General features: G+C 49.8%; 2 protein-coding genes across 2 annotated transcripts in view; one reads left to right on the top strand and one right to left on the bottom strand.

Annotated features, from left to right (window-relative positions):
* The window catches only part of TOP1MT (DNA topoisomerase I mitochondrial), a 15963-nt gene extending 9737 nt beyond the window's left edge, over window positions 1-6226 (bottom strand). Inside the window, exons 1-5 of the mRNA XM_009899927.2 lie at window positions 5985-6226; window positions 4224-4339; window positions 2147-2268; window positions 971-1093; window positions 1-150 (exon numbers count right to left, since the gene is read on the bottom strand). The exon at window positions 1-150 is cut by the window's left edge and continues 38 nt beyond it. Coding sequence (XP_009898229.1) covers window positions 1-150; window positions 971-1093; window positions 2147-2268; window positions 4224-4339; window positions 5985-6082 — 609 coding nt within the window. The 5' untranslated portion in view covers window positions 6083-6226. The remainder of the gene's footprint in view (window positions 151-970; window positions 1094-2146; window positions 2269-4223; window positions 4340-5984) is intronic.
* A 13835-nt stretch (window positions 6227-20061) lies between these two features.
* Window positions 20062-57787, top strand: RHPN1 (rhophilin Rho GTPase binding protein 1). The gene is made up of 15 exons (XM_054167186.1): window positions 20062-20359; window positions 30670-30788; window positions 38736-38864; window positions 43451-43526; window positions 43922-43999; window positions 45391-45515; window positions 45808-45974; window positions 46471-46658; window positions 46829-46985; window positions 48747-48866; window positions 52620-52814; window positions 53075-53151; window positions 54260-54406; window positions 55638-55796; window positions 56253-57787. The coding sequence occupies exons 1-15, from the start codon at window positions 20258-20260 to the stop codon at window positions 56445-56447; spliced, it is 2034 nt and encodes a 677-aa protein (XP_054023161.1). The 5' UTR covers window positions 20062-20257; the 3' UTR covers window positions 56448-57787.
* The last annotated feature ends 12392 nt before the right edge of the window (window positions 57788-70179 follow it).

Below are 70179 nucleotides of genomic sequence, written 5' to 3'. Positions count from 1 at the left end.
CTTCTTCAGCATGCCCATTTTGGGGTGGTTACCACGTCCACGGAACAGCCCAGGTGGCTCCGTTTTGAAGTTGCCTATCTTCTCCCGGTGCCCATCAAGGATGCAGTACCCATACTCCTCTTGGATCTTATCTGCCTCTTCCTTCAGTTTCTGAAACAAGCACCATCCCATCATCATCATCCCACAGGATGAAACCAAAACCCCATGACTTGTGCCTGCTTATCATTACCCTCCTCTTCCTGCAGAAAGCAAGGCAGGCAAGGTAGAGCTCAAAGGGCTGGAGGAAGACATAAGCATGAGTTCAAGTCCACTCCCAACAAATGGCTCATCTTCACCTACTTTCAAGATGGTCCCACATGAGACACCAATGGGGGCCTACAAGAAAGCTGGTGAGGGACTTTTTAGGGTGTCAGGTAATGATAGGACTAGAGGGGATGGAACACAAACAGAAATGGGTAGATTCAGATTGGATGTTAGGAAGAATTTGTCCACCATGAGGGTGGTGAGACACTGGAACAGGTTGCCCAGGGAGGTGGTAGAAGCCTCATCCCTGGAGGTTTTTAAGGACAGGGTGGATGTGGCTCTGAGCAACCTGATCTTGTGTGAGGTGTCCCTGCTCATAGAAGGGGGTTGGAACTGGATGATCCTTGAGGTCACTTCCAACCTTAACAATTCTACGACTCTATGAAAGCCTGTGAGCCCAAAGCCCCTTATCAATGTTCACCATCCTCTAGACAGGGTAGGACCCCAAATCACAGTCCAAGGATGCCATGAAACATGTGCAGCCTCCACAGATAAAGTTATTGAAGAGAGGCATGATGTTCATAGAGAGATGAAGCTGATCCAAAGGCCAAAGAGGTCCCAGATCAAAGCATAACACCAGGAAAGGAGAAAAGCAGGAGCTGAAATACCCCAAACTTGTCTCAAAACATATTTGGCAGCCCCAGATGTCACAGAAAACAGTCCTCACCTGCTTCTCCTCTTTGGAGAGTGCTTTCCGTGCCTCACTTTTGTCCACAAAGTACTTGTGGATCTCACTGAAGTCACACTTGTCCAGGTGTTTGATTATCTCCTGCTCCTCTGAAGTCATCTCCTGAGCAAGAGATGAGAAGGGTTGGGCAAAACCAACTCACACAGAGCTGCTGCTTATTTCTTTTCTTCATAGAGAAGGAGAGAGAAGACCCAAATACCATCTTCAGAAAAATCAGAAGGGAGCAGCCAACTCAGCTATCCCAGCCACCTCCACCCAAGGACAGAGAAACCATCCTGCCTGTAGACATCTGAGCTTACACCCAGGGAAGAAAAAGGCAGCCAGCTCTGAAGTAGAGCAACCTCTAACCTCTGCTGTGGAAGAAAGTGGTCCACAAGCATGGTCATAAGCAGCTTGCAGGGCCTGCAGAAGCAGTTCTGAAGGTATCTGGGGGCACTTATCTTCCCCTAATAGAGGTCTTGCTTTTATTTGGGGACTGAGCCACGGTGCTGTGGAACCATGAGGTTAATTCTTCAGAGGGACACCTGCCTCAAACTGCTTGTGAAGCTGTTCAGGAGACCCAGCACCTGCTTTCTTAGGTAGCACCACTAGAACTCAGCAGAACCACAAGTGCCAACAGGAAGCTCTCCAAGATCCTGCAGACCCCAACCCAAATCCAGAAGAAGTAATCAATCACATAATTTAGAATCCCATAGCTATATGATAACAGGCTGGATGTTAGGAAGAAGCTCTTCACCGAAAGAGTGACTGGCCATTGAATGGGCTGCCCAGGGAGGTGGAGGAGTCACCATCCCTGGAGGTGTTTAAGAAGAGACTGGATGGGGTGCTTGGTGCCATGGTTTAGTTGATTAGATGCTGCTGAATGACAGGTTGGACTCGATGATCTCAAAGGTCTCTTTCAACCTGGTTAACTTAATTCTACTCATTCTAACAACTGAAGAACTTAGCCACAAATAAACCTCATCTCTTCCACCCATGGTTTAACAGCCATGGTGGTGTTAGGTTGATGGACTCCATCTCAGTGGTCTTTTCCAACTGATACAACTCTATGATTCTATCCCACACCGCAGCCAAGGGTCTACCTGGAGATGACAGGGTTAATGCCGAGTTGAATTTGAAAGTTGGGCAGCAAGGAAGCCCTCACAGAGAAGATACCTTCCTCCAGTCATTGAAGAAGTTATTCTGGAAGATCTCCTTGGTTGTGTATTCATGATCAAGCATTTTGGCATAGAAGGTGGCAATTTCTTCTGTGGCCAGGCTCAGCTTTAGGGGTTTGCCTAGGAAGAGAGAGGACCTTTAGTTATGGGGACAACCCAACCCAGGCAGTTGTACACTGGTGGGATTCCAGCACGTTCCTACACCAGACACAGCCTTATCTGTGGATCAATACCTTGAGTGCTTGGCACAGCAGGATGCTGCTGCAGCTCACCTGCAATCACACACTTCATTTTCTTCTCCAGGAGAGTGGAAATCTTGATTTACATTAAGGTCATTGAGCCATGGGGCTTTCAGCAGCCACCACACTATGACAAGTCCCAAACTAACAGCTCCACACAAAGTTTTGCTTTCTGACCACAACTACTTACAGGACCTCTCCACTTGGAGAAGTATCATCTCAAATACTTTTCCCACATAAATGAAGCAATCATGGGAAGCTCAAAGCAGAGACTTGAGCAACAGATAGAGCCTCTCATGGTCATCTGGTGGGTCTCAGCTCATCTGTCAGAGCCACCACCCTGTCCTGGGCTCTTTGACCACAGCAAGAAAATCCAGCAAATCCAAAGAACTTTTTGGCTCTTCCTATGAGACCTACAGTTTGAAAGAGCTTTCCTAGGCAAGCCACATGAAAAACACCCTGCAGAGCTCCAGGGGATCAATCCTCCCTGCACCAGACATTCTGGTCTTTGGGGCTCCTGATCTCCATCTGAACTTCAGGGCACAGCAGGTCACAGCCTTATAGCAGCCCCAGGACAAGACTTTTCCTGCTTGGGGTCGCTGCCTGTCCACAAACATTCTTTCATCCAGGAACAGTGACACCTCTTAGCAAACAAGCCAATTATCACCCAAGACTCCAGACCAAAGCCACCAGCCTAGATGCAAACAGCACACAGATGGGTCTCCCACAGCTCAGAGGCCACAGAGAAGGTCCAAAGCCTCTTTGTTGAGCCAAAAAAAGCCACTGACCACCTCACTGGTGACCCATCACTGCTCTCTGGTGACAGTTTTGCCAGACACCTCATCTCACCAACTTGGCCTTTTTTTTCCCCCCTTCAAAAATAACCCACAAGCAATAGGAGGCCCAGAGAGGAGGACCAAGACCTGATAGGATTGTGGTGCCCTCCTATCTCCAGCATCCCTTGGTCAAGGCCCAAGGTCCTTCTTGCCTCCCATCCCTTGATCTGTCAGAAAACAGTTCAGGGGTGGAGTTAAAACTGGGGAGGAGAAGACAATCTAGCAGGCATGGTGGGAAATGAAGGACAGCAGAGACCTGGGATCTGTCCTGTCAACCTCAGCCCCTCACTGATTCATTGAGCTGCTTTAAGGTGATGTGTCTGGTGGCCTTGGGGACAAAATCAGAAGTCATGACCAGGAGCCTGAAGCAGCTAAAACATGCAAAATCTCAGAGGGTGAGTGATGTGACGGTCACTGAAGCCATGGGACAAGGCAAGCTGCAGCTCTCAAAAGCTGTCACATTTTCTTGGCTTGCAGGGATACCATGCATGAGTTGATGTAAAGCTCAAATTCCAGAGGCATCTTAATGAGAAAAAAAATGACCTTTTCCCCACCCCCAGTCAGTCCTCACAAGAAGTACAAGAGAATTTCAGGCAATAGCACCAAGATCTGCTGCTTGCCTTTAAGAAACTTGGGGTCCAGGCCCACCACTGCACATCCTGCAGCTAGGAGAGGCTGTAAGCAGAGGTGCTAATCCCAGATACACACATGGGTGCATTACAGAACCCTCAAAACCAGATGAAGGCAGCCATATGGGACCCCCTTACCCTGTCCCAGGGTGCTCTGCATGGGAGGGGATGCATGAGATGATCAGCTTCTCACTAATCCCATAACTCCTACTGTATCCAAAACCATCCAGTTTTCACCCAGGGTTCAGATTTATCCAATGGGATACTTGTGGTCTACAATACTACTTCTCCATCCAAGAGAGGATACCAGCTCTTCAGCCAGGCAGAGGACAACTCTGCAAGCCCCAGGTCCCACCACAAGGTGGACATACCATCGTAATAGAACTGTACATCATCGGGCAGCGGCTCGTAGAGAGGGACAAAGTAGGGGCCTCGGTGCTCCAGCTGGGTCCATTTCACTTGATCTTCTTTCTTCTCCTCTTCCCACCTGAGACAGAGGCACAGGAACCCATGAAAGCATTCTCAAGCCTGAGAGCTGGGACCTTCTCCCAAGGTGACCCTGGGAAGATGACTTGTGAGCGTTGATGGCTGCCACAAACCCCAAGCAGAATCCTGTGCTCTCTGCTACTGCCTCAGTTTCCCTGTTCTTTCAAACAAAGATAACTGTGGTGCAAGCCAGGGAAAGGGATCTTGAGAAAGAGGATGTTTGGTGTGGTTACATGGAAGGACACAGGGGGAAGAATGAAAGGATGGATCTAGTCAGCTAAATTTATGTTTACCAGCACAGAGACCCCACTGCTGAACCACGGAGGCTGCTCAGTTTGCAAAGAATCATTTTGGTTGGACAAGATCTTCAAGTTCATGAAGTCCAACCATTAACCCAGTACAGTCAGCTCACCCCTAAACTGTGTCACTCAGCACCACATCTACACAGCTTTTAAATCCCTCCAGGGAGACTCCACCACTGCTGCAGGCAGCCTGGTCCAGGGCTTGACAACCCTTCCCATGAAGAAATAACTCCTTATGTACAACCTAAACCTCTTCTGGTGCAACTTGAGGCCGTTTCCTCTTGTCCTATCACTTAGAATCATAGACTCAAAAAGGCTGGAAAAGACCTCAAAGATCAAGTCCAACCTGCCACCCAAAACCTCACGACTACTAAACCATGGCACCACATGCCACTTGCTACTAGGGAGAAGAGACCAACCCCCACCTGGCTCCAACCTCCTTTCAGTAAGTTTTAGAGATCCACAAGGTCTCCTCCTTTTCTCCAGGCTGCCCCAGCTTAGCCCCAGCAGGGGCTGTAAGTGCTAAAACTCAAGCTCCCTTCACTCCTCGGTCCTCACTGTCCTGGAACCACCCCAGATCAGGTTGTTTGGGGCTCTGAGCAACGTGCTCTAGTTGCAGCTGTCCCTGCTCGCTGCAGGGGTGTTGGACTAGATGACCCTGAAAGGTCCCTGCTAACCCAAACCATATTTACACCCATGATTTAATGCAAGTAAGATCTTCATGCACCTTCCCCCTCCACACAGAGTCCACAGCACACAGCATTTAAAAACAACTGCAAGCCTTAAAATGCAAAATCCAGGGCTTTTAAATGGAAAAAAAAATCTAATAATAAAATCAAAACACCCACCCTGAGGAGCACTAAAAGAGACAACCTAGCTCTAAGGCAGAGGAAGCAGCAGTTTGCTGGATGGTGACAGCAGCACATGAGACAAGCAGGAGATCTGCAGCTCAGCTAGGCTGATGCTGGCTCCTTACTGCCAGCATCTTCAGGAAAACAAAACAACCAACCCCAGCCAAGCAACCAGCGCTGGGCAAACACAGGAGGAGTTCGCCCTGGGGAAGAATAAAGTCAGCTTCTCGCTCGGTAGCGCCCCGGAAGCATTTCCAACCTTTCTCCTGCCCGAGGGGGATGGGGGTGGAATAAATCAATCACAGCCAAAGGTTCATTGTGCCGAGGAAAAAAAGAAACGGGGAGGGAAGAAGATACTATGGGAAAATCACCATGGTAGAGAAAGCTGCTCTGAAAACATTTCAGAGGTGATTTGGAGGACACCAAGAGCTCTAACTCCCCTCCCCCTCCTCACCGCGGTTCCCCATGCTGGCAAAGCATCTCCCACACTTACCTCCTGCAGCCCCCAGCCCCTGACCAGAGGCACATGAGGGTGAGCTGGGAGTGCTGGACCCTGCGACCAAGCAGCGAGGAGGCGAGATGCCGGTACATGGGTACATGTCACTGACCACCAGAGAGGCTGGGGGACGTCCAGGTCACCCCAAGCATCCTGCCCCAGCACCCTGCTACCCACCAATGCATAGTGGTGGTGGCGCCTGAGGCACTGCCATGAGGAGCCACCGCTGTGTCCCCGCAGTCCAGGTTGTGACACTTCCCCTGTGCCCAGGCAGCAAAGCCTTATGGGAAATGTAGTCCTGTATGAAGTTTTGGGGTAAAACTGCTGAGGGAAGAAAAAGCAACCAGCTTCTTGCCTCCGTGCCAAGCCCCAGCCCCCCAAAGAAGGCATTACTCGGCAAAAGTGCTCCTTAGCCCTACTTTTCATTCCCCTTTATACCCCACTTTGTCTCAAAGGTGCAGGTGCCCATGCACATTCCTGGGCAGGATAACACCCCAGCAGCTCCCCACAGCTCAGGTTTGGATGGCCTTCAAAGCATCCAACCCTGTGGTAGAACACTGGACCAGGCTCTGCCCAAAGAGGCTGTGGAGTGCTTCTCTGGAGGCATTGAAAACCCTCCCGGACATGGTCCTGGGTGGTTTACTCTAAATGACCCTTGCTTAGCAGGGAGGTTAGACTAGATGATCTTCAGCAGTTGCTTCCAACTTCAACCATTCTGAGCTCGTGTGATTCTCTGCCCCAGACATTGGGGTGCTATGGGGAGAGAGTGACACCAAGTGGTTAAAGCCACCATTTCCTGCCACCTTGTCAAGAAATACAGCATTCGGACATCAGGAAGAAGTTCTTTGCCATGAGGGTGGTGGAACACTAGAGAAGGTTGCCCAGAGAAGTGGTGGAGGCCCCATCCCTGGAGACATTCAAGGTTAGGCTTGGTGGGGCTCTGAGCAACCTGATGTACTTGGGGACGTCCCTGCTGACCTTTCAAGGTCCCTTCCAATTCAAATCATTCTATGATCCATCAGCCTCACTCATCCATCCTCTCCTGATGCCCTCCTGTGGGAAAAAAATCTTGCCTGGATCACCCCAAAACTGGGGGAGGGAGGGGTGGTGGGAACCAAAACAAAAGGAAACATAAATAAAGCCCCTTTATACCTTCTACTACTTACACCAACTTGGAGGCTGCTGTGCTATGCTGTGTGCGGCTGGAGAGCGGCCAGGCAGAAAAGGACCTGAGGGTACTGGCTGATAGTAGGCTGAACATGAGCCAGCACCTCCTGCCCAGGTGGCCAAGAAGGCCAAGGGCATTCTGGCCAGGATCAGGAACAGTGTGGCCAGCAGGATCAGGGAGGTCATTCTGCCCTGTACTCAGCACTGGTTAGGCCATACCTTGAGTACTGTGTCCAGTTCTGGGCTCCACAGTTTAGGAAAGATGTTGACTTGCTGGAACGTGTCCAGAGAAGGGCAACAAAGCTGGGGAGGGGTTTGGAGCACAGCCCTATGAAGAGAGGCTGAGGGAGCTGGGGTTGCTTAGCCTGGAGAAGAGGAGGCTCAGGGCAGACCTTATTGCTATCTACAACTCCCTGAAGGGAGGTTGTAGCCAATTGGGGGTTGGTCTCTTCTCCCAGGTAACCAGCACCAGAACAAGAGGACACAGTCTCATGCTGTGCCAGGGGAGGTTTAGGCTGGATGTTAGGAAGAAGTTCTTCATAGAAAGAGTGATTTGCCATTGGAATGGGCTGCCCAGGGAGGTGGTGGAGTCACCATCCCTGGAGGTGTTTAGGAAGAGATTGGATGGGGTGCTTGGTGCCATGGTTTAGTTGATTAGATAGTGTTGGATGATAGGTTGGACTCAATCTCGAAGGTCTCTTCCAACCTTGTTAATTCTATTCTATTCAACGGGGCTTGTGTCTTCTACCAGTCATGAGCTTCTCCCTTTACCAGCTGGGCACCAGTGAAGCCAGTTTAGGTAGACTATATACCATATATACACTCTTCATACAAATACAAAACCCTCTTATGCAAATATTAATGTGTATTACAATGAGAGTGGTTAAACACTGGAACAGGTTGCCCAGAGCCGTGGTTGAGGACCCATCCCTGGAGACATTCAAAATCAGACTTGATATGGCCCTGAACAATGTGATCTAGTTGGGGAATCACTGCAGGGGGCTGGACAAGATGACCTTTGAGGGTCCTTTCCAACCTGATGAATTCTAGGATTCTGTGGTTCAGAACTTTCTGTTATCTCTCATCCCCTTCATCCAGCTGAGAGTGACAAGTTTGAGGCTTAGGAAGTACAAAGCAGCTGAAAACAGCAATCAAAATGAATTTTCACAGTTCTACCCCAAGAAATAAACTAAACCCCAAGCTGCTTTAGAGTTAGACCTACCCAGAAGCCAAAGGGCTGCAGGACACTCACCACTTCCACTTGTTTTCCATCTCTTTCTTTTCTTCCTCTATCTTCTCCTTTTTAACCCTTTTGTTGTTCTTTTCTTCTCCTCCTTCCTTAGATTTCCTTTTCCGGTTTTTTTGTGTGCTCTCCTCCTCTTCACTCTTCTCTTTGCTCATCATCTTCTCTTCTGCTTCCTCTTTTGGCTTTTTGTCCTTGATTTTTTGCCTTTTCTCTTTCCTTGACACATCTCTCTTCCCTGCCTCATCCTTCATCTCCTGTTCAACCTCTGCACTCTGGGTCTCCCTCCATCCTGCATCCCCTTTCTCATCTACATCCTCTTCCTCCTTCTTTACTCCTTTTCCACCCTCACTTCCTTTCCCCACCCCATAGCTCTCCTCCAGTTCATCTCCAACTCTTTTCTCACTTGTCTTCTCCAGTTCTTCCCCCTCTTCTAACATTTTTTCCTTCTTTACTTTCTTTTTCTTCCTCATCTTCTCCTCCATTTTCACCTTCTTGTGCTTCTCTGCTTTCCCCTTCTCCTGCTTTTCCTTCCCAGCATCCTGGATGCTGTTGCCGCTCCTTTGCTTGACTCTGCCCTTTTCTCCTGCCCTGCTCATGGCATCACCATCACCCCCTTTCTTCTCATTGATGTCTTTAAACACAGATCTCTGGCTTTCCTCATATCCATCCTTCCTCCTCTCTCCCTTTCTCACCAATTCCTTTTTCTGCTTTTTCTCTTGTGTCTTCTCCCTTTTATCTTTTGAGTCTTGAGCACCACCTTGCTGCTTTGGGACAAAGAGGTCCAGCTCCTCCTCAGCTTCCTTTGTTGTAAGAGTCCCCACATCCATCTCAAAAACTCCAGGCTCTCCAGAGGAGGATGCAGCCATACCAGCAACACCATTGCTTGACTTTGGGACCTGTGAGAAACAGTCATAAGGGAAGAAAGGATGAACCTGGGAAAGAAAAGTGATTATCCCAGAGCCCAGGAGCATGAAGGAGATGGTCCATGCAGGATTTGGTCTGGGGATGGTGGAACCCCATGGGTTTCTTACCCCAGCTCCAGCCTTGGCCTCTGAGAGCTGCTGTCCTGTTACGGGTCCTGCTCTCTTGGGTTTGCACTGTGACCTATGAGAGAAGCAAAGCCACTTCTCACCTACTGGTGAGCACCAACCTCTACTTCTTACATGGAAAATCAGGGGATTGCTCCCAAAACAAGTCCTCCTTTCCCTCCATGTGCAGGACTTTGTATTCTGTGACAAGTGGAGATATACCAAAGCAGCAGTGACTGCCTTTGTAGGAAGAAGTTGCAGCTTATAGGAGGAGGAAGCTCAAATCAGCAGAACTACAAGGTCTCCAGACTAAATGGGGAAGGCCTCAAGGAAGCATCCCCAGCGACAACTCTGTGATGAGGAGGCAGGTTTGCAGGGTTTGGCAGCAGCAACTGAAAGCAGCACATAGGTGGCATTGTGGGCACATCTCCTGGGACTGTGGAGACAGGCTCTGCCAATCCCCTCCCAAGAAGGCTACCTGAGCATTGGTACGACAGGGAAGGACGTGGCCTCATTGTTGCAACAAGATACAGGACAAGGAGTATCTGAATCCATGACCTCCACCATCAGCCATATGCATGGAGATTTCTCCTAATGTCCACCTAAACTTCCCCTGGAACAACTTGAGATCATTTCCTCTTGTCCTATCACTTGTTACTTGGAAGAAGAGAACAACCCCTACCTGGCTCCAAACTCCTTTCAGGGAGTTGTAGAAAGCCAGAAGGTCTCCCCACAGCCTCCTTTTCTCCAGGCTGAACAATCCCAGCTCCCTCAGCTGCTCCTCACCAGACCTGTTCTCCAGACCCCTCACCAGCTTCATTGTCCTTCTCTGGATATGCTCCAGCTCCTCAACATCCTTCTTGGCATGAGTGGCCTCAAAAGTGAGCCTAGCATTCAAAGTGTGACTCCAACACTGATCAGTACAGGGGGGCAATTCCTGCTCAGGTCCTGCTGACCACACTGACAGCAAGTTCCCAAAAACACAAGGACAGGGTGATTTTTCCAAGCAGCTGGAGAACATATTACACAATCCCTGCTAAACTCATTAGGGCAAACAGCCCTGCAAAACATGCTCAGCCCTTCCAATCTTATTAGCAGCCAAGCACCACCAGATTCGTGACTCAGAAGGCAAAGTCCTGCCACCTTTTGGGCTCAGCTCCTTCCCCAGAAGGTCTTATTAGAGGCCTCTCACTGGACATGAAAGCCCCTGCCTCTGCAACCAGAGAGGATTAGCCTGCTAAGTGACAGCTTTATGAATTCAAGCTTCCTATCTTTGTCCAGATCTAGAATGGGATGAGAGATTGAAACACCCTTTTCCCAGGCTTTGGGATGTTAGCTGTCCCCACCAGCATTTCCCCACCGCCTACCTGCCTATTTATGGAGGTATGCACGTCTGAGTGATCATGCCCTGCTGACTCCAGCATCATTGGGGAGGTTGGATGGAGCCAAGAGCTTCCCTCTCCACCCTCAAATCCAAGGATGTGGCCTCAAATTCCACTTATGATGTTTTCTGCAAACTTTAAGGTCACTGAAGGCACCAGGACATGGCTAAGATGCCCAGTGAAGGCATCGGCAGCAGGGTGGGCTCAGGAGGAAAAGCCAGGGCTGTGCAAACCCGTGGCAAGAGAGAAAAGACAAATTTCCAATTTTCTGAGGAAAAAACCCAAAATCATTCAGGAAGTAGCTGAACTTACCTTGAAGAGTCATTTGGCTGCACTGATGGCCCTTGGGAGAGGGCAGATTCAGTCTCCACCTAGAAGGTATTAACAGTGTTGACCTAGAGGAGGTTAGCTGGTGCAGGTACCCCAACACAAGCATCACCCCTGAGCAACTACCCAGCCCCTGTGATAGCAATCAGCCAGGCCACAATATCCATATCCCATTGACATCGCTGTCCCTTTCCTTAGCCACCCTAGCTAGAAACCAGGAGCACCAAATGGCAAATTTGTCCAACCACAAGGAGATTCTTGAGGCGTTTTGGGGTTGGCAAACCCTTATCTTACTTCCAGCAACACTGAGAAGGTATTTTATGTAACAAAAACATGAAAACACGAAACCTCTCCTCAACCATCATCCTCAATAAATGAGTTGCTGCTACCAGAGAACAGCAGAAAGGATAAGAGGGCCCCACCACAAAGATTCATCACATGGTAGCTTATGTGCACCCACACTAGCTTGGTCCTTAGAAGAGAACAGAATTAACAAGGTTGGAAGAGACCTTTGAGATCGAGTCCAATCTATCATCCAACACTATCTAATCAACTAAACCATGCCACCAAGCATCCCATCCAGTCTCTTCCTAAACACCTCCAGGGATGGTGACTCCACCACCTCCCTGGGCAACCCATTCCAATAGACACTCTTTCTATGAAGAACTTCTTCCTAACATCCAGCCTAAACCTCCCCCGGTGTAGGAAGATTAAAGGACCCTTGTAGCACATGGAGAGGGGGAAAGAGAGGTGAGGGGGAAAGTCACAGGGTGGGAAATAAAACAAGGGTGAACAGAGGGCAAGGAGAAAGAAGTAAAGCACAGGGAAAATGAGAACCTAGAAGAAAGGTGCTCCCTGCAGGAGGGATGGACAAGATGACCTTTGAGGATCGCTTCCAACCTGATGCATTTTATGATTCTATGAAAATGAGCTCAGCAGCAACTCAGTGCCCCAGGAGATGACCCATGGTGGCCACCAGAAATACTGTCACACTGCATGCTTGTTTTCAAAGCCAAAGCCAAGTTCTTCTGCTGCTGGCCATGCAAGGCTACATCCAACCACACACGCCCCTGAAACCCATCCCAGCTTCACCTCATGCTTGCCAAGGCTCTCATTAAAAATTCCAACTTCCCCAAGTTTCTTTTTTGAAGACTTTCAAAAGGAGGCCAAAACCACACAGGGATGTTTCTTGAAAGCTGGTGCTGGGAAGCTTCTGGGTTAATTCATTAAGAGGGAAAAAACCTGAGTTAATTATAGGTTGGTTTTGGCAAATACAGACTTTGGTTCTCTGGGAATACACCCACTCTCCTATTCTCAATCCTTCAGCCACCATCAGAAGTCAGGTTGGTCAATTCAAGAGCAGGCAGCTATTATCATCCCCCCCAAATAACTCCTGCATGTAAATGACTGGTGCTTATATTTGGAACACCAAGACATCAGACCCAGGAAGCTTTGGGAGGTTTCAAGGTTGCAGTTCTGGTTGCATCCATCCAGGAAAGTTTGCTGATGTTTCAGAAACTGATTTTGCAAGAGAAGGCACACCATAGGGAACGGGAAAAGCATCTGTGCCAGGATCTGTGCTCTCCAGCATCATCCAAGCACAGCAGCGAAGACCAAACGCCTCAGGAAGGGATGTTGTCAGGATGAGATCAGCGTCTGTCTTGTGTTTGGGAAAATATGGAGTCACCTATGAGAACACCTCTTCAGAGAAGGACTTGGGGGGATTGGCAGGTGAAAAGTTAGACATCAGTTGGCAATGGGTGCTCACAGCCCAGAAAGTCAGTCACATCCTGGACTGATCCCCAGCAGCATGGGCAGCAGGTGGAGGGAGGAGATTTGACCCCCTCTGCTGTGCTCTGCTGAGGCCCCTCCTACAGTGGTGGGGCCAGCTCTGGAGTCCTCAGCACAGGAGAGCCTTGGACCTGTTGGAGTAGGGACAGAGGAGGACTTGGGAATGAGGGGAGGGTTGGAAGCCCTCTGCTGTGCGGCCAGGCTGAGAGAGTTGGGAATGTTCATCCTGGAAAAAAGAAGGCTCCATGGAGACCTTCTGGTGGTCTTTCAGTACTTAAAGGGCATGCTAAGAAAGCTGGGGACAGACTTCTTTATCTGGCTCTGTTAAGACAAGGGGTGATGGTTTATGGCAAAAATAGGGAGATTAAGGCTAGAAAGGAGGAAAAATTCTGTTGTGATAAAGATGGTGAGACCCTGGCCCAGGATACCAAGAATAGTGATAGATGCTCCATCCCTGGAACCATTCCAGGTCGGGTTGTTTGGTGCTCTGAGCAACTTGCTCTAGTTGCAGATGTCCCTGCTGATTGCTGGGGCATGAACTAGATGGCTTGGGTTGGAAGGGTCCTTTAAAGGTCATTCTATGATTCTGTGTCCTAATACTTTGTGTTACTCTCGATCCAACACCAAAACGTGATTCAACCGCAATGCCACAGACAGCTGAGCTTCAGACAATTTGCTCTTTAATTCTGGATGCTCAGAAGAACCCTTTCAGGGGCTTGCACACAACCACAAGCTCTGAACCTGCTCTGGCAGAGGGGTTGGACTAGATCTCCAGATATCGCTTCCAACCCCCACCATTCTGTGACACCATCCCCACAGCTCCCTTGAGAACAAACCACACGAGTGCTCCTTAGTCCTTTGATAGAAGGACTACCACATACCAGCCCAGATGCAGGTCCCTCCCCTGCTTGGATCTCATTCTGCAGGCTTGAGCTGAGACCCTGCCCTTCTGCAGCCTCTTGCTTTAGGGAGCTTCTTAGCCAAAAAAGAGAGAAGAAGGAAAACAAGGGTTTTGTTACAGTTAAATCCCCTTTTTGATAATCAAAGCAACCCAAGGAGAAGACAGTTGGTTGTGGGACTTGTAGACAGTTCCTGGGTGAACTCTGAAGGGGAACACCAGCCCTGAAGCTTCCATCTCCTCCCTGGCTGCTATCATCAGCCTCCATTCAGCCAAGGAGTTACCTGCTGATGATGTTTTCCTGCAGTGGCTTCTCTTTCATCTTGGGTGATTTCTTCTTTCCTTTTACCACAGAGGGCTGTGTACCAGGACAGAGCTGTGTAAGAGAGAAGTTCATGGTTTGATGTCCATGAAATAGCTGGGACAGTAACAAGGGTCATCTCAATACCCAGGCATGGAGAGGGTTGTCTGGTACCTGGACCATGCATGGTGTTTCCTCTGTCTCCTTCTTCACAGCCTTTCTCCTAGGTGCCTTTGGCAGGTCTTTCCCTGACTCACTCCTTCGCTTCCTGGGGACAAGAGCAAATTTGTCCTACCAAGCAGACAAAACATGCAGCAAACCCTTTGGTGGTGGAAACTGGCCATGGCTTGATGCCCCACTACCTAACTCTCATGTGCAGCAGCACCAAAAAAAGGTTCCCAAAAGTAACTTTGCAGGAAATTCTTAGCTGACCATTTAAGGGCTGAGCTGCCCAACAGAACCAGCTGCACCAAGAGTGATAAAATAATGCTGGAGGCCACCCAACATCCCCCACCATGACTCATGGCACCCACCTGCTACTGCTGTTCTTCACCCCACCAGCCTTTGAGAGCTCCATGGGTCTGTCATCCACTAGATTTCCAAGATGTGACACAGAGTTAAGGCAGTATCCCCAAGGATGACTACTGAAACAGGATGGAGACAGAGTATAGCCAGTTTTGCTCTGAGGAGAAACGCCAGTAGATGCTTGTTCTACAGCTCAACACTGATGTTTGCAGATAGCCACAGGGTTAAGCTCATCTTTAACAAAGACCCAAGCAGAGCACAAAATGGGAAAGTCTTGAGCTTGGGGAGAAGGGGGAAGGCAGGGGGGAAGTGTCAATTAAAGTTGCTGCTAAAATAAATTGCTCTCCCCAAATAGCCTAGGAACTCACATCTCCAGCTAGGTAGATGGTGGTTATGTGTTAGGGTGGATTTATACCCTCAGAGCAGCCCAGGGTGTTATCCAGGTCCTCATTATACCCAGAAAGCCACAAAGAATGGAACACAATAAAGCACAACAACAACTAAACCCAAACAAAACACACACCCACCCCAAAAGCCCACAACCAAAAAGCCCCAAAAAAACAAACAAACAAAACCCAAAACCACACAAGAGCAAAACTTGAGTTATTTATTGTCCCCAGCAAAGAAGGCAGCCAGACCACCATCATCCAACTATTTTCTCTCTTTCTCATGGCTGAAGCAACCAGACCCCTCATATTGCTGCTCCTCCTGGAAACTCAAATCTCCAGAGGATGCACAAAATAAATATCAAATTTAAACAACACTAAGATGCTCCCCATCCATGAAGGACCTTGAACCAGCAGGCTAAGAAATGAAAAGGGATTTTCCAAGGATATAAGATCAGCTACAAAACACCATGAGACATCCTGCAAGCTTTTCAGGGAGCAGAAAACACATTGAGGACCCCCAGATTTGACCAGACTTTACCAATCCATGAACACTTACAGCTACTAATGGGGACCACACTCACTCAACATAGGGTGAAATGCTCCCTCAAAGCCATCTAGACTAAAGACCTCACCTCTCACCCAACTGCCTCCCTAAAGGCAATACCCTTTTGCAGGCAGCTTATTAAAAGACTCCCTCAGGCCTGATTGGAGGTTCCCAGACCCAGATGTATGCTGAGAAATGAAGTACTAGCCCAAAAGATGAATTTGAGGAGAACCTCTAGCCAGTATCTTCCTGGCACAGAAGGTGAAAAATGCTTTGTGTGGCTCAGGTGGAGGATAAGGCAAATAAACCCAAGGTATGAAAATCTTACTTCCTGGAGACACCCCCTGCCATGAGATGGTTACATTAGTCCCCAAATCCAGCCTTTCTCAGGTGCTTCTTACCCACCAGAGCCCCACAGTCTCTTCTGGAGTTGTCTTTGAACCTAGACTCTGGGTGCAGACCAGATCCTGCAAGGTACTCTGGCCCTGAAGCACCCAGCACATCCCTCTGCAGCCTTGTTCATGGAGCTGAGCCTATTGCTCTCACCTGGCCTAACTGCCATCAAGAACCTCAAGACAGCTGAGGCTCCAAATGTTCTCAACCTGGTAGAACAAAGCTGTTACAGAGGGGTGCCAGGGGCTATACTCAGAGTGAAGCAGCAGCACAAGAACATGGGCCTGTAGGAGCAGGGCCAGGGGAGGACACAGAAATCAGATCAGACACAGATCAGAGGGCTGGAACTCCTCTGCTGTGAGGACAGGCTGACAGACTTTGGGTTGTTCAGTCTAAAGAAGAGAAGGCTTCAGGGAGACTTTCTGGTGGCTTTTCAGGACTTAAAGGGGGTTACAGGAAAGATGGGGACGGACTTTCAGGCTGTGGTCTGTTGGGACAGGATGAAGGGTGATGGTATGAAGCTAAAAGAGTGAAATTTAGACTAGAGAGAAGGAAGACATTTTTTTTTCACTGAGGATGGTGACACCCTGGCCTATGTTGGCTGAAGAGGTGGTAGATGCCCCATCCCTGTAACCATTCCAGGTCAAGCTGTCTGGGGCTCTTAGCAACCTGCTCCAGTTGCAGATGTCCCTGATGGCTGCAGGGTGGGTGGGACTAGATGAGCTTTGAAGGTCCCTTCCAAGCCAAGCCAACCCTATGATCCTACAAAACATAATCTTTCCCCTCAAAATGTTGGATTTTGGGACAACCAGTGCATTGCCCCACACTGAGGTCCCTAACCATGGTGAGTAGCGGGGCCACATGTTCCCTTGGGAAGATGCCGCCCAGTTTGCGGCCGGGAGCGGAAACCCTTGGAGGCAGGGCTGGCTCTGGGAAAGCCTCTTTGATCCTTGTTGCACCAGCCAGGGCAAAGGCATCCAAGCCACCTTTCTTGCTGGATGAGTAAAAGTTGTCAAGGGATGGGATCCAGCCCCAGGGCAGGGAGCAGGAGAGGACAACATCATGCTGGGGCTTGTTTACTCTCAGCCACCTTCTGCCACGCTTGGGACCAGCATATATTTGAGTTTCTTTCATTTTCACCCCAGGTTCCACACAGATTTATTCAATCCTGATGATTGGTGAAGGTTTCTTCCACAGCAGTTGGGATGTTCATGATGGGAAAAGGTGATGTTTTCCTAATGGGTGAGATGAGAGAACCCAATCTTGACCTAACCTAGCTTCATCCTGCCCAAGCACAATTTGGGTCAAACCTCTTAGTAATAGAATTTAAAATATTTTTACATACTTTAGAAATATCTTTATATACTTTATGTATATTTTTCATCTTCATGGTGAGGGAGAGAGGACCAGGATCGCTCCCTCTAGTGCTCTGCAGGAGGGAAACTTGGACCACAAACCAGGGTTTGACCCAGCCTTGGGGGACAACAAATGGTGACACCATGGTTGAAATAGTAATCACAGAATGGTAAAGGTTGGAAGGGACTTCTGGAGATCATAGAGTCCAAGGGAAGTTCACCTAGAGAGTCACCCTGGAACACACCCAGGGGGGTTTTGAATGTCTGCAGAGATGGAGACTCCACCATCTCTCTGGGAAATTTTTGATATCTAGTCCAGCAGCTCCTTTGGGGCAGGGAAATGCAGGAGGGAGAGAAAGTACAGGGCACTGGTGAGGCTGAATCCTGGGTTCAGTTTTAAGCCCTTCAAGAAAGACATTGAGGTGCTGGAGCATGTCCAGAGAAGGACAATGAAGTTGGTGAAGGTTCTGGAGAAGAGGTCTGATGAGGAGCAGCTGAGAGAATTGGGGTTGTTCAGCCTGGAGAAAAAGAGTCTGAGGGGAGCCTCCTTGTCTCTCTACAAGCCTCTGAAAGGAATTTGGAGCCAGGTAGGGGTCTGTCTCTTCTCCCTAGTAACAAGTGAAGGACAAGAGATGGTCTCCTGTTGCACCAGGAGAGGTTTAGGTTGGACGTGAGAAACAATTTCTTCATGGAAAGGTTTGTTCAGCCCTGGTCCAGATTGCCCAGGGCAATGGTGGAGTCCCCATCCCTAGAAGTGTTGAAAAGCTGTGTAGATGTGGTGCTGAGGGACATGTTTTGTTGGTGAACTTGGCAGTGCTGGGTTAATGGTTGGACTTGATGAACTTGAAGATCTTTTCCAACATTAATGTTTCTGTGATTCTGATTTTAGCACAGTCCCTTCTCTGAGATGATCTCACCATCCTTGAAACTTCAACAAGGAAAAACTGTTTCTCTTGGGATCCACCACATCTAAGCTTGGTCTCATGAACTTCATGATGGAAATGAAGCCAGGCCCTAGTGAAAATTGGTCTCAATATGGCTGGGAAGGGTAAGAAAATAGATTTTCCTTTATTTTGTATTATGTTTGGTACAAGAGAAACATCTAATAGCAGGGCAGTTCCAGATGTTGCAGAGCTGCTCTGGCAACTGTCACCATCCAGACGTTGAAATGTGTTTAGGGGAGAGCAGTGATGCACCCAAGGTGTCACACAGTGGGGAGCACCTGGAGAACAACACTGGAGCAGAAGGCAGCTGCCTGAGGGGGATCGGGTGGGGGGGGGGTGGGGGGGAGTGTGAGGGGGTGGGGGGAGTGTCGAGGATGGGTTCTGCCTTGTTGCTCCCACCACAGCAGCCCAGATGTTGCACCGGGAGGCAGTGCACAGGACAACGGTGTAGGGATTGTAGGAGCTGAATAGGGCGAGGAGGGCCCAGATACGGCTGGGAAAAGGAATTCCTCAGATTGGAGGTGATGTTGTCCACATGCGAATGTGGGGGGAGATAATCCAAATAGGAGGGAGACATCTGATTGGAGGTAGGATGATCCATATGTGGCTAGGGGGGCGTCTGACTGGAGGTGGGCTCGTGCAGGTGTGGCTGGGGTGGGTGTCTGTTTGGAAATGGTGTCGTCCAGATGTGGACGAGGTGGGGGGAGACTCGTCCAGATGTGGCTGCGGGGAGCGCCGAGATAATAAACACATCTGATTAAAGGTGGCCTCGTCCAGATGCGTCGGCGGGGTGAGCCTGGTTGGAGATGGTGTCGTCTAGACGTGGCTGGGGGGAGGGTCTGTTTATAGGTGACGTCATCCAGATGTGGACGGGGGAAAAGCACCGGTTAAAGGACGCTTCTGATTGGAGGCGGACTCATCCAGATGTGCCGGGGGGAGGGGGGATTCCGATTGTAGGTGGCTTCCTGCAGCCGTGCTGCGCGGCGAGAGCTCGGTTCGCTCCCCAGCGGTGCCCATGGCAGGGGCACCGTTGCCCCACCCCTCCCGTGACGTTACGGCGTTCCCATTCCCCCTGTTGCCAATGGCGACAGGCCCTGGGCCGGGCCCCGCCCCGCCCCTCCTCTGCCCCCCTCCCTTCGCCTTTCCCCTCCCGCTCTTCCATTGTGCAATATCGCTGCCCATCAGCTCCATCCCCGTCTCCTATTGGTTAAAGCTGCTCTTCGCCCCGCCCCTCCACCCTGCTTATGCCCCCGCGCGGCCGCCGCTCGCTCCCGGCTGGTAGCGCTTCGGCGGCGGGGCCGTGAGGGGGCATCGAGGGGTGAGCGGGGCTGAGGTGGGGGGGGACAGTCGATTTTGAGGGGATCCAAGGGCCTCATTCAACTCCTGGGAGGGGGATCGTAGTGTGTGGGGACTTGCCTTCAGTTGGGGCATCACGGTGGAGGGGGGGGGGTGTTGAGAGGGGTGTCCCCCGGATCGAGAAGTTTGGCAAGGGGGGGGGGGGGGGGCGGGGCGGGGTTGTGTCCCCACCAGTTCTATTAGAACTATTAGAAGGTTTGTGGGGATTTATCGATCCCCTTCCCCATCAAGGTTAGCTCTAAAACGGGGTCTGTGGGGTTTAACCCACCCCCATCCTCCATCTGGGGTAGCTGTAAGTGGGGGAGTCTGTGGGATTTATCGTCCTCCCCCCGTCTAGAGTAGCTCTAAGGGTCTGTGGGGTTTAACCCCATCCCCCTCTATCGGGGGTAGCTCTAAGGTGGAGGGGTGAGGTGGGGGTTGTTGGGGGTTTAAACCCCCACGCAGTACAGGACTGGGTTCTGATCGTCCCCTTCTGGAGGCAACTAGTTTGTGAGGCTAGACCGGGAGAACCAGAGCATCCCGAAGGGTGGCCAGCAAGCCCCAGGGCCACCCTGTGAGGTCAAGCGGAAGAGTCCCACCTCCAGCTGTGGGCCCTTTCAACCCTTGGATGCTGAGACCCTGGAGATGATGCCACCTGAGGAGGAGAGCCCAGACAGTGGTGGGACAGGGGACAAGGACAGTGGTCTTGTCCTCCTGCAAGCACTGAAGAGCAGCAGCACCCGGAAGGTGAGACACAGTTGGTGGGGTGCCATGGGGTGGGCCATGTGCCCAGATAACGCAATATGGGGCTAGGTGCCTGTGTTTGGCCTGTAGAATCATATAATGCTTTGGATTAGAAGGGACCTTACAGATCATCTAGTTCTAAACTTGCTGACTTGGACAGGGACTCCTTCCTCCAGACCAGGCTGCTCAAGGCCTCCCCTCCATTGGGGTTGTGATCCCCATGGGTGGGGGTGCAGTTTCATCCTGGTTGTCAAACCATGCTGGAGGTGTCAGGTAATGGCAGGGAGTTGGTTGGTGAAGGGTTTGGGGTGTGATGTGCAGTAGAAGCGTGTCCAGTACCTCATCCATAAACCTTACACAACTATCTCATAGCTCATCATCTCTTAAACTCCATCTCATCTGCTGGCTCCATTTACAAGCTTCCCAGTGACTCCTTTTACCCAATTTTCCGGTATATTTTGGCTTTTTGTTGCCCATAAGAGGGTGGCCCAATCCATCCCTCCTCTCATCTCAGAGGTACCAAGGTGGATGTTGCTCCCTGGCATACTTCACCCCCAGGATATACCCACAAGGAAGGTGGGTGCAGTGTCTCTGCGTGCGAGATGGGGCCGATAGCTTTGCTGGCGTCACTTGTTTAATTAGTAACAGCAAGGTGAAACCAACAGGGATTGTCCTCAGGCTGCCACAAACCCTGCTGGGCATCCTTTGGGTGTCAGTGAGAGCTCTTGGGCTTCAGGGAGGCTTTAAAAGGTGCTGCTTATAGCAAGAAAACAATGGGTAAATGTTAATTCTGGGGACTGTTTAAGTGTGGCTCCCGTTAGGTTTGTCCCCTGGGAGCTGGATTTATAAAACCTGCAGTGAGTTGACCCTGTAATCTGATCTCTTCTTGCAAGTCTATAATTTCCAAAACTTGTTTTTCAGCAGAGAGCTGCCTCCCTGCAGCCCTTTGGCAAAAATAAGCAACACCTAAACAAACAAACAAACAACTCCTACAACCAAAACCCAAACGGGCAGCCCCAGTAACACACAACCTCCCAAAAGGACCCATTGAAAAAGCAGCCCCCTAAAAGACACCCATATAAAGGGAAAAAAATAATCAAAAGCACCCTCCCCCCCTCCCAACAGACAAACAAACAAACCCAACAAATTAAAACAACATAAAAAAAATCATCCCTGCCAAAAAAAAAAGTTCAACCATCCCACCCAAAAGGCAGAACTCAGCCAGGTTCTGGAAGTGACTTTTAATCCTGAGATTGCAATGTCAAGGATCAATCTGATCTTGAAGTCACTTGAGCTTGACCTCCTTGAGTGGAGCTGAAGAGGTTGCAACCTTAAACCAGGTTGGCATCGACCCAGGGTCTTGTTGAAATAGCAGGTGCTGCTTCTAAGGGAGGAGCATCAGGACTTCTGCTCCTGATTTTCTTCTGGGTACAGACACTATTTCCCTTTTAGAAGCCACTAGTTTACTCTTCCTTGATCTACCAGAGGGGAGAGTGGAGGAGAAAAACAGGAAAATATTGCAAAGCTCTAGCCAGGGGGTGGATCTGGCAGCAGATTTGCAACATCTGTCATAACATGATTACTCTACTTAATTAAACCCCCCACATGATTAGACTTCCTTTTACTGCTATCAGTGTTTTATTAAACAGGCACTATCAAGATAGCCTCCTCTTGAAGAGTCTGGAGGTGTTCAAGACCAGGTTGGACAAGACCTTGAGCAACTTGGTCTGGTGGAAGATGTCCCCCTCCTCGTGGCAGTGGCATTGGAACTAGATAGAATTGTTTTGGTTGGAAAAGGCCTCTAAGATTACTGAGTCCAGCCATTGACCTAATACCACTGTGGCCATTAAACTATGTCCCAAAGTGCCATGTCTATACATTTCATGAACAACTTTCCTGGGCAGCCTGTTCAAATGCCTGACCACTCTTTCAATAAAGAATTTTTTCTTAATACCCAATGTAATTTGAGGCCATTTCCTCTTGTCCTATCAAGGCTTGACCTCCTTGAGTGGAACTGAAGAGGTTGCAATGTTAAACCAGGCTGGCACTGGCCCAGGGTCTTGTTGAAATAGCAGGTACTGCTTGTGAGGGAGGGGCAACGGGACGTGTACTTTCCAGTTCCTTCTGGATGTAGACACCAGCTTCATGATCCATGGACTTGATGATCTTAAAGGTCCCTTCCAACCCAAACCATTCTATGATTCTAGTTGTATTTTTTCATTCTGAGGCCATCAGGGGCTGTCAATGTGGTCACTACATGTTTGCTCCTCTCAGGGGATCACAAAGGCTGCTGTGATAGTGACTATTTTGGGCTGAAACTCACAGAATCATTTAGGTTGGAAAAGACCTTGATAATCATCAAATCCAACCATTGATGTGGATGTTGGGTGTTTACTCCTTATAAAGGATCCCAAAAGATGTGGCAAGGATGACTTTTTGGACCTGGAATCATACAATTACAGAATCATTTTGGTTGGAAGAGACCTTGAAGATCATCAAGTCAGTGGCATCTGGACTCTGAAGAAAAGGAGAATACTCCTCTCTTACAAGGAGGACCTGCTATTTCAACAAGACCCTGGGTCAATGCCAACCTGGTTGAAGGTTGTAACCTCTTCAGCTCCACTCAAGGAGGTCAAGCTCAAGTGTCTTCAAGATCAGATTGATCCTTGATGTTGCAGTCAGGCTAAAACCAGCTTCAGAACCTGGCTGAGTCCTTCCAACCAAAACGATTCTGTAATTCTGTGAATAAACCTAACACTGTCAAGTGCCCCACTAAGCCACGTCCCCCTCTAGAAATGGGGACTTGACCACTTCTCTGGGCAGCCTGCTCCAGGGTTTGACAACTTTTTTGGGATAGAAAGTTTTCCTAGTATCAGATTTATAACATCTGTTTCCTGCTGGCACCTTGCCCTGGCTCTCATATCTCCCTCAGCATCCCAGAGCAGTTTCACGCTCCTAAAATCCAAGCTCTGGGTGCAAGTTTTGCTGTTTGAAAGCCTTCATTCCCCCACATTTTTGTTTTGGGGATTTCCCCCCCCACCCCACCCCTTGTTTTATTTTTCCTTCCTTTTGCTGAATCCATCAGCCAATAGTGAGGGCACTTTGTTGGGAAATGTAAAACCTTAATCCTCAGCTCATTTGTTAAAAGGCCGTGTGATGTAACCATCTTCTCAATGAAAGGTTTTAGAGGTTTTAGCTGCTCCTGTCTCCCACAGGAAAAACAGCTTGCAGCCAGAGAGCTTCATCAGATTAGTTCCATGATAGGGATTTTGATATCTGAGTAAATGTTCAGGAAAGAAATGAAAATACTTACTTGTGAGCAGCTTTTTGTTTTGAAGCTCCAGTGAAATGTGCTTGGCTGAGAGGAGAAGGAAACGATCAATAATCGGCTAAAATGGAGAATTTTCAAGCCTGCTTTTGTGTGTGGAACAGTTCTCAGGCTTTTGTTTCCCTCTCTATCCCATGGCTAAACCAGGGTCATTTGGCCACTTGGCCTGTTGTTGGCCTGACTCAAAAACACGTGGGCTGTAAAATAATCCCAGCTGACACACTGTCAGTCTGTGCTGGTGGTTAGTGGGCGCCTGGACAGGCTGGAGAGCTGGGTGAAGGGAGTCTCATGATGTTCAACAAGGGCAAGTGTGAAGTCCTGCATCTGGGGAGGAATTACCCCCTGCACCAGTACAGGTGAGGGGTGACCTGCCGGAGAGCATCTCTGCAGGGAAGGACCTGGAGCTGCTGGTGGACAACAAGTTGCCCGTTAACCAGCCAAGAAGGCAAATGGTCTATTGAGGTGCATGAAGAGTGTGGCCAGCAGGTTGAGGGAGGTTCTCTTGCCCCTCTACTCTGCCCTAGTGAGGCCACATCTAGAGTACTGGGTTGCCCAAAAAAGTTGGTAGAAGCTCTACCCTCTAACAGATCAACACCTGCCCCAAGCTTGGTGTCATCTGCAAATTTACTGGTGACGGACTCAATACCCTCATCCAGAGCATCAATAAAGATATTGATCAGGATGGGGCCCAGCACTGATCCCTGGGGGACACCACTAGTGACTGGCCACCAGCTGGATGTGGCACCATTCACCACCACTCTCTAGTTCCTAACCCAGTGCAGAGTGCTCCTGTCCAAGCCACGGGCTGACAGCTTGGCCGGGAACTTGCTGTGGGGGACGGTGTCAAAGGCCTTGCTGAAGTCCATGAAGCAAATCTTAGAGGTGGCACAGCTTGGTCCATGCTTCAGCAGGTGGGTTGTGGAGTACCTCCTGCGAATCCAGGAGCTCTGCAGGTGGCTAGGACCTTTTACTTCAATACCCATTGGTGCTCTAAGTAGACTCACAGCTACACAAGCTGCCAGCTCACAGTCATCCTGTGATCACTTCATATGTTTAGGTTTTGCTTTTCCCCTGATTGCTTCCAGCAGCTAAGCTCCTGTTATTCTAGCAGAAATGAAAGTGCAGAAATGAGTCCCATTGTGCATGGCTTTGCCCTTTGGACTTGCTGGCATCCATCTCTTCCTGCAGCTAATGAGTTTTTTCTGTCATTAGTGCTGGGAGATGGTGGCCTGGTTTTGGCACTGAGGTCATAAGCAATGCTCTAGGTGTGCCTTGTCACCCAAGACATAGCAAGGCTTCATCTCCTTGTGTTTACTGAAGACATGAAGTGCAAAGTACACTTGGTGATTATCTCTCACCAATGTTCCCTAAGGACTTGCTTATACAAGGAAACCTTAACCATGTAATTGCCCTGTTTAACACCCCAGATGGATGCTCCTGAGCTGGAAGAGGTGGTGGGGAGTTAAAAACACCAGTATGTCATTGTAGATGTTCCCTCCAGAGATGAGGCTAAAGCTGACAAATGCCTTCATATCCCTCAAAGGGGCACTGTTTGTCTTGGCCTCTTCTGAGTGGGATCTTCTGGCTTCTCTTGTCCTCCTTATGTGGAAGTGTTGGTTGAGGGCTTTCCATAACATTGTCATGCTGAAGATTGAACTCAATGTTAGTTGGCAGATGTCTTCTGAGCTTGAAATGATCTTGCTACAATCATTCTGGGTCTAATCCCGCTTTGTCAGCAGCAATAAACTTCAGAGATAGACACAAGTCATATAACTTAATGACCCTTTGCTCATTTTCATGGCTGTCCTTTGTGTACACACATGCTCTGCTAGACAATTTATGGTCTCTTACTAGAAGATGTATGTGCTCACTTCTGTGCAAAAAGCTTTGAAGTAGGAAGGAAAAGAACTCTTGTGTTCCTCGTGGCCCCTTCTGAAGCACCTTATTTTACTGTAGTATTGAATCACAGAATGGACCTCTTAAAGGTCATCTAGTCCAACCCACCTTCAGCCCTTGTCCTGTCACAGTGTCTCCTGATGAGACACTGGTTGGGTTGGATGGGGCTTTGAACAACCTATTCTACTTGAAGATGTCCCTACTTGCTGCAGTGGTGTTGGACTACATGACCTTTAAAGGTCCCTTCCAAACTCAAACCATTCTGTCATTCTGTGATCCTGTCACCATTGCCGTGTTTTTTTGTAGGACCCCTTTAAGTGCCAAAAGGCTGCAAGGAGGTCTTCCTGGAGCCTTCTCTTCTCCAAACCTATTTTTCCTTCTGAGGAGATACTGATGTAGCAGTTTCTGAATGTCCCTAGGTGCTCCCCAAAACCCAAGAGGCTGGTTGAAGTACCACATCTTTCTTCTGATCATAAGGGGTTGACCTCAAGAGCTTGCACAAAGAAGAATTAAGCAAGGAAAATCCCTTTTAGAAGCTAACAGTGGGGTTTGGCGACCCCTCCTTCATGTAAGGCACTTTTAAATCTGACACCATTTCCTTTAGAAGCTCTGTGCTGTAGTTTTCAGTTGCAGCTTCAGCTGAATCATAAAATGGTTTGGGTTGGAAGGGACCTTAAAGGTTATCTAGTTCTGACCTCCCTGCCATGGGCAGGGAAGATTCCAAGGGTATGGGCACAGGTAAAGTGTGGGGTTCTGTTGAATGTAAGCTGTTGGGGAATGGAGAAGCTCGCCTCTAAGAGCATGGAGGAAGTTGGAGTGAAGTGGGGATTGGTCTCTTCTCCCTAGTATCAGACCTCAAGTTACACCAGGGAGGTTTAGATTGGACATTAGGAAACATTTCTTCCTTGAAAGAGTGGTCAGGCCTTGGAACAGGCTGCCCAGGAGGTGGTGGAGTCACCGTCCCTGGTGGTGTTCAAGAAATGTGTGGACATGGCACTTGCAGACATGGTTTAATGGCCGTGGTGGTCTTGGACTCCATGATCTTGGAGGTCTTTTCCAACTGAAACAATTCTACCATTATTGACTCTGTCTCCCCTATCAACCTCTCAATTTAAATATGGCTTTTTTTCCTTCTTATGGTGCTTCCTTTCATGGGTAAGTTCATCAGGGTCAAGCATTTTATTCTGGAGCTTTGCTCCTCCAGCATTTGTGAAATAACATCCCTTCTGCAATGCTCCATGAACAACTTGGTTGTTCCATGATGGCCTTGGCATAATGCTTATATTGGTCCATGCCAGCCAGGGATGATGCTTTGGGGCTGACAGCAAATCCTCTTGAGGTGAGATGTGCTGCAATCTCACGGGTTACTGCAGTTACCCAACTTCAAAGAAGGTGAGGAGGAAAGCAAGGTGTAGGAAGGTCATGTGAAGTCCCCAAAGGCAGCAAGTCTAGAGATCCTGAATCAACATCCTCACAAAGTTTTGGTGTTACATCAGGTGCTCCAGTACCTGACTTTCTGGTCCCTTTTGTTCTTAGCTTAGGAGCCTGGATAGTTACCAATCTCCATCTCATTAAACCCTTTTGAGAAGACACCCGGTGTTCAGATGGGGATTAAAAAACTTCACAGCTCTACAAATGACTTGGTGTCTCTTGGTCTTGTCTCAGACTAGCCATGGGAGAAGTGGGGAGCTTCCAAGTCAATCAGCTAAACCCCTTAATTTCTTTTGCAGGGAAGAGGCTTTGATGCTGACTTTCTTGCAGAGCCATCCTGGTGTCTTCTCATGGCACTCTACATCTCACTTCTTGTCTTAGAATCATAGAATGCACTATGTTGAAAGGGCCCTTGGTAGTCCAACCCATCCTGCAGTCATGAGAGACATCTTCAACTGAATCAGGTTCTTCAGAGCCCCAAACAACCTGACCTTGTCTTGCCTCCAGACAAGAAGGTACCATGGACCTTCTCTGTGGTTGTGTCCTTCCGTTGTACCTTTCCATGACTGCTCACCTGTGTTTCCTCTTGCCTCCTGCTCATATATCCAAGTAGTCTGTTCTTCTCCCCAGAGAATCTTAAAATCCTCTGGCTGTTTTCAAGCAAAGATTTCTGAGAAGTGGAGAGGTCTCAAAGTTGATGAAAGCTCCTGAAGGAGGAGCTGAGGTGCTTTACACCTCCAACAGTTTCTGCTGGGGCAGTTGAGTTTTAGATAGAATTTTGTGGCTTTGAAGGCAGAGATTGGGGGGGATCCATGCTCATTTGCATGTATTTGGATATATTTGCATCATGGGTTAGGCTTGTGTGTCTCTGGAGGTGACAAGCACACAGCTCTCATCTGGAACCCTGCTGAAGCTTTGATAAGCTCCATGGTCTCTTTGCAGATCCTTTTCCTCCCTCTTAAGCTGTAATTTCCATCTCTAGGTTAACACACTTCACACTGTGTGAAGAAACATCTTTGAAGGCTCAATGTTTGTAACCATCTCGGACATTTGCAGGAGCAGCCACTTTCTGGATGAGTTTGGTGTTACCATCTTTGCTCTGAGTACCTTTTGGTGCTCAGATATGTGCAGTGCCTGCATGACTGGGGTGAGGATTTTTTCCAAGGGTTGACTTTATCCCTTTTTGATCTCCATGGTATAGGATTCTTTGTCCTTTTCCTTTTCCTTCCAATTTCTGGATGTTTTTTTCCCTGTCGTGTGTGCAAGGCAAGAAGCAAATCAAGAAGACCCTTTTGGATCAGCCTTTCCTGTATTTCCTCTTGACCCAAGATTTCTGTAGCTGTTGGACTGTTTTCCTTGATGTCCCCCTTAACCACTCTTCCAGAATCACCAATCTCATTCAATGTTCATTCAACATCATCAATGTTCATTCACTAATTTCAACAAATTCATGGATTACTCTAAGGCACTAATCCTGCAGATTTATGGACCAGATGGAGTCACTCTGATTCCTCAGTCTCAAGTGTACCAATTAGGAGCTAGAGTCTTTCACTTAAATGAAAATGCCAACATTAATCCCAGACCCTTTTCAAAGGGGCCACCACCTAGTGGACTTCAGACACCAGAAATGCATTTTCAGAAGCTGAAGTCCATGAAAACACAACTATGTCCATTCTGTACTTGCTAATCAAAGCTGGTTTCATCCTTTTTTGGGGGCAAGGATTTAGATTAATCCTTTCCTACTTCCCCAGAAAGAAGTTTCCACAGAGTAACACTGGGATCTCCAGTGTTTTCTGGAGGGTGTTGCCTTAGCTTGTTGGATTTGAGACTCGTGAATGGGGTGAGACCAGGTGAGGCCCACACAGAGATCTACATGGCAGCTGTTAACTGAGGAGATGTTTTGGATAGGGTGAGAGTGGGCACTCTTGAAGAGCTCTGTAGACTTTTTCAGGTGGCAAAATCCTTTTTTGATGTGGAGGTCCCACCAACAGTATTGGAGGGAGAGCAGTGGGGAGCAGGTAAGACTGATGTGCACACAGCAAATGGAGATTTCTTGAGGGAAGCAAGAGGATGAAATAGTGGCTTTGAGGAATTCTATTTAGTGCTACAGTGGATCTTAATATGTTCTTGGAGGGTTCTGCCCAGGCTTGCACTGGTGTATGAAAAAGAGGCTTGGAGATCTCCATTGCCTTAAACTGCTCAGCCTTGTGCCATCCCAGGGGTCTCTTGGAGACTCATTTCACCTATCTGAACCTCTCCTCACACAATGGAAATCATCTCTGCTTGCACAGAGCTTTTGTGACCTTGGATTTGGAGGCACTCCTCATGGCAGTCTCTTTGCCTGGGGCATCCCATAATATCCTCCTGCCCCCATGAGACAGAGGGATATTGCTGTCTGTTATTTCCTGAAGTCTGAGATGAAACACGTTTCCCTGTCTGCAGAAAGTCCAAGCTGAAGCCAAAGGAGGAGGCAGAGATGGAATTAATTTACCGCTTTGTGCAACTCGTTTCTCCACCCCCATGAACTCTTGACTTGCTGCCTGTGCTCCATCCCCTACAGCCAGCAGGAGATGAGACCTGGGGTCACATCTGTTCCTGAGCTCATCTGAAGCCCCCTGGGTCTTGTTTTGTGTCTGATGAAATCATGGAAAGGAGACACTTGGTTCCTGTTCACGGTTGCATCTGAGGGACCTTTTCTGAGTAGCTTAGAAAATAACTTGCAGAGGCAAGATAGGATCATATAATCATTTGGGTTGGAGAAGACCTTTCAGATCATCAAGTGCAATTGTTGGTCCAGCACTGCCAGGTCACCCGTCACTCCTGAACCATGTCCCTCAACACAGTATCTGAGGTGTCCCCTCACCAGTGCGAGTACTGGGGGATGATCCCTGCCCTACTCCTGCTGGCCACAGTATTGCTCATACAAGCCAGGATGTTGGTGGCCTTCTTGTCCACCTCAGCACTCACTGGCTCATCCTCAGCTACTGTTGACCATCACCCTCATGTCCTTTTTCACTGGGTAGTTTCAAGCCAGTCATCTCTAATAATGGTATTCATGGGGTGGTTGTGACCCATATGCAGGACCTGCCACTTACTTGGCTTTGTTGAATCTCATCCTATTTGCCTTGGTCCACGAATCCAGCCCATCCAGACCCATCTGTAGAACCTTCCCACCCTCAAGCAGCTCAACACTCACAGCCAGCTTAGTGTCATCCACAAAATTACTGCAGGTGCCTTGATCCCCTTGTCCAGATCGTTTATAAAGACAGGAAGAGAGCAAGCCCCAGAACTGAACCCTGGGGAACACCTCTTGTGGCTGGCCACCAACTACATTCAAGTCCATCCATCACCACTCTTTGGACCCAAGTAATCAGCCAGGTTTTTGTACCTGGTGAAGCTTCCACCCATGCAAGCCATGAGCGGCCAGGAGAATGCTGGGGGAAGTGGTGCTGAAGGCTTTACTGCAGTCCAGGTAGACACATGCACAGGCTTTCCCCCATCCCCTGAGCAGGTCACTTTGTCATAGGAGATCAAGTTACTCAACATGTGGTATTAGAAAATAAGACTGAATTCCAGGGCAATACTGGGCTCTGAAAGGGTCTTTAATGATCCCATAGTGGTGGATGTTTCGGTGAGTCCTTGCCCCCCTCTCTCTCAGCAGGGCTGCGATCCCTTTGCCCAGACCCAGCGCAGCAAACTGCAGCATCGCCGGGCACGGATTAACCAGCAGATCAACAAGGAGATGAGGATGAGAGCAGGAGCAGAAAACCTCTTCAGGTGAGTCATGGTCCCTGGAGCATCGCTCGGGCCCAGGGCTTAGACTGGGGGTGGAAATTGGGTCAAGGCAGCTGATCTTGAAAAATCACAATTATTATGTCCCAGAAGACCGACACAAAGCAGGATGTGAGCAGATTGTAGCATCGTTTAGGTTGATAAAGACCTTTGAGATCGTCATGACTAATTGTCACTGCCAGGTCATCCCAAAAGTATGTCCCTCAGCACCACACCTACACTGCTTTTCAATTCCTCCAGGAATGGGGACACCCCCACTACCCTGGGCAGCCTATTACAGGCCTTGAAAACCCTTTAGGGGAAGAAATTGTTTCTTATGTCCAACCTAAACCTCCCCTGGTGGAACTTGAGGCCATTTCTGCCTGATCCACGGCATATGAGACTGACACCCATCTCGCTCCAGCTTCCTTTCAGGCAATTGTAGAGAGCTGGAAGGTCTCTTCTCAGCCTTCTTTTCTCCAACTGAGCAACTCCAGTTTCCTCAGCTGTTCCTCACAAGATTTGTGCTCTAAACCCTACCTGGAATAATGGGAATAAATGTTGAACTGTAATTGAGCTCTGACTGCAGAGCTTGTGCCTGATAACCCTAGAAAGTGGGTCAAACCCAGCTTTAGTTCTAAAATTCCCAGCCCCAGGATTTCCACCACAGCAGAATCTGAAGACTCAGGTACATCTTTGCAGATGGGTGCAGTCTGATGGCTTTCCACCAAGGTGGAAGATGCATTTAGAGATGATGCAAAGTTGACACCTTTGCTTGTTTTTCAGATTGCAGCTGGTCTGGCACAAGCAGAGCCAGCACATTGTTGCCATCCCCTGTAGAGTGTTCATGATGCAATCACAGGATTTTTGGAACTCTTTTATCTTTATTAACTCCAAGATGAGTTTGTTTTTGGGTTTTGATAGATTGTTTGTGTATCTCATGGTCCTGTAGGGTATTAGAACACCTGAAACGAGGTTGGAGAGAGGTCAGGATCAGTCAGTTCCCCCAGGTAACAAGTGATGGGGACAAGAGGAGCTGGCCTCAAGTTGCACCAGAGGAGGTTTAGGTTGGACATGAGGAAAAATTTCTTACCCCAAAGGGTTCTCAAGCCCTGGAACAGAATGCCCAGCCCAGTGGTGGAGTGCCCATGCCTGGAGGGATTGAAAAGCCATGTGTATGTGGAGATGGTTTAGTAGTGAGCATGGCAGTGTTGAGTTAGCAGTTGGACTTGATGATCTTAAAGGTCTTTTCCAACCCAAACAATTTGATGTTTCTATGTGAAAGTTGGGCAAGTCTGTCAAAACAAGAAAATATCACAATGCTGCCCTAAAATCACAGAATCACAGAATCACCAAGGTTGGAAGAGACCTCAAAGATCATCAAGTCCAACCTGTCACCACAGTCCTCATGACTAAACCATGGCACCAATAGCTTGCCTTTTTTTTTCTTCTTTACTTTTTATTTCTAGTTTGAGTTGGGTTTTTCCCAATAACATAACATGGATTTTTTGCTTCAGAAGTTGAATGATTTCACCTCAGTGGTCTATGAACCTTGAAGAAGGGAGTGAAGTTTGTCCTGGTGAACTACGACAAGAAATGGTATTTTGCTGGTGGGTGAGGACAGGCTGCCCAGAGAGGAGGTCAGTCTCCTTCTCTGGAGAGATTCCAAACCCACCTGGATGTCATCCTGAGCAATCTGCTCTGGATGATTCTGCTTTAGCAGGGGGCTTGGTTTATATGATGTTCAGAAGTCCCTTCAAACCCTCACCCTTCTGTGATTCTGTGACAAACCAGGCTTCCCACAGGAGGTGAGCTTACAGGCCACACACCCCACTGCTTCAGCCAAGCTGCTGTGCTTCATCTCATTAAAGGACAAGGCCACAAAATCTCAACGTGGAGCTCCACATGACTCCTTTTCTTATGAAAACACAGAGGACAATGTGCTGGCTCAGCAGGAAGCTGCCTGGCCGTGGGGTTGGTGCAAACAGCAGGAATCAGAGCCCTGTGCAGGGGAGTGAGCAAAAATGTGATGCAAATCACAACTTAATTACTGGGAAATGCCCTGATGAGGCTCTTTTTTCCCTTTCTGCTGGATCAGCAGATTGGATGTCCTTCGGTAGAAGCTGACTTTCCTCCTTTTCACAAGTCCACTTTGCAGCTAACACTGTGGGTTTCTAGGCACTATGGTACTTAGGGCTTATGGAACATGGGAAATCTAGGAGGAAATGGGGGAATCAAGCTGAAACCTGAAACAAAAGGATGAGGAAAGTGAGGTGAATGGACAGTGAGGTGGATGGAGGACTGGCTGAAAGACAGCTCAGAGGGTTGTGAGCAGCAATGCAGAGTCCTGTTGGAGGCCTGTAGTTTACAGTGTTCCCCAGGGGTCAGTACTGGGTCGAGTCTCATTCAGCATCTTCATTAATGACCTGGATGAAGGGATGCAATGGACCTTCAGCCAGTTTGCTGATGACAGAAAACAGGGAGTGGTGGCTGACAACCCATCAGGCTGTGCCTTCATCCACCAAGAACTGGGCAAGGTGGAGACTTGGGGGCAGAGGTGAACCTCACAAAGTTCAATAAGAGCAAACGTGGAGTTCTGTATCTGAGGAGGAATACCCCCCTGTGGTGGTACAGGCAAGGGGGTGACCTGCTAGAAAGCAGTTCTGTGAAGAAGGATGTGGGAATGCTGGTGGACAACAAGTTCCTTGTGAGCCAGCAATATAGCATAGCATAGCATAGCATAGCATAGCATAGCATAGCATAGAATAGAATAGAATAGAATAGAATAGAATAAACCAGGTTGGAAGAGACCTTCGAGATCATCGTGTCCAACCTATCATCCAACACTACCCAGTCAACTAAACCATACAACCAAGCATCCTGTCAAGCCTCACCCTGAACACCCCCAGCAACGGCGACCCCACCACCTCCTCAGGCAGCCCATTCCAGTGGGCAATCACTCTCTCTGTGTAAAACTTCCTCCTAACCTCCAGCCTAAACCTCCCCTGACGCAGCCTGAGACTGTGTCCTCTTGTTCTGGTACTGGTTGCCTGGGAGAAGAGACCAACCTCTGCCTCACTACAACCTCCCTTCAGGTAGTTGTAGACAGCAATAAGGTCACCCCTGAATCTCCTCCTCTCCAGACTAAGCAACCCGAGCTCACTCAATCTCTCCTCATAGGGCTTGTGCTCCAAGCCCCTCACCAACCTTGTTGCCCTTCTCTGGACTCGTTCCACCAAGCCAACCTCCTTCCTAAACTGAGGGGCCCAGAACTGGACACAGTACTCAAGGTGCGGCCTAACCAGTGCAGTGTACAGGGGCAGAATGACCTCCCTGCTCCTGCTGGCCACACTGTTCCTGATGCAGGCCAGGATGCCATTGGTCCTCCTGGCTGCCTGGGCACACTGCAGGCTCATGTTCAGCCTACCATCAACCAGCACCCCCAGGTCCCTTTCCACCTGACTGCTCTCCAGCCACTCTGACCCCAGCCTGTAGCTCTGCATGGGGTTGTTGTGGCCAATGTGCAGAACCCGGCACTTGGATGTGTTAAATCTCATGACCTTGTGGACAAGGCCAGTGGTGTCCTGGTGTGCATGAAGAAGACTATGACCAGCAAGTGGAGGGAGGTTCTTCTTCACTTCTGTTCTGCCCTAGTGAGGCCACAGTTAATATTCAGGGTTCCCAGTACCAGAGTGACAGGGAACTACTGGAGTGAGTCCAGTGGAGGCTATGAAGATGCTGGGTTGCACAGGGCATCTCTGTGAGGAGTAAAGGCTGAGAGCCCTGATGCTGTTTAGGCTGGAGAAGAGCAGCCTGAGAGGGGATATTCTCAATACTTAGCAAGACCTAAAGGGTGGGGGTCAAGAGGCTGGGGCCAGACTCTTGTCAGTGGTGCCCAGTGACAGGACAAGGGGCAGTAGCTCATGGCCTCACCCTGACCTGGCTCAGGACAGTAGAAGGAGCTTGGTTGTTTTTCTTTTAAGATGCTGGTCCTTTGGTGTCTCCTCCTCTAACTCTGCTTTGTTGGGATTTCCCAAGACTAATGAATTTCATTAAAAAAAAAAGAAAAGGAAAATCAACAGTAGGTTCAAAGATCTCTGCAGTGACTTCCACTTAAACATGTTTCAGCATTGGACTAGATATAGGGAAGAAGTTTTTCACACTGAATGTGCAGAGACACTGGCCCACCTTGCCCAGAGAGGAGGTTGATGCCTCATCCCTGGAAATACTCAAAGTCAGGTTGCACAGGGGCTTGATCAACCTGGTCTAGTGGAAGGCATCCTTGCCTATGGCAGGGAGGTTGGAACTAGATGACCTTTAAGGTTCCTTCCAACCCAAACCATTCTGTGATTCTGTGATCAGCAAGTCCAACCATATTTTGCTTGTAGAATTGCTTGTAGAACCTTCTGTGCATCTCTCTAAATCCAAACAGAGAAGCTGTGGATTGCCCAGCTTGGAGCTGAGTTTGCAGCTGAACTCTCTGGGATTTCCCCCCTGCTCTTCCACAAAGAAAACCCACCCAACCCTTAATGATTAAAAAAAATAATCTCCTGAGCTGTTCTGTTCAGCCATATCAGTTTCCTTTCCTGGAGAGGCTGCCATGAATGGTGTGTTGGAGGGGAGAAAAGGCAGGTGGTGTTTGCTCAGTGGTGTCAAGAGGGTTTGTTTGGTGAGTCAATAAATGGGCAGAGGCAGCGGAAACCTTTTCCTTTCTTGTTCAAATAACCGGGGCTGAGAGAAGCAACGGGGGTGATAAAGGTTTCACCAATCAACCACCTTCTTGAAAAGAACTAGAGAAATAAAAATCAGAAATCTTTGTTAGCTGTTAGCTAAGCAAACAACTGATAACTTCACCAACGAGGCTAATGGAGACACGTAGCCTCTGCGTGCTCATACAGAGACCAGCGTTCAGCCCGGACATGGAAGTGCTTCAGTGCAGCTTTGCTCATGGAAATGATTAATTATCCCCCTGAATTACACCTCTGTGAGATACCATGCTCTTAATTGCTGCATATTAGGAACAATTTCTTCCCCCAAAATGCTTGTCAAACCCTGGAATGGGCTGCCCAGGGCAGAGGTGGAGTCCCCATGCCTGGAGGGAGCTTGAAGCCATGTACATGTAGTGGCATGGTTTGGTGGTGGACCTGGCAGTGCTGGGTTAATGATTGGGCTTGAAGATCTTCAAATTCTCTTTCAACTTCAATGATTCTGTGTAGCACTTGCACAGTGCAAAATGAAGTGCCCCAAAGTGACACTGGCTTCGCAAACCATAACTGGTGACAAGTCCTGGAGAAACTTTCATGTGCATGTGAAATCTCACAAAGCAAAATGAGCCTTGGAGTAGGGTAGAAACCAACCCCCCTGCTAAAGCAGAATCACCCAGAGCAGATTGCTCAGGGTGACATCCAGGTGGGTTTGGAATCTTGGAGTGTGATACAAGGCCAGGTTGAATGGGACTTGGAGCAGCCTGGTCTAGTGGAAAGTGTTCCTGCCCATGACAGAGGGGTGGAACTAGATGAGTTTGCAGGTCCCCTTTAATCCAAACCATTCTGTGATTCTAATTCATACTGGGAAAAAATTATAGTGACAGCAGTGTTCACCTGTGCCCTGGAGATGTTGAGATGCATGGAGGACTAAACCAGTGACTAAATACTGTCTGTTATGGAAAAAGGATGATTGATTGCTGTGCTGATACTATCTGGGGGACTGCAGGAATCATAGAATCATTGAATGGTTTGGGTTGGAAGAGACCTTTAAAGGCCATGTAGTCCAACCCCCTTGCAGTGAGCAGGTACAACTAAAGCATGTTGCTCAAATTCCTGTCCAACCTGACTTTGAATGTTTCCAGGGATGGGGCATCTACCACCTCTCTGCCAGCTTGGGCCAGTGTCTCACGGCGTTCAGTCTGAAACTTCTTCCCTGTATCTAGTCATGACTGCAGCATGTTTAAATACAAGTGACTGCAGAGATCTTTGGACATACTGTTGGTTTTCCTTTGTTTAAAATAAAAGTCATTGATCTTGGGAAATCCCAACAAAGGGGAGTTAGGAGACACCAAAGGACCAGCCTCTTAAAAGAAAACCAGCAAAACTTCTAGTGCCCTGAGCCAGGTCAGGGTGAGGCCTCTGAAGGATGCTAGCTAAAAAGAAACAAGCAAAACCCCCCCAAGCCAACAGGGTCTGGAAAAGCTGGAGGAAAAGAGCTGCCTGGCTGAGCAGAGCTCATGCACGTGTTGTTTTTCCTGGATCCTGTGTGATTTAGCAGGGGCAGCCAGAGCCCCTTTCAGCCTGTGACTGCACGTTGTCAGCTCTGGGTTATCTCTCCCTGCTTTCCTTCAGAGCAGATAAGACGGTTATAATCAGCCTGGGAGCTTGTCTTGCTGGGAGCAGGCAGCTGAAATCAGTCCCTGGTGTTTACATCTCCTGACCTGCAAGTGGGGAAGGGAGAGCAGGGTTTGGCTCTGCTAATGGGCGAGCACAACAAAGCCTCTTCTCCCCCAGAAAGGCTTTTCCACACAAAAGTAATGAATTCTGCCTCAAACACAACCACAAAGGATTTTTATTCAGTGTGGATGAGCACCTCCATGGAGTCACAGAATAGTTTGGGTTGGAAGGGGCCTTAAAGATCACCTAGTTTTAACCTCCTGCCATGGGCAGGGACACTTTCTACTAGACCAGGTAGCTCAAGGCCTCATTCAACTTGGCCTTGAGCACCTCCAGGGAGGGGGCATCCACAACCTCCCTGGGCAGATTGTTCCAGTGTCTCACCACCCTCACTGTAAAGAATTTCTTCCTAATATCCAGTCTGCATCTTCCCTTTTCCAGCTTCAATCCATTCCCCCTCATCCTGTCACAACCAGCTCTTGTAAAAAGTCCCTCCCCAGCTCTCCTGTAGCCCCATTCAGGTACTGGGCCACTAGGAGGTCTTCCCAAAGCCTTTTCCAGGCTGCCCAGCTCCAACTCAACAACCTTGAGCAAAGCATGAAACTGCACTGGAGGTCAGAACATGAACAAGCAAGGAGAAGGTCACTCTAGGGCAGAAATAGCAGCTTCATCTTGGCAAGTAATGAGTTTTGCCTGCCCTCAGCCTCTGTGGCACAGATGTCTGCATGCTTTGGCTTCTTCAGTCCTGAAAGGCTGAGAGAGTTGGGGTTGTTCAGCCTGGAGAGGAGAAGTTTCCAGGGAGACCTTGTGGCCTTTCAGCACTTAAAGGGGCAAAGAAGAAAGATGGGGACAAAATTTTTAGTAGGGTCTGTTGTGACAGGAGAACTGGGGATATGGTTTAGGGGTGAGCTTTTTAGAGTAGGGTTATTGGTTGGACTTGGTGATCCCAAAAGTCTTTTCCAGCCTGAATGTTTCTGTGATTGTGTAAAAGAGAGAGGTTCAGAGTGGAGAGAAGGAAGACATTTTTTACGCTAAGGGTGGTGACACACTTGCCAAAGTTGCCCAGAGAGGTTCCATCCCTGGAACCATTCCAGGTCAGGCTGTTTGGGGCTCAGGGCAACCTACTGTAGTTGAAGATCACAGAATCACAGAATTGTTTTGGGTTGAAAGAGACCTCTATGATCATGGAGTCTAATCAGCCTGACACCATCATTAAGCCATGTCCTGAAAGTGCCATGTCCACACGTTTCTTGAACACCTCCAGGCATGCTGACTCCACCTCCCTGGGCAGCCTGTTCCAATGCCTGACCATTCCTACAGTAAAGAAATGTTTCCATGCTCATTGCAGGGGGGTTGGACTAGATGACCTTTAAAGGTCCCTTCCAGCCCAAACCATTTCTGTGATCAGGTGGAGAGCAGGAGGCACAGTTCTGCAAGGAGATGTAGATGGATGCATGAAGTATTGCACCACTGCACAACTTAATCTATATTTATCACTGCAACCAAGTGTTGATAATTAAAGACAATGATGGAATGAGGAAGGTTTGATCCAGGTGATGTTGTCTTGCAGGGCCACCAGTAACCACAAAGTCAAAGAGACAGTCGCCTTGGAGCTCAGCTACGTAAACTCCAACCTGCAGCTGCTGAAGGAGGAGCTGGAGGAGCTGAACAGCAGTGTGGATGTCTACCAGAATGACAGGTACACTGGGCAGGAGCTGCAAAGTGGGAAGAGTAGCTGATCACAGAGGATTTTATTTTCCTTATTGATGATTTTTTTTTCTTTTTCTGGGAGCATGAAGCCTCTCACCTTGTACCCATTGCTCTGCCTCCCTGCTCTGCCCAGGGTTCGGCCCTCTGGCAGGGACCATGAGGTGGTGCCTGAAGAACAGAAGGGGAACTTGGCATGGGTCAGATTTGCTGGAAATGGTTTTTCAACCTGAGAAGATCAATGTTTTGTTTCTAGAGCTGCAAGGTGATGCTAAAGGGCTGCAAAGATGCTGAGATGCTTGGAGCATCTCTGTGAACAGGAAAAGCTGAGAGACCTGGGACTCTTTAGCCTGGAGAAGAACAGCCTGAGAGGGAATCTTCTCAATACTCAGCAAGACCTAAAGGGTGGGAGCAAGAGGCTGGGGCCAGACTCTTGACAGAACAAGGGGCAGCAGGCACAAACTGGAACCCAGGAGGTTCCACCTAAACACAAGGAAAAAATTCATTCCTGTGAGGGTGCTGGAGCCCTGGAGCAAGCTGCCAGAGAGGTTGTGGAGTCTCTCTGGAGAGAGAGGTCACTGTGATCCTGGCCAGCCTGCTGTGTGTGACCCTGATGGACTGGATGATCTTCAGAGTTTGCTTCCAACCCCCACCATGGTGTGGTTCTGTGAAGAAGAGCAAACTCAACAGCTTTTCCTAGGAGATTCTGAGATGTTCAAGGATGGATGGTGCATCCTCTATGCACTGATATCCTAAAGCAGGAGGAATAGCTCAGAAACAGCCATCTTCACCCCTTTTCCTGATTATGCCACCAGAGCATGAGTGAATTCCAGCAGGTCAAAGAGGATATTTACTAGAAGAAATTAAAAGCACGACTGTTCATTTGATTGACCTCCTGTTCTGGTTGCTCCCACAGCAGATACTCTGCACTTCCTTTTCTCATCAAGGGTATTATCAGGGGTACATGCTGAAGATGGGCCAGCAGTGTGCTCAGGTGTCCAAGAAGGTGTCCAGCATCCTGGCCTGGATCAGGAATAGTGTGGCCAGCAGGAGCAGGGCAGGGATATTTACCCTGGAATGGGCACTGGTGAGGCAACACCTCAAATCCTGAGTTCAGTTTTGGGCCCCTCACTCCAAGAAGGACATTGAAGTGCTAGAACAGGTCTAGAGAAGGCAAATGAAGCTGGTGAAGTGTTTGAAGAACAGGTCTTGGGAGGAGTGGCTGATGGAACTTGCACTGTTTAGTCTGGAGAAGAGGAGGCTGGGACCTTCTGGCTCTCTACAACTCCCGGAAAGGAGACTGGAGCCAAATGGGGGGTTGGTCTCTTCTCCCTAGTATGAGGTGATAGAATGAGAGGAAGTGGCCTGAAATCAGGTGATAGAATGAGAGGAAATGGCCTGAAATTGTGCCAGGAATGGTTTAGGTTGGATATTAGGAAAAATTTCTGTACTGAGAGAGTGATCAGGAATTGGAACAGGCTGCCCAGGGAGGTGGTGGAGTCACTGTCCCTGCAGGTCACATGTGGACGTGTGTGGAAACGTGTGGACATGGCACTTTGGGACGTGGTTTAGTGGCCATGGTGGTGTTAGGCTGACAGTTGGACTTGATAATCTCAGAGCAATTCTGTGATTAGATTTTTTTTCTCTCTTTTTGAGGTTAAGCCTTTCTTTAATTGAGATGCTGTGTAGCTATGACATGCTTACCCAACACCCTGGGCTTGACTCACCAGAGCAGTAATCCCGGCACGCTTCCCAGCAGCAACACGGTGTGCTGGGGCAGCAGCCTGGAGTTGGGTGAGAAGAAGAGAATTCTCCAAGGCAGAACAGCCCAGGGATGCTGTAGCTATGTGGGAGCCTTCCCTTCCCCTGCCCCTTGATGGTCTTCTGGGGAGGGTTACTAAGCTGCTGGGGCCAGTGGGAGGTACAAAGACCAGGAGAGCATTGATGTCTCCATCCTGCAGAGTGCTGCAGTGAGATTAAGTGTAGGACCAGGATGATCCAGATTGTGTTAGATTTGGGGAGGGCTCTTACGGGAACAAAGCCAAGAGAGCCCTTATCTCCACCACCCTTGAGTGTTGCTGCACCTAGGAGGTCTATTGCCCTTCCTGAATGTAATTCTGGATATTGTTTCTTCTCTGCATTCTCCCAAAGTTCTTCCCTGTCAGGGATGCTCAGCTTTTCCATCCCACTGTGTGCCCTGCTTTAAAATCAGATCACCAGCAACAGCACCCCCCCAAACCCTGCCCAGGCCAAACAAAAGCCCCTTTGTGTGCTCCAGGCATTGGATTGGTGTGGAAACCTTGTTAGGCAATGAGCAATAATTGCTTTTTCTGCACTAATTATAGCTCTTGAAGCTGTTTATTCGGTATGAAGAGATGAAAATGTGGGTGGAACCTCCCTGCCCCACTCCCCAGGTTTTCCTCCCTAGAACAAGGAGTGATACATGCTAAAGAGTTATCAATGAATTCTGGAGGTAATGAGAGGGTGTGCAAACCTGGGTTGGTGAGGGCTTGATCCTGCTTGGCCCACCCTACACCATTTTGCTCCCTGCTAAACTTTTGGTCTCTCTAAACAAGTTCTCTGGGTGGCCAAGTGTCTGAGGGTGTGGTAACATGGCTCAGTGCTAGGACTGGGGACCTCCCCAAGGGATAAATGGGTATCAGGGAAAGAATTTCTGGAGCTGATGTGAGCTGCAGATAGCAAGGTGAGTTTCCATTCTCCACCTTTGTATACAAGAGTTGGGTCATAGAATCATAGATTGCTTTGTGTTGGAAAGAACCTTTAAAGGTCATCTAGTCCAACCATGCTGTGCTGAGCAGGGTCGTGTTCAACTAGAGCTGGTTTCTCAGGTCTCTGGTGTTTGCACATCTCTGTCCCCAGCAGCATGACAGTGCTCCCCCAAGGAGGACCATGTGTGTGTAGATGGACATAGTATCAGAATGATTTGGGTTGGAAGGCACCTCTGCAAATCATCTAGTCCAATCCTTGTGCTAAAGCAGCTTCACCTAGAGCAAGTTGCAAAGGATTGTACATGGGTGAGTTCTGGAAGTCTGCAGAGAGGAACAGCAGAATTGTTTGGGTTGGAAGGCACCTCTGGAGATCATCTAGTCCAACCCCTCTGCAGTCAGAAACAAGGGTATGTAGTATTTTGGGACATGCTGTATGATCTTCAGCTAGATCAGGTTGCTCACAGCCACATCCAAACCATTCCATCTGTGGATGGGATGTCCTCTCTGGGCAGCCTGTGCCAGTGCCTCACCACCTTTTCTTCCTTCTAGTCTAAATCTCCCTTCCTTTGTTTGAAAACTAAATGATGGGATGATGAGTCCACCCTGAGAGCCTTTGGGCTGTGGTTTTCTGCCTGCTTCAGGCTCTGCTCCTCATACCAGCAGAACATCACAATAGCTGCTAAGTGGTCTCTTCCTGGCTGTCATCCTGCAACTCCTTTTCCTTGGTGCTGCACAACTGCCCTGTTTTAATGTGGAAATACAAGCCACTCCCCAGCTGGGTGTTCCCAGACTTGTTATTGTCATCTTCATAGTTTTATGGTGATAAGAGCTATTTTTAGACAACTGCTTGTAGTTGAGGGAGCAAATTTCGATATCGGGCACAGGGCTGCAGCTCCACCAAGTCCTTATCAGCGCCAAGCACAGATTAGCAGGTAGGAGTGGGGTGAATCCCTGACCTCTGTTTACATCATGCCCAGTTCCCAAGGACTGGGAATTAAAGCAGCTTCATTACTGGAGCTTCTTTTATTGCTATGGGAATTGTTAATGGCCATGGTGGTCTTAGGCTGATGGTTGGATGTAATGATTTTGGAGGACTTTTCCAACTGTAATGATTCTATGGAGAGAAAAGAAGCTGGAGAAATAAAGGTGATGGGTTCAGGTTTTTCTCTGTCCAACTCTCCTCTCAGGCTGCTGTTCCTGACATTACATTGGGAAGAACTTCCTTCTGCTGTCCAAAGTCCTCTTCTAGTTCTATCTTTTTATGGAAGCAGCAGAAGCCCAGGAAAAAGAGCTGCTTTATCTTAGTCCCAGACACACACAAGTTCTCTCCAAAGCTTTTAAACCAACCACTAAATAAGTTGCTGTCCTAGAATCATGGATTTGTTTAGGTTGGAAAAGAATCTTCTGATCATCAAGTCCAACCATTAACCCAGCATTTCCAGGCCACCTCTAAACCTTAGCACCACATCTACACTGCTTTGAAATTCCTCCAAGAATGGGGACTCCACCACTGCCCTGGGCAACTTGGGCCAGGCCTTGCAACCCTTTTCATGAAGAAATTGTTCCTTATGTCAAACTTAAACCTCCTCTGGTGCAACTGAGGCCATTTCCTCTTGTCCCATCACTTGTTCTTTGGAAGAAGAGACCAACCACCACCTCACTCTAGCTTCCTTTCAGGGAGTTGTAGAGAGCCAGAAGGTCTCCCTTCAGCTTTGTTTTCTCCAGGCTGAAAAATCCCAGTTCCCTCAGCTGCTCCTCACCAGATTTGTTCTCCACAACCCTTCACTGTTTTCATTGCCTATCTCTGGACACTTTCCAGCACCTCAATGTCATTCTTGTCTTCTTCCAGTGAGTCCATCAGTGTCCCTATGATCCCTTTGGGCCTGAAGGAGACAAAGGAGCTGGATTTGCTGGCACCACTGAAGGTGAGCACAGGGGTTTTGCATTCTTGCTGTGATGCAAGATGATGGAGAGGAGTGGCCAGCACTTGGCAGGATAATTTAGCACATGGATCCAGTTTGGTGCTGTAGAGGAGACACTGCAGCAGCTGCAAAACACTTTCTGTTTTGGAACAGCAGCAAAAAAAGTAGATTTATGGGGTTAGCTGGACTAAAAACATGGGAAAGTGGGAGATGAGGGTCTGGAGATGCTGAAGAGCAAGAACTGGGCAGGGGAGGGGACAGTTTTCCCTAATGCAGGCTTCCTTGTAAGGAGAGCTGGCAAGCTGCTTATATGGAAACACTCAAAGTCACCCTTTAAATTGTGATAATCCATTTTGAAGGTGACTGAGAATTTTCTTTCCTCTTACTTCCCCATGCAGGGTTTCATCAGTGAACACTATGGAGAGGAGGGCATCTTGTTTGAAAAGGAAATCAAGGAGTTCATGGAGCTGCGGCAGGTTGGTGCCTCCTGAGTTGCAAAGTCTTGCTTTGACCTGTCCAGGAGCACTGTCTGAGGCTGCCACATTTTGCTCTGCAGGTCTCCTCATCCTCACTGCACCTTTATCCTTGTGTCTTGGGGTGCATGATTCCCACTCTAGGGCACCTCAGCTTTGGCTCATAGGTCACTAAATATTAGAAACCATTCAGGAAATGTGGGAGTTTTTTTGTTTGGGTTTTTTTTTTGACCCTGTCCTCTAATGCCCTGCTAATCTAGGACTGAAGAGCAATAAAAGTTCTTGTGCAATCCATGACTGGTTTATGAAAATTAGTTTACCCCCACCAAGGCTCTCTCTCCAGCCCGGAGAAGAGGAAATCCAAAGTAGTCCTGTAAAGGTTAGTTTTGTTCTCACCTACAAAGCCTCTCATCTAATTTCAAGTTGCCATGAAGCTTTGATCTGGGAGAGAGGAAAGAAAAAGCCTTGTTGAAGCTCTTGTGAAGAGCTTCATCCTGCTCTTCAGGCAGGAGAGAAGCCTTTCAAAGCCAGAGGATGGCAAAGCCCCATGGATACAACTAGGTGTTAGGAGAGCTCTGAACTTCCTCCCTGCCTCAGGTCAAAAGCTGAGGAAGCAAAAAATCCAGTTTCTTCTGCAGCCTGTCCTTGAATTTCTCCCTTAATATAATAATCTCAGTTTGGTTTAGGTGAGCATTGCCTCCAGCACTGGTTTCCAGGCTACTGGCTTTGGATTTAGGTGCCCCAGCACCACTTTGGTGCTTCCTCAACCTCCCCACAGCTGAACCTGTGCTGGGGGGCTGCTACTGCTCAGCATCTTGACCTCTGTCCTGTAGTGCTATTGATCTGGTCCTATTGTTCTAATAACTCAGGTGGAGTTTCTCTGTCTTGGACTGGCCAGTGCATGCAGCTCCATTAATTCAGCATTTCCTTCTGCAAGAGGAAACAGCCTCAAGTTGCACCAGAGGAGGTTTAGGCTTGGACAATGCTGGAACAGGTTGCCCAGAGATGTGGATAAGGCCCCATCCCTGGAGACATTCAAGATCAAACTTGATGGGGCACTGAACAATCTGATCTAGCTGATGTCCCTGCTCACTGCAGGGAGGTTGGACAAGATGACCTTTGAGGATCCCTTTCAACCCAATGCATTCTGTAATAAGGAACATTTTTTTTCTCATAAAGAGTTGTCAAACCCTAGCCCAGGCTGCCCAGGGCAGTGGTGGAGTCCCCATCCCTGGAAGTGTTCAAAAGCCATGTAGGGACACATGACTTAGTGGTGACCTGGCAGTGCTGGATTAGTGCTTGGACTTGATGGCCTTAAGGATCTTTCCCAACCAAAAGAATTCCATGATTCTATGATTGCTCCCACCTGAGTGTCTCCCCTCCTGTCCCCACAGGCGATGCGCACCCCGAGCCGCAACGAAGCCGGGCTGGAGCTCCTCATGGAGTATTACAACCAGCTCTACTTCCTTGACAGCCGCTTCTTCCCTCCTAACAAAAGCCTGGGTGTCTTCTTCCACTGGTTGGTGCAGCTTTCCTCATCCCACCTGGGGCATCACAAGTTGGGGGGGAGCTAGGCTCAAGCCTCTGTGATGGCATTGCTGCTGGTGGACACAAGGAGCTGGGTTTGCTGTTGCTCTGGGTGGGTTCATTAAGGGTGGCAGGAAAAAACCACAAGCTCTGAAGGAATGAGATGTGATGGGAACAGTGTCTGCAAGCCCCAAAAGAGCACTGAAGGCCCTCCAAGCTCCTCCTGCATCCATGGGTAAGGCCTTTGGTGGGAATGGACAATGACTGACTGTTCCCTTCCCCAGGTATGACTCCCTGACAGGGGTCCCCTCCCACCAGCGAGCTCTGGCTTTCGAGAAGGGCAGTGTCCTCTTCAACATCGGAGCCCTGCACACCCAGATCGGAGCGCGGCAGGACCGCGCCTCCCTGCCAGGCCTCAACCAGGCCATCGATGCCTTTCAGAAGGCAGCTGGTAAGTGGGTTCCTCCCTCCTCCAGCTCTCCATGACCATACAGGAATCATTTCCATGGGAACAATGCTCGTGAGTGCAAGAAGGAGGAGGGAGCAGTTGTGCAAAGAGGGACGGAGACAGGGCAGCTCCAAGGCTCCATGAACCAAGTGCGAGCTGGCACCATGCTTTCTTCTGTGGCTTGTGGGGAGGAGCTGAAATGACCCGACAGCCACCCACTTTGTGCCATGCAGAAGTAGGGATGTCCAAGGTGGGGAGAGGAGAGATGACAATCCATCTGTTTGCAGCTGAAGAAAGTTGTGGGCTGAAGGATGGTTTAGATAGCAGGGGAGGGACCCTCAACCTTTTTACCCACCATTTATGGTGAGGTGTTTGATGTGTGAGCTGGCTTGGTGGCTCTTCACTTCCTGCACTGCTGATGGGGAGACCTTCATGGTTTGAAAGTCTGACCCACTTGCTGACAAGCCCAGTGGCTACCTGGAGCTTCTTCCTCATGCAGGTGCCTTTAACTACTTGAAGGAAAACTTCTCCAATGCTCCCAGCCTGGATATGAGCTCTGCCTCCTTGAACATGCTGGTGCGGCTGATGGTCGCCCAGGTCCAGGAGTGTGTCTTTGAGAAGATGACCTTGCTATGTGCCCAACACGACTTCCTCTCCAGGCTGCAGCTCGCCCAGGAGGCAGCAAGGGTGAGCACCTCAAAGAGGGGAGGATTGGTGGGTCTGTCACAGTGGAGAGGCTCCTTTTGTGGTTGGTAGAACCTCCCAGGAGAAGAGGGCAGCCTTCTGTCGCTGCCTCCTGATGGATGTCCTACAACTCAACCCATGGCTTAGCAGCTTGCCTCTTGACAACCCAACAGGTAGAAGACGTCTACTCACTGGTACACCAGACGATGACCCAAGCCCACGTGAAGGATTATGTTCCCTTCTCTTGGGCCACCATGGTCCATGTCAAGTCAGAGCATTTCAAAGCCCTCTCCCACTACTTCGCTGCCATTGCCCTCTGTGACTGCCCCGGTGAGTACTGGCTCCTCTTGGTAGCCTCATATTTGGCAGGGAATGCAAGAGAAGATGTGAAGGGACATGTGATGGACAGAAAACCTGCAGTTCTGGGGATGTTCTGAGCTGTTGATGTTATTTCTTGACTCAGTGATTCATGCACAGGGCAGACTTCCCCCTGTATTTCTGGTGTGCAAAGTCCTTCCAAGAACGTGAGTGCCCCATTCCTGGAAACATTCCAGGTCAGAGTAGACAGCACTCTGAGCAACCTGCTCCAGTTGAACATGTCCCTGCTCACTGCAGGAAGTTGGACTAGATGACCTTTGAAGGTCCCTTCCAACCCACACCATTTGAAGATTCTATGATTCTATGTGTCAGCTGCCTGCTGACCATACATGTGCTGGTGCCCTCAGCTGGGCATCCTCCAAGGCACCAGGTCCTTGTGGTGGACCCAAACCCCATAATCTCCCTGCAGAAACTGGTTAAAGCTACTCAAATTTCATTACCAGTCTCACGGTCAGCTTCCATCCCAAGCTGGTGAGGAGCTGGTAGCAGGGTACACGTGGCTGTGCCAGAGCCAACCTGACGTGGCTCCATGGAGCCAGCTGGAGCGTGGATGTAGGGTGAGACCCATGATCTCCATCTGCATCATCACCAGCACCCTTGCAAGTGATTTTGGGTCAAGCAGAGGATCTGGAGGCGGGCAGTTGATAAATGCTTTGACCTGTGGTGCTGACCCATCACATGGTGGGGTGGCTGAGAAGAAGCTGGGAAGCTTCTTAGGGGGGTGGTTGCCAAGAACAGTACTGTGCTGGTGGTGGCTGCCAGACTGTCCTAGTATCCGCCCCCACTCTGGAGATTGCCAGTAATCTTGCTGCTGGGCTTGTGCCTCGTGAGTGTTGCAGAAGCAGGATTGAGCAAGGAAAGCTGCTGGGGTAGAGACAGGAGACAATGGGGTGCTGCAGGCCTGGAGCTGCTTGGAGACAGGTATGGAAGAGGATGGTGGTGAAGCTGGGTTTGTGTGGGATTACAAGAGACAGGTCCAAACCTTTCCACTAAAATTCTGAGGCTGTTTTCCCCTCCTAGTAACCTTAGGTGGTGAGGGAAACACAAACCTGCAGCAGATGTTTGATTTGGGTATTTGGAGATCCAGAGGATGATGATGAGATCTCACATACCAACTTGCTGGCCCTCCCTGACCCCCTTGTTCAGAGGAACAAATCTTTTTCTCCCAAATGACAGTAAACTCCTTAAACTGTGGTTTAATGCCACAGGGATGCTGGCACTGGAGTTGCTGGTTCCTTGCTTGCTGGATGATGATGCCAGGTTGCTCAACAGGCTTTGGGATCTTCTGTTAGGACCAGCAAATCCATAAAGCTGGCTGGAACATGCTAGGTTGCTTTTTACCATGCTCTTTTGCCAGGGAAGGAGGCTGCCATGCAACCCTGAGCTCCCTCTGAGCCAAAGAAGATTTGGAACAGCTCTGGTGGGAAACAACAGTGTAAAAATCACATGTGCAGAGCCCAGGGTGGTGCTGGGAGAAGCTGCACAGGCTGAATCCATCTTGGTTTCTCCATGATTAGGGGACTGCAACATTCCTCTCCCCATCAGTGCTGTCTTGGTTGTTGGGTGAGAGGAAGCTGCTGCTGAAATTATGGGGCTATGTGAACATGGGTGTGGCTTCCTGATCCCCTTGTGCCCAGTGCCACAGGGATCTGGGTGGCTGAGCAGTGCCCTGACTTCTCTCTGAGCTCATCCCCACCCTTCTGTTTCACACAGCGGCATCTGATGCTGAACTCCCAGAGCAGGAGAAGGCTTTCATCCAGTTCCACGTCACCATGCCCGATGGACCATCACTGCGTGTCCTGCTGCAGGACCCTGAGGAGAGGAGGAAGCTGGGTAAGAACATTGGTGGGGGCAAAGCCCTCAGTTTCTTGTGATGAGACGTCAATGCATGAGCAAAGCCCCATCATAACCCTACCTGTGTCCTGGTCTTCGTGAAGAGATGTGATGAGGTGTTGGAGGGGGTCTTTCCATGCAAAGACACCTCTTGGGTCTCTGTTAAGGTGTTGAGGACCAGCTCATGGTGCTTGCACCAACCTGTCCAGCTGAGTTTGACAGCAAAGCCCTGGGCACCGAGATCTCCTGAACCAGGTAACATCACCCAATGCAGTATGGAGAAATCTGTAGGAGTACAGAGATCCTGGAAGCTCCTTGACTTAGGCTTGCTGCTGACTTGGCTTGGTAACAAGAAGACACAGCAGATGCCAGGGGGTGGCTTTTTTAGCTGCATCAAAAGACTTGGGAGACAAAAACTTCCTCCCATGCAGATTTTTCAGCTTCAGGGGAAAAACAGAGCGTTGCTTATTCAGCTGAAGTCGTGTTTTGGCAGCTCCTGCCCAACGAGTTTGCAACAAGAGCAAGCTCAGCACCCTGGGTTTGGAGTGTTATCAACCACCACAGTCTGCCTCCTGGTGCTCTTTTGCCTCATTGCATACATGTGAAAAGAGACAGGTCCCTCCAGGAAGGAGTTTGTCAGGTAGCTGGACCCAGCAAAGTCTTGTTGGCTGCTTGGCCAGATTTCACTGCTAGAGATGGGAGATGGAGGACGTGCTTGAGGAGACTCCCTAACTGAACCCCAAAGTCAGAGCACTGTGGTAGAGCCACCCTTAGCTGCTGTTATGCAATCATTGAATTGTTTGCATTGGTAGTGAGCATTAAGACCATGAAGTCCAACCATTAACACGGCACTGCCAAGGCCACCACTAAATCATGTTCCTCAGCAGCACATCTACACAGCTTTCAAATCCTTCCAGGGCTGGGGACTCCACCATTGCCCTGGGCAGCTTGACAACTCTTTTGGAAAAGAAATTGTTCCTTATGTCAACCTAAACCTCCCCTGGTGCAGCTTGAGAGCATTTCCTCTTGTCCTATTTCTTCTTACTTGGGACAAGAGACTAACCCCTACTTGGCTTCAACCTCCTTTCAGGGAACTGTAGTGAGCCAGAAGATCTTTCTTCAGCCTCCTTTGCTCCAGGGTGAGCACCCCCAGTTCCCTCAGCTGCTCCTCACCAGGCCTGTTCTCCAGACCCTTCCCCAGCTTCATTGTCCTTCTCTGAACAGGCTCCAGCATCTCAATGTCCTTCTTGGAGTGAGAGGCCCAAAACCGAACCCAGGATTTAAGATGTGGCCTCACTAGTGCTGAGTCCAGGGGGACAATCACATCCTTGATCCTGCTGGCTGTACTATTGCTGATCCAGGGCAGACTGTTCATGGCCTTATTGGTCACCTGGGCACATGCTGCTTCATCTTCAGCTGACAACTTTCCAGATGCTCTTCCCCAGGCTTGGAGCATTCATGGGGTTATTGTGACCCAAGTGTGGGATCTGGCACTTGACCTTGTTGAGCCTCATCCCATTGTCCTTGGCCAATTTATTCAGCCTGTTCAGGTGCCTCTTTAGAGGCTAGCTACCCTCCCAGAATCACAGAATGTTAGTGGTTGGAAGGGAGCAGCTCAGCGCTCCCCACAGCTGGGTGTAACCTGAAAACTTACTTATGGTGCTTCAATCTCCTCATCCAGATCACTGATAAAGATGTTAAAGGCAACTGGCCCAGTCATGAGCCCTGGGGGACACCTTTTATGACTGGCCACCAACTGGAGTTAACTTTGTTCACCACCACTCTTTGTTCCTGACCCTCCAGTCAGATTTTTATCATCAGGTTTCACAATTTGCATCAGCCCAGCTTTCAGCTGTGCTGGGGGGAACAAGCTCAATCCAATATCTGCTGGTGAAAAAACAACTTTAGACCCCAGTCTCAGCTCCTGGTTACAAGAGGGGAAGAAGCTTGGAGCATTAAAGTCATCTCCATGGAAGGACGTATTTTTCCCATTCCCTTGTCTTCTAGTCTCATAACATGATGTTTTATTGGACATAATGCATTCCACCATCTTCAACAGAACGGAGCCAAGAGCTTGCACAACTTCCATGCTCAACCTCTGTTCCCCATGATCACAGAATCAGAGAATCACAGGATGATGGGGGTTGGAAGAGACCTCCTGAAATCATTGAGTCCAGCCCTCCTGCCAGAGCAGGGTCACCTAGGGCAGACCACACAGGAATGCATCCAGATGGGTCTTGAAAGTCCCTAGAGAAGGAGACCCCACAACCTCTCTGGGTGGCCTGCTCCAGGAGCCTTACAATAAAGAAGTTTCTCCTCATGTTGAGGTGGAACTTTCTGTGTTCCAGTTTGCATCTGTTGCACCTTATCTCACCACTGAAAAGAGCTTGGCCCTTTCTTCTTGCCCCCCACCCTTCAGGTATTTATAAAGGTTAGTAAGATCTCCTCTCAGTCTTCTCGTCTCCAGACTAAACAGCTCTTCCTCATCAGACAGATGTTCCAGTCCCTTCATTATCCTCATAACTTTCATCGGACTCTCTCTAGTATATCCTTGTCCCTCCTGAACTGGGGAGCCCAGAACTGGACACAACACTTCAGCTGTGGTCTCACCAGGACAGGATAGAGGCGAAGGAGAACCTCCAGGAGTTGTTGATAGTCAATAACACCTGGTTGCTTTCTTACTGCCGGTAGATGCTTTGCTCAAATATGATTGATTCCATTTGATACAACACTTTTGGGGAGTCTCTTCCTCTCTGTTGTCCATCAATATATTTCCTATGTTGTGACTCCTCAGGGGGGAATTTGGAGATCTTCAGGGTTTGTAGTTCTAAGTCTGGAGGAAGCTTCGCCCATCTCCCTGGGTTATGCTGCCACCTTGTGTCCTGATGCTGGAAGTGCTACAGGCACACGTGTGTCTATGACACGTCTCTATATATTTAGCCTTTTTTGGGTAGTTGAGCGTTGGATACGGGTATCTTGGTTGCAATCATCTCACCAAGGAGATGTTTGCATTGGTAGCCGTGGGTCATCATGATCTCATCTCTTCTGGCCATTTTCCTCCTGCACCATTTTCACAAGGGTGGAAGCACGTTGAAGGTAAGTTCATAGAATCATAGAAAGGTAGGGGCTGGAAGGGACCTCTGAGGATTGTCAAGTCCAAAGCAGGGTCACCTGGGGCAACTCACATAGGAGCACATCCTGATGAGCCTTGAGGGGAGCAAAGCGAGAGGAGATGCCAAAGAGGATGGGAAGCAGCAGGGCAAGGAGAAGGCTCTGCTTAGCCTAGAAAAGGAGACATGTTGCATCTTCCTGGAGCTAAAAGGCTGTCACCATGAGGACAGGGATTGATTGTCCTCCGTGTTCCCCCCCAGGGGACACAGGGTGATGGAGAGAAGTTAATTTGTGGAGGAGATTGAGGTTAAGCATTAGGAGGGACTTCGGGGGTGTGGTGGCAGCTCCTTCAGCAGCGTTTTTTGGGAACATCTGCCAGCTCTGCTGCCAGCGCCGGGGGGAGTGAAGTAGGTCACCCTTCAAGGTCCTACATCAGGGGCTCGAGCTGACGGCTGGGACCTACTCCAGTTAGAGCACGTTGAGCAACTGGCAGGCTGAGAACGTGACTGGGCTGTCCCTGAGTCACGTCGGGTTGGAGACAGCCACAGAGGCTGCTGTCATCCGTGGGCTGCGGAGCGGAGCGGGATCGGTGGCGGGGCTGCTGCTCTCCCCTTGGGCTGTCATCTCTCTGCTCCCTTGCAGGCAAAGCTCACCTCAAGAAAGCCATCATGAAGCACGAAGAAGCCATGAGGATCCACGGCTTGTGCAAGATCCTGCGGAAGATGGATATCCTGCAGGAGGTCCTCTCCTTTGCCCACAAGCGCTCGCTCAGCAAATACTCGGAAATCGACCACGAAGAGGACTTCTTTGAGACTGGAGATGCCCCAGAGATCCAGCGTGAGTGGCTTGGCTGGGGGGGTGCAGCTGGGGAGAGGATTTGGGCAGGTTGCATGGGCTGGGCAGACTCCACTGTACGTTCGTGGCATGTTGCTGTGGACCAGAGCTCCCTGAGTGGTGGTAGGGCTTCGCAGGGGGCAGCAGGGGCTTTGGGTTGTGTGTCTGGTCCTGGCTCTTATGGGTCATACCTCGATATAGAGCCAGAAGCTGCCACAACCACCTGACCCTCCCTGTATGTGTTTTTCTCTCCTCACCACTAGCCAAAACCCACCAGAAACCAGAGATAAAACCCCCCAGCTTCTCCCAGGTGAAGGTGACCGACCTCTTCCACAGGCTGGTACGTACAGCTATGGGATGGAGGTGGCCCCAAGGGAGCAAGCATCTCCTTCTCCTCCTTCCCTGTATCTCTGCTTGCCTGGTTTCCTCCTCCCCTGCAGCTTCTTCTCCCTCTCCCGGTTGCATTCATGGGTGGCTTTCCAAGGAGGATGAGCCATCTCTTCATAGACAGGGACCTGTGCAGGAGAAGGGCTGGGAGGGCTCAGGTCTGTCTCTGAAAGACCTAAATCAGTCATGAAGCTCCTGTGGTACACAGACACAGGCATTTTGGGTGGGCTTTACCCAAGGAGGGACCCTTTAGAGGAAGCTTTTTGAGGGTAGGATGGTGCCAGCTAAAAGGCACCAGGAAAATTCCAGCAGATCTTCATTCCTACCCTCCTTAGGGTCTGAGGGAGCAGGGCTGAGCTTTGGGGTTGCTGTGGGACTTTGTTCTGCTGTCTGTGTTCCCCAGGCAGAGGTTGGACGTATCTGGATTTGAGCAGCCCTTGGGCAGGCAGGTAGATCCTGCTCCTGTGGGAATAGAAAAGACAGGAAATTAGGAAGGATCTGGGTGGAATCGGACCCAGAAGAGGTTACCACCACCTCACCCTGCTGAGCTAGCCTAGCTGGGCTGCATCCCCCCAGAGCCAGGGAGTGGTGAGGAACCTCAGCCCAAATCATTCATCCTTGGGTGAAATATTTTTTCCTCCTGAAGCCAGCTCTGCCCACCAGAGCTTTCTATTTTGTTAGTGTCCCTGACCATGCCAAGACTTCTTCCTCCTGGGGTGATGCTAGGAGGATGTCCAGATGTAAGCCCTGAAGACCTCCCAAAGTCCTTCCCAACTTGCACAAAACTGCTGCTGCTCATAGTAGTTAGAAAATGTCTGGACTCAAGGATCTTTAAAGTCCTTAAAGGACTTTATAAAGCTTTGTAGTGCACAGATCTGCATTTTTTGGGTGTGCAGGAAGGATAAAAACACCCAACAGGCTCAAAATCACATCCTGGAAATGCAAAAGACAGACTTTCATGTTCTGCTTCCTCCCCCTCAGTGGGTGTTTGCGAGGTTGCACATCCTCAGAGACTTGTTCTTGCACCATAAGCTGGTTTCCGTGTTTCTGCCTCACCCCAGGGACCTCTTTCGGTGTTCTCGGCCAAGAACAAGTGGTACCCAGCACGAAGAGTCCACCTGAGGAGAGGAGAGAATGGGTTTGGGTTCACACTGCGAGGAGACTCCCCTGTGCTCATTGCTGGTGTCATCCCAGGGGGCTGTGCTGCTGTGAGTATCCCAAGTTCTTGCTGTCCTCGTGGAGATGCTGGAAGTGAGGTCTGAGGGGTTGCTTCCAGGGCTTCCGTGTGGTTTTAGGTCTTAACGCTCAGCTGGTCACTGTGTTGGTGTGCTCAGGTGCACACTTACCCCTGGTGGATCTCAGCTTGCAGATGGGTGTCATGAGGGAATTGGGATGTCTTTTAGGAGACACCTAAGGAAGAAGGATGGAGGTTAGCTCAGATTTTAACTGCTGGCATCTTCTTTTTGGCAAGCACCCAGCTCCCTTCTCCCCCATTTTGGGCTGTGACAGTGGGTGGAAGAAGATGGCAAGCCTGAAACGTGACTTACCTCAGTGAAAACTCTGTTCTATCAGGGGCACCATTGTTTTGATCTATCAGGGGCACCATTGTTTTCCAGCAGAAGTTTGCTGGAGCATCCTGGTGGGGGGATGCCCAGAAAAGTCTTCCTTCTCCCTCAGCACTGTTCATCATTGACCCTGAAAACCAGAGCCCAGCATCTCCGTAACAACATGCTCCTTAGCTGCAAGATCACATCTCCTTTTTAGAAGAGTAAGATCTTCTGAAGGCCCATACATGGTCCATACCTGGTCCATACCTGGACCTCTGGTGTATCCCAGCAAGGGACTGGACTCCAGATAGACACCAAAGTGCAGACATCCTTGTGTGGACAAGTTTCTAAACCTCCACTGCAGCTGGCTGAGTTGCTCCGAGCTCTGATGGTGTTCCCAGGTTGGCACATGGTTTCCTTCAAGCATGTCAAGAACCTTGTTCATGCCTTCATGGATGAAGGGAGTGCAAAGAACTTTGCTGAGCCTGTTTTCTCGAGGATCAAGGCTTGCAGGCAATGTTTTATCTGTTTTGGGGAGGATTGAGGGCTGCAGAATTTAACCTTTGTGGAAGAGTCAGAGAGGGATGAATTTTGCAAAGCTGTAGAAAGTCATAAGGCTGAGATGTCAAGTGTGACCATGTCCAGCAGCTGCAAAAGAGGCCCTTAGGCTGTGAAGCATCCCATTTTTGTGGGCATGCTGCAAAGCAGATGTAAACTTTTAAGGACCATGAAGGCTTCAGCTGTCTTGTAGGTGAAAGGTGGACCTCAACTCTCCCTGTAGGCCGTATCTCCACAGGGTAAGGACCTGTGGAGTAGGGTGGACACTGAGCAGACCTCATGCAGTGGCATCCAGTAGTTCAAACATGTGCATCCTCTCTCTTCACCCCTCCAGGAAGCTGGGCTGAAGGAAGGAGACTACATCATCTCAGTAAATGGCAAAGACTGCAAGTGGTCCAAGCATGCTGAGGTGGTGCAGCTGCTGAAGAGCACTGGGGAGGAAGGAGTGGAGATCATTGTGATAACCCTTCAGGGCTCAGAGGGACCAAAAACTGTAAGTCACATCCCAAGCTTGAGGTGGGCAGTGCAGAAGAGGGGGCATTTGATAAATGTTTATGACTATCTGAGGGCTGGGTGTCGAGAGGGAGGGGACAGGCTCTTCTCAGTTGTACCCTGGGATAGGACTAGGGGAAATGGATATAAACTACAGCACAGAAGGTTCCACCTCAGCATGAGGTGAGGGTCACAGAGCACTGGAACAGATTATCCAGGGAAGTTGTGGGGTCTCTGGAGACTTTCAAGACCCATCTGGATGTGTTCCTGTGCGACCTGTGCTCGCTCTGGCAAGGGGGTTGGAATTGATGACCTCCAGAGGTCCCTTCCAACCCCTAACATCCTGAGATCCTGTGAAGCGGTTCCCCAGTGTCTGGCTCCTGGGCTGGAACTGAGCGTCATGTCTACAGCAGAGGCGATAGAGTGGCTTCACACCCTTCTCCACTTGCCCAAGCAGGCGGACAGGAAGGCAGCGGCGATGTCCTCGGGCAGCGGGGCGCTGAAGAGCAACAAGGAGAACAACCGGAAGAGCCTGATGAACAGCAAGAGCGCCAGCACGCTGCTGGGCTGGAGCAAGAAGAGCAAGAGGAGCAAGAAGAGCACCTACGGCGTCCCCTTCACTGCGGTGGGAGACAACGAGGTCATGTACTGAGGAGGCTGCTGGGCCAGGTTGTGTCCCTCAGGCTCTGGGGCTGGCTGCCCTTGAGCCCTTGCAAGCACTGCTGGCCTCCCTGGGCTGCTGCTGGTGTCAGTGCTGCAAGGACCTCCCCACCCCGGGGACGTGCCGCCGGTCAGATCTTCTCCCGAGAGGCAAGAGATGCACAGACCCAGAGTCCTCTCTTTCCCAGCTCCCACGCTGAACCAGCCTTGACTAAACAAAAATGGGAAGACCACTGATTTAGTCCTAATTTTGAATTTTTTTCCTTCTTTTTGCTCTCAAGGGGTTGGAGGGAGCTGTGCTAAAGCAGAGACTGGTTTGTGCCTTCTGCTCTGTGCAAGGAGCAGCCAAACCAAGCCCCAGTCATTAAAGCAAAAAGCTGTAATCTTCTTTAGTGTCTCCTAGGCTTTCTCTGTGAGGTAGAAGATGGCACCAAGAGCTGCTGGCTCCAAGAGCCAAATCGTTCAGCAGCTCCAGCTGGAGGTCACCTTCAACTCCTCTTTTTTTTGGGAGAGGAGGTAGGATGGCCATCAATGACTTGTGGTGACCACATCATGAGATCCAGGCAGCACTGGGCTGTGCACCTCTGTTGTAGTACCAGTTAGAATCATAGAATGCATCAAGTTGGAAGGCACCTTGGAAGGTCATCTTGTCCAGCCTCCCTGCAGGGAGAAGGGCATCTCCAACTAGATCAGTTATGAATGTCCCAGTGAAATGGGGTGAAATTAGGATGGGTTTGACTTTTCTTTTTTAGTGTTTTGGGGTTGTTTTTTTGATGGACACGCAGACAGATGCAGCCCAGCTGCTTCTGCAGAAGAAAAGGGAAAGGCTGAATGTGTGTTGCATCGGTTGTCTCTCTTCTTTTAATCAGTAGAGGTGGATTGCCCTAAATATGAGAGTAGATAAATAGATAAGAGCCCTGGGGTTGTTGGGGTTTGGTTTGGGTTTTTTTTCCCCACACTGTATGAGATTAAAAGTCCAGGAAGATAGGTCCTCCAGATTATTAAATTCCTAAATTTGTGCTAGTGTTGGACCTTGCACACATTGCTAGTAGCCCTCACGCTGGGCTGATGGATACATGCAGCTTGGTAATTGTCCTGGACACGCTGGGAGACTCCAACTAGGCACTTAAGATAGATGGGCAACACTTTCTCCATCCCATTTCTGCCTCTTGGATTATTTTTTTCTGGAGGTTAAAGAGCTGTCTGGTCTCCAGTGCTTGAAGGATCTTGGGTTAGGTATAAAATACCCTTCAGAGACTCATAGATTCATAGAATGGTTTGGGCTGGAAGGGACCTCAAAGATGATTAGTTCCAACATTCCTGTCATGGGCAAGGGATGCACTAGCCCAGGCTGCTCAAGGCTTCATTCAGCCTGGCCTTGGACACCTCATGGCAGGGGACATCCACCACCTCCCTGGGCAACCTGTTGCAGGAGTTGTATGGGGTTTTATTTTTTAAGTAGTGGCAGAGAGGTTGTGGTGGTTCCATGAGGCAAGCAGGCACTGGCAGTGGGAGGTCACGGTGAGAACATCCCCTCCCGGGGTTGTTCCCGGGGTGCTTCCAGGTGGCGTAATGCCCACACAGCGAGCTTTTGGGTTTCAGTCAGGAGAACTAAAGGAAGGCTTCCAGCGCTGTGGTTTTGACCAAGATCCCTCTCCATAGACCATCTTCAAACCAGATTATGGATCTGGCTGCCACCATGAGGCCATCTGGTGCAGGCAGCATTTCCCCATCATCTTGCTTGGCACAGGGGTTGTGAGGAGGGGGGAGACAGGTTCACAGCAAAGGCCACCTTGCCCTGAAAGCATCCCAGCACAATCTTCTCCCTGCCCTTCCTAAACTGTGTGGCAGACATCTCCAAGCTAGAGATGGATTCCTTCCAGGGACACAGTGAGCCTGTGCCTCATGTCACCGCCCTCATCGCCCATCTGCTCTGCTGGTGTTGGTGGAGGGGTTGTGTTTGGTGCCAGTTGGAGAATCTCCCTAATTATGGTGGGTTTGGGTTTGGTTTGGTTTTTTACTTTGTACACGGACCTTTTATGGATTAAAAAAGCACTGATTCAGAAACTCTTGGTAGCTCATCTCTGTTGTCAATTACAGCTGGACTGGGAGCACCACCCATGGAGTAGAGCAAGCCATGGATTGGTTTTGCAAATGGGTTGAATTTGGGGGCCATTTGAACCTGTGTCTGGAGCTGTTGAGGTTGGGAGAGGAGGGTGGGTGTCAGGAGCACGAGACCTGGGGCTGTTTGGCCTGGAGAAAAGCAGCCTGGAGGGGATCTTCTCAATGCTCAGCAAGAGCTGAAGAACAAGGGTCAAGAGGATGCTGACAAACATTTCTTAGTGGTGCCCAGTGACAGGACAAGGGGTAACAGGCACACACTTGAGCATAAGAAGTTCCATCTAAACATCAGGAGAAACTTCTTTAATCAAAGGGTGATAGAGCAGTCGAAAAGGCTGCCCAGGATTCTCCATCTCTGGAGACATTCAAAACCCACCTGGTTGTGTTCCTGTGTGACCTCCAGGTGAACCTGCCTTGGCAGGGCAGTTGGCCTTGATGATCTCCAGAGGTCCCTTCCAACCCTTATCATTCCTTGATTAAGCTCTTGTACAGCCTGATCCAAGGCAAACTGAGCTCCTAAGCATCTAGACCAGCCCAACAACCCTTGGTTGAGGCATCACCTCCATCTCCAGTGTGGTGTACTGGGAGCTGGTGGCTTTGTCACATGAGTTATTTCATGGAATTAAGGTGAGAGGTGGAGAGTGGTGCTCAGACTGGACCTCATGGGGGTTTCTCCTGGAAAATATAAGGAAAGCATTTGAGAAAGATATCTTGTTCTCACCCAGCATGCTTTCATCACACCATGGACTGGTTTGGGTTGGAAGGGACCTTTGAGAGCATCTAGTTCCAGCCCCCACTGCCATGCAGCAGGGGAGACTTCCTATTAGACCAGGTTGCTCAAGGCCCCAGGTTTGATCTGCTTTTAGGCTTCCAAGGGGATTTGCAGGGTATCCTGCAAGATACCCTTCCAAGGGTATCTTGAGAGATACCACGGTGAGTACCTACCGAGCCAGGATGAAAATGACATCTGATTCTTGGGATGTATTTGTGTAACTTAAGGTGTTTCCCTCTATCAGACCTCCTCCTGTACCCAGCAGCAACCTCAGAGCTGTTTTAAGCCACCCACAGTAAGATCTTCTGCTGCAGCAGATCCTTTTCCCGCCCACATTCAGTGGATGCGGGAAACATGACTCCATAGCAGGGATGACGTATATTCAGATGAGATGTGTCCTCTATCAGCAAGGACCTGGTGCTCACTGCTTCTCTCCAGGACTGTCTTCTCCATCTGGACCTAGGAGGTGAAGATACCCTGTAGGATCCTGGTGGTGAGGGCCAACGTGGGTAGAAAGCTCAAGATCCATTGCAAAAACAGCTTTAAGAGTAGCTGGGAACTTGAGGTCTCTCTAATTTCTGTCTCTGAGGAGGGGAGTTCTGGGGTGGGCTCTGGAGCTGAGGCCAGGTATGACCAGATAATGCACCTCTTAGGGGAATGTTTTGACTAGAGAGAAAGTGCAAAGAAGGTTTATTTTTATCCCTGGTTGATTCTAGGACCCTTGAGGCAGCAAGGAGTGGTGCCCACCACCATGGAAACCCCATCAGGGAGAGCCCAGACATCTAAGGGATGTTCATCCCACTTTCCTGCCTTTGAGGTTGGATTTTCCTCCTCTCAGAGCTTGATAATAAAAATCTCCTGGCCCGTGTTTCAGCCCTTCCAGCGTGGTGGGAAGGTGTTTTGATTTTCCTCTCCATTAAGCACACAACAGATCTCTTAATAGAAGAGAAGCTACCTGCAGTGTCAGGAGCTGCGGCCGTGTCCTCGCTTCACGGCTCATTGGCAGCATAACCCATAACAGCTTCTCTGGGAGGCTACAAATTAATGCTCCTGCCTGTTCCCTGGGGACAACAGAGGGAAAGCAGCTACTGGGCTGATAGTCTCAGCCCCAAGATGGTTTGGTGCTGCTGTGCTGCAGCTGGGCAAGGTCCTATTGCTGCTTACTACACTGAATTTCCTAGAACCATGGAATGGATTGGGTTGAAAGAGACATTTAAAGACATCTAATCCGATATTCTGTAGTCAGCAGGGACATCTGCAGCTAGAGCAGGTTGCTCAGAGCCCCAGACAGCCTGGCCTGGAATAGTTCCAGGAATGGGGCATCTACCACCACTCTGGGCAACCTGGGCCAGGGTCTCACCACCCTCAGTGTGAAAAATGTCTTCCTTTTCTCTAGTCTAGATCTCCCTCTTTTAGTTTCAAACCACCACCCTTTGTCCTGTCACAGCAGGCCCTGACAGAAAGTCTGTTCCCAGCTTTCTTACCAGTCTAAGCACTGAAAGGCCACCATGAGGTCTCCCTGGACCCTTCTCTTCTCCAAGACAAACAACCCTAACTCTCTCAGCCTGGCCTCACAGCAGAGTGCTTCCAGCCCTCCCATCATTGCAGTGGCCTCCTCTGTCTCCATGTCTCTGACATGCTCCATGTCTCTGACATGCTGAGGATTCCAGAGTTGGCTCCAGCACTGCAGGTGGGGGTCTCAGCAGAGTGCAGCAGAGGGCCAGAATCTTCTCCTTCCACCTGCTGCCCACACTCCTGGGGATCAGCCCAGGACAGGGCTGGTTCTGGGCTGGGAGTGCACAATGCTGGCTCATGCCCAGCTTTTCACTCACCACTTTGCAATTTCAGGATCAGGTCCTTCAGCAGCACCTGTTGCTACTTTCAAGCAGTCCTGGACCAGGAGTGGATCGATGGTGCAGGGTGGGATACAGCAGGTTTTCTCCTGCTCCCAGGAAGGCCGCTGGTACTGTGGTCACTTTGTCCTGTTGTGTGTCCTCCATCATAGAATCATAGAATTGTTTTGGTTGGAAGATCACCAATGCCAGCCATTAACACTGCCAGGTCAGCACTAAACCATGTCCCTCAGCACCACCTCTCCAGGGCTTTTAAATCCTTCCAAGGATGGGGACTCCACTACTTCCCTGGGCTGCCTATTTACATCCCATGGAAGCTGTCACCCTCAGCCCCACATCCCAGCTTGGCCCTTCCGAGCACCCCGGTTCTCAGCGCACTGCCACCTGCTTTCCATCCTGCGCCCACTAGAGGGCAGCAGCAGCCTGGCCGCTGCTCCCACTCCTCGCAGCGCCGCCGGGCTACATCTGCTCCGGGAGGGCTGAAGCAGCCCTGGACCCACACTACCACCCAGGGTTGAGTAGAGGTATCCCTGGCTGCTCTGGAGACCAGCAGGCTGCACAGCATGGCATGGAAAGTAGTTTTCAACCATAACTTCTGCAAACTTCTTATGAGGCAAGTGTGCAAGTAATAAAGCCAAGGACTCTGAGCTCCATCCACCTCAGAAAGGAAGGCCTGAAATCTTGCTGGGAGCACCCATCCTGCTCCCACGAGCTAGTCCTGAGGCCCTGTTGGAGCTGCAGGGGAGAAACCAGCAGGTTCAGCGGCTGGTGGAGATGCAAGCTGGCAGCTTTGCACTAGAGGGCAGAGTCGTTACATGCTGAATGCTGCTCCCTGCAGCCTGGCCAATCCTTCCTCACTCCAAGCCACTGCAGTACCGGGTGGGATGGTGTTGGAGTCCCAGACTGCCCCGACGCTGCGTACCCCCACGGGCGCAGCTCTGTGATTTTGTGCAAACCCACCTACGTGCTCACACCCAAGCCAGCTCTTGCGCTAGCAGTTGTCTCAATGCTGCCCAGTGGGCAAAGTGCTGCTGGGAGAAGAAGGAAGACAAGATACCACCAGCAAGGAGCTGCCAGGCATCTGCTTGTCCCCAGGGTCTGCCACCTTCAGCTGCTTCCTGTCAGGGACAAAAGCAGTGGCTTGAGTTCCACCACTCCCATCCTTCTGTGGTCCCTGGGGAGTGCTCAAGCCCCTTCCCATGCACAGGAACAAGTATGTCCTGTGTGGGAGCAGGTCAGACCTGGCCCATGGTGGATCTGGTCTGGCAGTGGGGCAGGGATGGGGAAGGGACCACCTTTGACCTCTTGTGCCCTATTTTCTGTGGGACATCAGTGTTTCTGAAGGGTCTGTGCTCTGTAGTCCAAAAGAAGATGGGGGTGATGCTGGTCCTCTATGGGATTTATTCCCAGAACATGTCTGGAGTCATTATGGGTCAGCTTTTCTAACTTGGTAGCTTTCACACAGCCCCTTCCTTGTCTTAACTTGCAAAACTTTCACTTTAGACACAGCTGCCCTAGCCCAGGATTTGCACCTCCATATGAGGATCTGCTTCTGACCATCTCATTGCAAGAGCAGCAGCAAGAGTTTCCACTGCACCACAAACTTCCCTGGCATAAGAAACCCAGGCTAGACTAGAGGTGTGGGGCTTTCACAGACTGCAGGGTGCATTGGGAGAACATTCTGGGTCTACACCAAGCAAAAAGGTCAAGAGTGTGATGCTGTGGTGCAGAGATCATGCTGTGATGAGGGAAGGTCATGTTGTGGAGCAAGGTGGACATGCCATGGGGCAAGGAGCTCATGCTGTGACGAAGGAAGGTGATGCTGTAGGTCAAAATGGACCTGCTGCGGGGCAAGGAGGTCATGTTGTGATGAAGGAAGGTCATGTTGTAGATCAAGAAGATCATGCTGAGAGGAAAGCATGTCAAGCTGTGGAGCAAGAGAGCTGTTGGTCAAGAACATCAGCCTAGCACAATGGGGCTATTGAGCTACAGTCATGCTACAGATCAAGGATGTTGCACTAGGGAGTAAGAGGGTTGTCCTGTGGTGCAAGGTAGACGTCCTACAGGGCCAGTGGGTCCTGCTATGGGGTAATGGGGTCATGCAGTGAAGCAGGAGGGGCATGCTGGGGAATAACTTAGACATGCAGCAGGGCAAGAAGGTCATGAAATAGGGCAATAGGGGACATACTGGGGAGCAAGGTGGTTGTGCTGGGGAGCTAGAAGGCTGTCAGAGTCCTGGTTCTCAGCGGAGGTCCCTCATGTGTAGGAGCAAGTGCAGCTGGTGTGACCTCACTCTGCATGAGTTAGGCAGGGATTTGCCTTTGCTTTGAGCCAAGCCAGCAACCTCCATGACTCCCCAGGAGCTGTGTCCTGCTCAACTCCTGGAGACCAGGTACAAATAAACCCTGCAGCACAAATTCAAAGAATCACAGAATCATTAAGGCTAGAAGAGATCTCTAAGATCATCAAGTCCAGCCACCAACCCTACACCACCATGGCAATACACCCTGTCCCAAAAGTGCCATATCTACATGTTTTTTGAGCACCCCCAGGGATGGTGACTCCTCCACCTCCCTGGGCAGCCTGTTACAATGCCTGACCACTCTTGCAGTGAAGAAATTGTTCCTTGTATCCAACCTAACCTCCCCTGGTGCAGCTTGAGGCCATTTCCTCTTGTCTTATCACTTGTTTCATGGGAGAAGAAACCACCGCCCACCTGGCTCCAACCTTTCAGAGAGTTGTAGAGAGCCAGAAGGTCTCCCTTCAGCCTCCTTTTCTCCAGACTAAACAGTGCCAGTTCCCTCAGCTGCTCCTCACCTGCCCTGTTCTCCAGACCCGTCACCAGCTTTATTTCCCTTCTCTGTACATCCTCCAGCCCCTCAATGTCCTTCTTGAAAACTGACCCCAGAATTCAAGATACAGCCTCACCGGTGCCCGATATAGAGGGACAATCCCTGCCCTAGTCCTGCTGGCCTCCCTGCTGCTGACACAGACCAGGATGCTGGTAGCCTTGTTGGCCACCTGGACACACAGTGGCTCACGTTCAGCCAGCTGTCCACCATCACCCCTGGATCCTTTTCCACTGGGAAGCTTTCCAAGGTGGTGCAATTCAAGGCAGAGCTGCGAGGTGCCTCTTCCCTCTTTCTCCCGTGGAGCACCTCCTTGCGTACCCTCCGACTTTCCCAACCACTTCATCTTTTCTTCCCCATCTTGGGAGCAATCCTCCTTTTTGTTTTGCTTTCTAATCCCCTGCAGTCACGAAGAAGCAGGGCTTTAATGGGAAGGACAGAAGTGAGCCGTTCGGAAATGGCTGCTGAATCTTTAATAAAGCAAAACATTGCCTGGACCATAAACATGTGATGACAGCAACAAGAGGCTCTCAAAGCTTCTTGCCTGCCTGGTGGTTCTTTACTTAACTCTACCATAATGGCTTTAATAGCCCGGGAGGGAGCTGAGGTGAAAGTCCTATTAAAAAATGTATTTCCGAATTTAATTGAGGCTCCATCTGTGGGGAAAGACAGAGGAGAGGTCGCTCCACAAGAGAGCCATGAAGGGGAAAAAGAATACAATAGAGCCTCTCTCCACTTCTTCACTCCCCACCCCAGCTCCTGCCCTGCCTGGTTAGTGCCCAGCAGCACAGAAGCATGGAATATTTTGGTTGTAAAAGACCTCTAAGGTTATTGAGTCCAACCTTTAAGCTAGGACCGCCATGCCCATTAAACCCTGTCCCAGCAGTGCCTCAGCCACACCTTTCTTGCACACCTCCAGGGATGGTGACTCCACCACCTCCCTGGCCAGCCTGTTCAATGCCTGACCACTCTTGCAAGGAAAGAAATTGTTCCAAATATCCAACCTAAACCCTCCCTGGCACAATTTCAGGCCATTTCACAGTCTCAAGCTGCGCCAGGGGAAGTTTAGGCTCGAGGTGAGGAGAAAGTTCTTCACTGAGAGAGTTGTTAGCCAGTTGCTATCCAGGGAGGTGGTGGAGTCACTGTCCCTGGAGGTGTTCAAGAGGGGATTGGATGTGGCACTTGGTGCCATGGTCTAGTCATGAGGTCTGTGGTGACAGGTTGGACTCGATGATCTTTGAGGTCTCTTCCAACCTTGGTGATTCTGTGATTTCCTCTCATTCTATCACCCAATACTACAATCCCAGCCATGAAGATGGAGCTGGGGGACCTTCAGAATATTCTTTTCTTGGAGGACACAATTTCAGCTCTCTGGGACTGTCCATTTCATGAAGGGGAACATCTCCATTTATGATGCATCTCCTCTGTTTTTGAAAGGATGCTCACTTCACAGTTGGCCAGGAAGAATGGCTATGGGCCACAAAGCACATCAGCACATGGGCAGCACCACCATCCATACTGAGGCAACATCACCATCCATATTGGGCACCACTGTCTGACTGTGCTCTGTGGTGGCCTCACCAGAGGTATGACCTGGGCAAAATATTGGACTGGCCTCCCAGTCACCCATTAGTCTGTTCAGCTGTATCCACAGATTCCTGTATCCACCTGGTCCCACAGGCAGCAGCAGCATCAATCTTTTTGCCCCAGGTCCATCACCATCTGTTCATCCATCCATCTATTCATTCCTCTCTATCAGTCTATCTATCCACCTATCTACCTACCTATTTATCTGCCTCTGGATCCATCTATCTGCCCATCCATCTAACCATTCATCTATCTACCAGTCCATCTATGCACCTATCTGTCCATCCATCTCTTTACCTATCAGCCTATCTATATATCTAGCCACCTTCTCTAACCTTCCATTGATCCATCTGTCCATCCATCTATCTCTCCATCTGTCCTGTCACCCAGCACTGAGCTTTTCACCATCCAGCTTTGTACACTGAGACCTTTGGAACCCTTTAAAGAAGTCACCAGGGATAAGACTAGCACTTCGGACTGGAGACATCCCCCATGTCCTGGATCACCACCGTGTGGGGCTAGACATGCTGAGAGAAGAATATTTCTCTCTCTGTTAGAAGATGGATGGATGGATATGAGGACAAAAAGTCAAAGAAGGTGGGTGGATGGGAGGCAGGAAAAGGAGGAAGGGAAGAGGAAGCTGTTGGGGTGAGGGTGGGAGACACCCCAGTCTACTCAAACCATGCAGATGGATGGTAGATAGGAAAAGGAGAAATGGAAGAGGAAGCAGTTGGGATCAGGGTGGGAGATATCTCAGTTGCTCAAACCGTGCCAGCCACGACAACTCAAATTAGTGATGAAGAAGATGGTTCAGGGGAGGAGGAATTCACTCCTTCCTCCACCCCCTTCCCACGTTCCCTCTTGTGGAGCATCACCCTGAGTCAGCAGATCTGCCGAGGTCACGCCACCAGCTCTATTAATTGGATTAATAAAGATGCACGTCATGGAGGTAATTACCTGCTAATTGGGGCTGACAAGGTTGTCAGGGTTTGTCCCTCCAAGGGACAATTTCCCGTCCCCAGCCCTCCCCTTCCCCACCACGTGCCGAGTCAGTCGCATTAATGAAACATCACCAAGTCCATAGCCTTCTGCTGCCAAACCCGGAGGAGCCTGCTGCCTCCGGAGCCATGTGCCTCCGCAGGCTGCTGGCATCTGCCACCTCCAGCCACCAGCTCCACTGGGGAGCACGGCCCAAGCTGTTGGCACCCAGGTAGCAGGTGCTGGGGTCCAGAATCATAGACCTCTGAGATCAAGTCCAGGCACTGACCTACCACCACCATGGCTGTTAAGGTACAGAGCAGAAGGTGCTGGTCTCTTATCAGTGCTGTCCCATGATAGGATGTGAGCAACGGATACAAACTGGAACCCAGGAAGTTCCAGCTCAACGTGAGGAGACACTTCTATAGTGTAAGGGTACTGGCACCCTGAAGCAGGCTGCCCAGAGCAGTTGTGGATTATCCTTCTCTGGAGACTTTCAAGACCCATCTGGATGCATGACCTGCCTGGGTGCCCCTGCTTTGGCACAGGAATTGGACTTAATGACCTGTGGAGGTCCCTTCCAACCCCTACCATTCTATGATTCTGCATCCCCAACATAACACCTTAACTCTCTGATGATACTGCAAGGTGCCAAGAGGAGACACACGGATGCTGCAACCAGGGTCAATAAACATGTATTGATGTACAGCACCTCTCATGCTAGGATATCCAAGAACTTATAGAAGGCCCTCAACTTCATAGATTCATAGATTCATAGAATAGTTTGGGCTGGATGAGACCTCAGAGATCATGCAGTTCAAATTCCCTTGCCATGGACAGGGACACCTCCACTAGAGCAGGTTACTCAAGGTCCTGTCCACCCTGGCCTTCAGTACCTCCAAGGAGGGAGCATCCACCACCTCCCTGGGCAACCTGTTCCAGTGTCTCACCATCCTCACTGTAAAGAATTGCTTCCTAATATCCAGTCTAAACCTCCCCTCCCCTTCAACTTCTTGAAGGAAAACCAAACTCCAGCACCCCCACCATGACACACAGGTGACTCTTTCAGAGCAGGAAACACTGATTGGAAATGAGTTAAGAAAATAAATTTCCCTGAGGAAAGATCTCAGCCTGATGATATCTCGGTGATGAAACCTTTCCACTCTGCCAAAAACTTTCCCTGCCCTTTCCCTGGAGCAAGTCCCTGCTGTCAGTCTCCAGCTGGGAATCATCTCTGCCTCTCCCTGGCTTCCTGCCTAAGTGGAGATACCCAACATATGTCCAAACTCCTTGCCCTGCACGACCAGGATGCTCCAGGGCAGCCCAGTGCTGAGCTCTGCACAGCTGGATGCTAAATCCTGCAGGTTTCGTGCTGTGCCTGTATGTTCTACACAGCTGGATGCTGCACAGCTGGATGCTGAGTTGTGTCAGGCTGTGCAGGGATAAGGAGCTTGGCACAGCTGGATATGACCCTGGCATGGTTGGATGCTGGGCTCTGCACAGCTAAATGCTTCCCAGCCTGGTGCTGAGCTCTGTGTGGGTTGGTGCTGAGCTCCTCTGCATGAGAAGCCTGGCACAGCTGGATGCAGAGTTCTGGATGGAGATTTGAAGCTGGCAAAGCTGGGTGCCAAATCCAGCACATCTGAATGCTGCCCAGCCTGGTGCTGAGCTCTGCATGGGCTTCTACTGATTCTCACACAGCTGAGGAGCTTGGCACAGCTGGATGCTGTGCCCTGGACATTTGGATCTTGAACTCTGCACATCTGGATGCTTTACTGTGCAACAGTGCTTTACACAGCTCGATGTTGCTGAGCTGGATGCTGCAGAACTGGATGCTGCAGAACTGGATGCTGAGCTGTGCCAGGCAGGTGATGTGTCCCACACAGGGATGAGGAGCCTGGCACGTCTGGATATGACTCTGGCATAAACATCCAGAGTCTGGTACAGCTGAATACCAAATCCATCCCATGGATGCTGAGCCCTGCACATCTGGATGCTGCAGGGGCCAGGAGGGAGTCAGATGAAGTGAGATTGTGCAGCCTCAGCAGCGCTGCAGCCTTGATGTGCTGAGCTTCGGGGAGCAGATAACAAACTGGGTATTAAGGGGGGGGCTGGCCTCACATAAAATGCTCAAGGGCTTCATGAGGAACTGGTCATGCCCCAGTAAACATAATCAGCACTGGTTTGAGTTTATTCTTAGCTGTGGCTGCACCAAGGCCCTAGTGGGGTGTGGGCAAAACCAGTGAGTCACTGCCTGGGGAAGCTCAAAAATGAAGAGCAGCTGGTGGGACTGGGAGGACTGCAGGGGTCAGAGCCTGTCCTTGCAGTTGGAATAACTGGTCAGGCTGGGAGGGTGCTCCATGAGGTCTGTGAAAAACAAGGAGGAGGGTTACATGGCTAGCAAGGATCTAAGGGCTTGGACTCAGTTCAGCCCTGCAGGAATATTTGGGGTTTGCCCTGTGGAGTTGTCTCAGCCCTCCAGACAAAGCCCCCAGATCTTTTGTACTTAGAATCACAGAATCATTGTGGTTGGGAAAGAGCTTTAAGATCATCAAGACCAACCACTATCTAACTCTACTTCCTTGGAGCAGAAGGGAACCTGAGGGCTTTTCCCATGCTGAGCTGTCTCAACCCTTCACACAAGCCCTCTTCCTGCCTCTTGTACTTAGAATCACAGAATCATTGTGGTTGGGAAAGAGCTTTGAGCCGTGGAGTCCAACCATTATCTAACTCCATTTCTTCAGAGCAGAAGGGAAACTGAGGCAGAATCACAGAATATTTTTTTTTTGGTTGGAAAAGACCTTTAAGATCATGGAGTTGGAGTCCAACCATGATCTAGCTACTTCCTTGGAGCAGAAGGGAAACTGAGGCAAGTGGGGTCAGCTGGCTGGGCTGGCTCTGCTTCTAGCCTTTATCTTCTCTAATCACCAGGTTGAGGGATGGGAGGTGGCATTTCCTCAGCTGCTTATGAGATAGAACCAAATCTTTAAATCCTTCCTGAGCTGAAATCAACCTCCCTGCCCAGAAGCTGTCTTGTGGAGAAGGTCTGGGCATGAAATTGCTTGAAGAGCCATTGAATTGCCACACATGGGTAGTACCACTAAGAGGGTGTGACTGCAGAGACTTCTTCCTGAGCCAATCTGGGACACATTTTGTTTCTCCTCTTTTTTTAAAAAAGATTGTTTTGATGTTCTTTTATTTAAGTCAGACCCAGGCAAACATGGTCATTTGTGTGAGTTCTGTAGCTGGAGGTGGCATAGCATCAGTATCAGTCAAGGTTGGAAGGGACCACAAGGATCATCCAGTTCCAACCCCCCTGCCATGGGCAGGGACACCCCACACTAGATCAGGCTGGCCAGAGCCTCATCCAGCCTGGGCTTAAACACCTCCAGGGATGAGGCCTCAACCACCTCCCTGGACAACCCATTCCAGGGCTTCACCACTCTCATGATGAAGAACTTCCTCCTCTTGTCCAGCCTGAATCTCCCCACCTCCAGCTTCATTCCATTCCTCCTAGTCCTATCACTACCTGAGATCCTGAGAAGTCCCTCCCCAGCCTTCTTG

Source organism: Dryobates pubescens, chromosome 14, assembly GCF_014839835.1.
Source record: "Dryobates pubescens isolate bDryPub1 chromosome 14, bDryPub1.pri, whole genome shotgun sequence".
Lineage (NCBI taxonomy): Eukaryota > Metazoa > Chordata > Aves > Piciformes > Picidae > Dryobates > Dryobates pubescens.
The sequence above is the reverse complement of the archived record's forward strand: the minus strand, read 5'-3'. Positions and strand labels throughout refer to the sequence as shown.

What these genes read in the sequence shown, in the direction of transcription:
- RHPN1 (XM_054167186.1), top strand. Translation starts at nt 20,258, where the DNA reads ATGATGCCACCTGAGGAGGAGAGCCCAGACAGTGGTGGGACAGGGGAC. An exon ending in AGAGCAGCAGCACCCGGAAG is followed by an intron (nt 20,360 to 30,669) that starts GTGAGACACAGT and finishes CCTCTCTCTCAG; the next exon opens with CAGGGCTGCGATCCCTTTGC. An exon ending in TGCCTTTCAGAAGGCAGCTG is followed by an intron (nt 45,975 to 46,470) that starts GTAAGTGGGTTC and finishes TTCCTCATGCAG; the next exon opens with GTGCCTTTAACTACTTGAAG.